Source organism: Zosterops lateralis (genome assembly GCF_965231275.1).
Source record: "Zosterops lateralis genome assembly, chromosome: 13".
NCBI lineage: Eukaryota > Metazoa > Chordata > Aves > Passeriformes > Zosteropidae > Zosterops > Zosterops lateralis.
Genome location: NC_139773.1, coordinates 14,517,330 through 14,588,535, shown reverse-complemented (window position 1 = coordinate 14,588,535; position 71,206 = coordinate 14,517,330). Strand labels below are relative to the sequence as shown.

Sequence of the window (71,206 nt, the reverse complement as noted above, 5' to 3'; positions counted from 1 at the left end):
GCTCTGCTCTCCTCCTGAAGGCTCAACAACCAAGTGCCCTCAGCCGCTCCTCGTGTGGCTCCTGCAGACCCTTCCCCACCGCGGCAGCCTCCTTGGATCCTCTCTAATAACAGCTGCTGGTGCTGAGCGGGGGAGCAGCGCTGGGCCCGGGGCCTGAGGCAGCGGCGGGGCCTGAGGCAGCCCCGAGGCCGCGGGAAGCTCCGGGGTCGGAGGCAGCGGAGGTCCTGGCCCCGGTTCGGCTGTGCCCGGCCCCGGTCCGGCTGTGCCCCGGTCCAGCTGTGCCCGGCCCCGGCTGTGCCCGTCCACTGTACGGCTGTGCCCGGCCCTGGTCTGGCTGTGCCCGGCCCCGGTCTGGCTGTGGCCCGGCCCCGGTTCGGCTGTGCCGGCCCTGGCTGTGGCTGTGCCGGCCCTGGCTGTGGCTGTGCCGGCCCTGGTTGTGGCTGTACCCGGCCCCGGTGCTGTCTGTGCCCGGCCCTGGCTTTGGCTGTGCCCGGCCCCGGTGCGGCTGTACCCGGCCCCGGTTCGGCTGTGCCGGCCCTGGTTGTGGCTGTACCCGGCCCCGGTGCGGCTGTGCCCGGCCCTGGCTGTGGCTGTACCCGGCCCCGGTGCTGTCTGTGCCCGGCCCTGGCTGTGGCTGTGCCCGGCCCCGGTGCTGTCTGTGCCCGGCGGCGGGAGGCGGCGCCTCTCGGGGGGCGGGGGCCGGGCCGGGCCGGCCGGCTCTGCCTTTCCCCTTTCCGGGGCTCGGTGCGGCGCCGCGGCTGGAGCCGGGGCACGGGAGCGGGCAGAGGATGCGCCCCGCCGCCGCCCCGCTGCCGCTGCTGGCGGCCTCGCTGCTGCTGCCGCTGCTCCTGCCCGCCGCGCCCGCCGCCCGCGGCAGCCTGGAACCGCCGCTGGGCAACGGCAGCCGCCCGCCCGCCGCGCCGGGGCCCGGCAACCACAGCGGGGCCCGGCTCAGCCCCGTGCCCGCCGTGCTCCGCGACCTCTCCGCGCTCAAAGCCGCCGTCATCGGGGCCTGCGCGCTCACGGCCGCGCTCATCGCCTGCCTCCTGCTCCGCGTCTTCAGGTGAGGAGCCAGGGCCAGCGGGGCAGGGGGGACACCGCGATCTGAGGGGCCGGAGGGGGGGAAGCCCCTCCTGTTTTATTGTTTTCCTATTTATGTATAGAATACGTGTCTTACATACATATTATATAAGCTGCTAACGCTGTGTTCAGAGCCCGGCCTCAGGCACGGCGTGTGTGGCGTGGCCCGGCATCATCCCCCGGGGAGCCGTGCGGGGCCTGGCCTGGCCAGCCCGGCCTTCCCCCGCTCCTGCGGGAAACCAGGGCAAGCCGGGCTCCAATGGGGTTTTCCAGCCTGGGGACACCCCTTGTGTGGGTAATAGGGGCTGGAGTGGGAAAGGCGGGAGACTCCCTTGGAAGATCTGGGAATATGTGGGGTGTTGGGGGTCACTGATGGGTGCCCGAGGAGCCCCGGGCTGCCCGGCCCTGGGGACACACAAAGCCCGGCCGGAGATCCATCCAGGCCCAGATGGGGCAGTGTCTCCGCTCAGGGCCCGCTGCTGGGCAGGGACAGCCGGAAAGAGACGGGAACAGCTGGCGCTCGGCGGAGGGAGGAGGAGAAGCCCCGGCTCAGGTGGCAGAAGCGGTTAAACAAGTGGAGTCGGCAAATTCTTCCTTGTTGTGTCTTCGGGCAGCTCCTTTGTGCATGGCTGAATGCTCTGCTTCCCCTGCTTTGAATTAATTCCGTGTGGGAAGGGCAGCGTTCACGAGGGTAGTATTCCGAAGTGTGCTCTATAAACCGAAATGATCAGGGCTGATACTTTCTGAAGAAATTGACATTTAACTGTATTCTGCTTAAGTGCGTGCAGCAGCTGGCAAAGGCAATGCAAATAAATGTGCTCATAAACTGATGTGGTTTGGGAGAGCCCAATAAAGTGTTGAAGAGGTTTTTTTTTTTTTAATCAATATGTCTGCTTTGCAGCTGCATAAAGTTGTCACGGACAAACAGCAGGATTGGTAGAGGTTATATGAGCTAGAATTAGGAAGTCTATAACTAAAACTTTTCATTCTGTGCTAAGTTTCTACTCCTAGTTCTGTGTGATCTTGGAGAGTTTATTTTCTTTGCCACAGTTTCTTCTGAGTATAAAGCAATACCTTGTGTCAAGGAGCCCTGGCTGAATGTTGGTAGCCAAAGAAGGCAAACTGATAACCTTTAAAAGCCTTCCCTACACGATTATCAGCAAAAACAGGTCCTAGTGAAAGTCACCTTGGCAAAGATGGATTTATTCTTCCATGTCCAAGTCGTCATTATACAGCTGATCAGAGTTAATGCAGCATTAAAGATATATTAAAATAAACACCCTCTGAGATGTTTTGTGTATCTTTGGTAGAACCTGCTGGGGAAGTGGAAAATGAAGCTATTTGCTTCTGAGTATGTTTCTTTATCTGACAGAGCACTTGTTTGTAAACAGTTATCCCAGTTGCAAACGAGACAAGAATACCAACAGGTATGTTTGTAAAGCATCACACTTGTAGCTGACAACACAGATCAGTGGAGATTCTGTTGCAGAAGAGATAAGGGATTTACCCTCAATAAATGTAAAGCTTTTCTCCATCAGAATACAAGCTTTGTTCACACTTAGTCAAAAACATTACAATTTTTTTCCTGAAGAGTCATGGATTCCTATTAAAGAGATTTTGCTGAAATCCAATCTTTGATTAAACTTTCACTGTGAAATTGTTCTGTGTTGTTGGAAGTAAATTATCCTTTTATATGGGTTGTAGAGATGAAATAAACCAGTGACTGGCCAGATACTCGTCACAGGCGTCAGATTAATATTTTACACATTTTATTTTTTATACACATCTCACTTTTACATATTTTTCTGTTGATATTATTTTCCTTTTTTGTTTGAGTAGGAATAGATATATTTCTCTGCTTTCAGCTCAGTCCTTAAGGCAACACTCAGAGATTCCTCTTCATTCCTTTTGGAAATGTTATGCTCTGAATTCATCTGATGGTCGTGTGGTTGAGAATGTGGTATCACCCAAAGTGGTCTGAATTTCCTTTCTCTGTGGCTGCTGGTCTATGAAGGCCAGCCAAGACTGCTATTTGTCTGCATGTGGCAAGGTCTAATTTGCTGTAGTATTTATTTATTTACTCTTTTTTGCAAGCTCAGTCTTGGATTTGCTTTCTTTCCTACACCCATGGGCTCTGCATGCTCCCAACCCAAAACCATTTCCACAACAAACCAAATTCCATTTTATTCTCAAATAGTTGGGTGGTTTGCATTACCAAGAAACACAGTGTCTTGCAACAGATTGTGTGTGGCTAAACTCACTCTTTGATCTGTGTTTTGGGTTTTGCCTTTTTACCTCTGTGTCCTGCCCTGTTTCTCTCCCCTGGTTCATTCCATTGCAGGGCAATTCTTGGGATCAGCTCACAGGAAATGTAATTTTTTAGATGTGGCCAATGGTGCTGGTAGACCATGTGCCTTCTAGGGAAACCTGATAAGTTATTTTTGCTCCAGTGAGCCAGCTGAGAGCAACTCAAAGCTTTAGTTGCAAAAAACTTTGCTTTATAAGTGTTTGCATCATGTCTTGACCTGCCCTTGAACAAACAGAAATCCAGGCTGGAAAGGCTGCTGTATATCCAGATTTTTAGAGAAAAGCTACCTGCTTATTTTGCATCTCATTGCATTTTTCTTGTTCAATTTTGATTTCTTCCTCAAATACCACTTTAAGCTTAGTTTTCCAGCAAAACTGGTATAAATGAGATAGAGGAGAAAGGTTCAAGCACATGATCATAAGATACAAGACCCTTTGTTCTATGAGCTGGATAGTTGCTCCAGGCCATCCAAGGCTTAACCCCAGAGAGTTTTACTGATTTAAAATTAATTGTATTATAACCAGTTACAGTACTCCAGCAAAGACAAGGCTTTTGCCAGCAACAGGAGAGAAAAACTCAGATTAAGTTACATTAAACAGAGAAGAAAAAACCTCCATATCAACCAAACATTCAACCCCAAAACATATATCTGTGACCTGTGTTGAAAGCCGTGGGCAGGCAGCAGCATTGATCATGGAATCATGGTTGGGGTTCAGAGGGACCTCAAAGATCAGCTCATTTCACCCCCCCTGCATGGGCAGGGACACTTTCCACTGGACCAGGTTGCTCCAAGCCCCATCCAGCCTGGCCTTAAACACTCCCAGGGGTGGCTCAGCCACAGATTTTCTTGGCAGCCTGTGCCAGTGCCTCACCCCCACCTTCACAGTAAAGAATTTCTTCCTAATATCTAATTTAAACCTGCTGTCTTTTAGTTGGAAACCATTCCTCCTTGTCCTGTCACTACACGCCCCATCTCCAGAAAACACACGAGGACTTGGCTCGGTGGTTCAACTCTGTTGCATACAGCACCATCCAGAGAGCAGTGATACCCAGAGAGATCAACAGTAATGAAATATTGCTGATCTAATTCACCAGCTGGTAGGAAGCCTGGAGTTTCCTGAGGTTTATAGTTCCATTTTTTTTTTTTTTCTTTTTCGCTGCTAAGGGAGTCCATTAACAGGAAATAAACTGGTCCTAATTCCATTCTGGATATAATGTTGCTGCAGTTCTAGGAGGGACTGGCTTAGTCAGACTTCCAGTAAGAACCCTACTTAGAAGGGATAAGGGGTTTTTTTTTAGTTGTTTGGGTTTTTTTTTTTTTTTTCTTTCCAGGGGATGGTCTCCTCCCTCTACATCTCTTAGCAGGAGATAAGAAATGCAGAGGAGACCTCTCTCTCTCTGGGTCAGGAAAAGAATAATCTTTGAATGTCAGGGTTGTGGACTAAAATAGATCAGAGGCGTAAATAATACAATGAGCCAGTGAGTTGATTCGAGCACTTAGCCCACCACATGATGCCTCAGAAAGGAGGATGAAGTGCTGCATATGACTGGTGCTTGATCAAAATAGCCTCTGGTCAAAGTACAGACATAAAGTCAGTGTTCTGCTCTCTGTGTGCTGTCCTTCCCTGCCGTCTGGAGAGGGATGTATGTCTGATTTTGGGTGAAGCAGGCAGACCCTGGTGTGGTGTGTGGTGCCTCAGCACTGGGTCTGCAGTGAAAGGTTAATGTCCCTGCCCTCAGTTAACCTGGGTTTTCTTCCCTCCTCATAGTTCTGGGCAAGACCTGTAGCATTACCTCCTAATTACAGGGGGTGGCTGAATCAGCAGAAGCAACAGGGTTTTTTTAAGTGGAAGATGGTTTTCTGTGCTGAACGACCCAGAACCACTTCTACCCTGGTTAGACCACTTGGGGAGTGCATTGTCATTGTGCAAGGGGCACAGTCTGGCCACAGCTTCCAGCATGATTTTTGTTTGCTTTTAACAAATCCCCACAAAATGAGTGTGACTGGAAAGGAGATGCTCTGTTTGCCCATGAGGTCTAACGTGTCCTGATCCTGTCCAGGAGGTCTCCAGAGTTCATGGAACATTTGTGTTCTGTAGTTCCTGCCCTGTGCTGCTCTGCTGACTCTGCTGCCTGTTCCCACCTGCTGAATAAAGTGCTTTTCCTTTCTGTCATTGCTGTCATTGCTGGTGGTTACAGGGATCCCACTGAGGTTCAGGAGTTTTATGTGAAACAGTTTCCTGACAGGCAGCCTTATTCACTGTGCATGCAGGGAAACTCCCAAGGCTTTCCTGCAAAGTTAACTCGGGTAATTCTTCTGGTATTTATGAAGCCTGGGGGAGTTGTGCAAATGAGCAAATGAGAAAATGGGCTGTTGGAAAGCAGATTAATGACAAATTAGCTAGATAATCTGGGGTGGAATGGATTGAGAAAGAGGTGGCAAGGAAAGACCTTTTTGCCTTATCAATGGCAAACAACTGGTTCTAGCGGTTCAGCCAAAAACCAGCAGCAAAATGAGCTTCCTCTCTATCCTAGATGAGCACCATCTTTAAGTGAGGTTGTGGAGATTAATAGGTCACTGTACAGTGAGTTCTGCTCCAGATCCTCTTGGAAGTGTAGCCCAAATAGACTGATTAATGGCTGGAGGCAAAAGGATTCTAGTTTCCCATTTCTAAAAATATCTGTTCTGCAGTAATTTGTTCAACCACTCTGTTATTAACAGTTTTAAGATTAACTCTGTGGAATATGTGGAATATGTGATGTTTTCTAATGGAAGGAATGAGGGAGGAGGGGTCTCAGTAAAGTGGGTCTGATATTTGGGTAGGATCTTAAATGGAGCCCATGGGAACCCCCTGTAGGCTGTACGTGAGTGCAAAGTGTTAAGGCTGTGCTTGGTTAGTTCTGACAGGTTAGTCTTGGTCTGTGTTTAGGCTTCCCAGCATGAGTAAATATTTCTTGTAAAAAGTGTTTTACTTGCAAGAGGAGACCTCCGTGCATCACTTTGCTGCTAGTTTTTAGCAGGGAAGCAGAGTAACAGGGAAGTGGTTTCAAAAGGATTTTCAAGTGTTTGGGTTAAGAGTCCTACTGTACTGGATATAAAATTGCTTGTTTCAACAACAGCAGTGAGAGAACAAACCACTCCGTGCTCTGCGTGACACAGCAGCACAGATAGCTCTGAAGATTAGACCAGGAGGTGACTTTCTCCCCACTCCTGATGCAACCTCAGCCTTCAGAACAGGGAGGAGATGCAAACTGCTTCATCCCAGGGGCTGGGACCTGTTTGTTCAGCCTTGGACTACTGCCCAAAAGCAGTGCTTGGCAGAGGTACTGAGATTTTCACATCAGAGCTGGACACTGATTTAAATTTCCTTAACTTTAAGCTTAGAATGGACCACTGTGGTGGAGATGCATACCCACAGCTGGAGTCCCAGTGTCTCTGCAGTGCTCACACCCCAGTTCCTGTTGCTGTGTAACTCTTTTAAAGATTTCTTGAGGCAAAAGCTGTGCTTTTGAATCTGGCACACTTCGCATGATGTGCCAGAGCAAAGCTTCTTGATCGTGAAAACGCACCTGGGATGTGCTGACTGCTCAGAACACCAGCTGTGACTACCAAAAATCTGCTGGGCTGCTTTGCTTGTGCCTGCAAGCTCCCTTGTCATGTTTGGCAGGTAGCAGTTTTGTTTGCTAAAAGGTGTGGGGGAAGGTTCTGCATTTTGTTAACCAAAACCATCCACTTTTCTCCCTGAAGGCTGGCCGAGTACACATCAACATGTTCTTGAATGTATAATCACAAAAAGGCATTCATGCATGAGCAGTGTGACCTTCCCAATATGCATGAAAACAGTAGGTGAAATTAAAAAAAAAAATGGACCCATGTAATTCAAGCTAGAGGCACAGAATAAGTTGAAAAGCCACACACCAAGTCTTTATTAATTGAAAGTAAGTGTTAACAAAGAGATCTCTCAAAACAGTGAGACGTGCAGGTGTATGAGCATCTCCATTTCCAAAGGAAGGTAGGGCTGGCATCTGTGGGAGGAGAGGTGGTAGGTGCAGTTAGCTTTGAACAAATTGCTTGTTTTTCATAGCATTGGATGGAAAATGGAAATTCTACACAGATGGAGCCTGAAACTGCTTCAGATGAGACTCAAGGTTGTTGCTGTGGGAGTCCTGAGCTTGGCCTGACTGCAAGTAAAGCGAGCAGGCAATTTGTACCCAGACAGCATCACCTCCTTGCTCCTAATCCTGCCTAGAGCATTCCCATGGCTCAGCAGGGCTTAACCTGTGCTTTCTCATCTGAACATGTTCACTAAACCAGTGGCTACCTCAGCTGATTAAGCCCGTGTCTCACTTATTGAGTGTGGCAGCAGGAGCACGTGGTGGCTGCAGCGTTCGTGTGCCTGCCCCGGGTGCCAGAGCATCTCTGGTTTGTCAGCAGTGAAGGACTGACGTTGATCTGGATTGCAGCTGACGAGGAACTGCTCCACACACAGGAACCAACAGTGGCTTTGGAAAGGCAGCAGGAGAGGACAGAGGCTGGTTCTGCAAGGTTCCTGTTAAGGGGGTCTGAATCCACCAGAGTGGGAATAGCTTCAGCCTCTCCAGGGAATACTGTGTAAAGACAATCTTTCCCACCTCTGTGTTTCAGGTCTGGCAAGAGGATTAAGAAGACCAGGAAATATGACATAATCACCACCCCAGCCGAGCGGGTGGAAATGGCTCCTCTGAATGAGGAAGACGATGAGGACGAAGACTCAACAGTGTTTGATGTGAAATACAGGTACTGCTGTCACCATCCACTCAGACTTGCTCATTGAGCTCTTGTTCATGAAGACAACTCTTTTATTTCTCTGCTGGGCTAACTTGGCAGGGATGAGGCAGTCACAGTCTCCCTCTTTGCCCCAAGCATTATCCCTTTCCTTTACTCCTTGGCCCAGCACTCACAGCTCTGTCCTCCCCTGCTCCTGCAATAACCCTGTCACTACCCCAGGCTGTCTGCACTCCTCTTTCCCCTGCAGGGCAGCACAAGGGGATACACGTGTCCCAAATAGCTGACAGGGTTTGACAGACTGAACTTCCCCTCTCGGGCAGCTGCTGGCAGTCGTTCCTGTGTGCTCACACTGGATGGAGGGCTGTGGATCAAGGGTCGTGGATCCAGGGCTGCTTTCCCAGGCACTGCTGTTGCTGTGAGCCTGGGAGGGAAATCAGAATGAATCTCCACAAGATTTGTACCAGAGTGCTCCTGTGTTGGTCTGTGACACAGAGGACTGTGGGCCCTCACTGATGCTGTTAGCACTTATGCCTTAGCAACAAACTTTCCTTAAATATGTCTGTCTTTTTGAGATGGAAGTGGTGTCACAACCCAAAACTTCTGCTGCCTATTCTGGGCCTGAAGATTTATGGCAACAACTCAGCACATAAAGATGCTGCTTGTTGATTTATGGCATCAGGATATCTGCATCTCTTATTTTTATTTGCATCAAGCCATTCGCACTATTCAAGTTGTGTTTCAATCCAAATAAGGCCTACTCTAAAATCTGTCCTACTTTGGCTGAAATAAGCTCTCCTAATTATAAAAATGCAGATCTTGACAACTTCTAACTGGAGATTTTACGAACTTTACTAACATCGCCCATTTCCTAACTTTGGAAAAGGGGGAACACCACATCTGCTCTGAGCACATGTGTGCCAGCATCTGAACCACACACCACCGTATGCTCCACTGCTTGTTTCCCAAATCACTGCATTAGTTCTCTGTAAAAAATCAGGAAATAGTTGGGAACCATGAAACAATGAAGGGTGTGAGTCAAGCCTTTATGTGTAAACAATTAGTTCTTGGTTTAAGAGACTCCTATCAGCCCTTACCTGACTTTTGCTGTTCCCTGTAGCTGCCCTGTGTTTGCTCTAATAATTTCAGCTTGTGCAGTTAGTACGTTGTGATTGAGCTTTGTTAAACCCAGAGATCTGAGTGCCCATGGCCTGTTTAAACAGCCACCATGTCCCACCCTTTTCCTTTTAACTCCGTGCTTTCTCTGTGAACTTTTGGAAATGGGATCTGAGGGGTTTTTCCCCAAAGAGTGAGAACAGAAGAATCTCAATCATTGTGCTGCAGGACAAGATGTCTAATAGTGAAATAGTGGATGAACAAAGAGAGCTTGCTGGAGACCATTTGTCTCTTGAGAGCTGTGTTCGTGTTATCTGACGTTGCTTCCCTGGAGCAGGAGCTCTGCTGCTATCACTGAAGGTATCAGCTCATCCTGGGTCCCTGTTCCTGGCCAGCCCGTCCTCTTTTCAGCTGTGGGAATTCCTCCTTTCTGCCACAGTGCAACAGCTATTAAATTGCACATTTTCTGCAGTTCATGCTGTTTCAGGCATACTTTTGTTTAGCTCAAACAGAGCTACTCAGTTCGGAGGGGAAGATCATCTTACAGACAAGCCCCTTAGCAGTGCTGATTTTGGAAAGCTTCTTTGAGGATCTATTTGGTGTAGAAGGTGTCAAGCTTTCTGGTTCCTTTGTGCAGCTTGGAGAGTCTATCCCAAACAGTTCACAAATCCTGTCGCCAGTAAAAAGACTCCTTTGCAAATTGCAGTTGCTGAGTTTGACCATTGACAACCCCATTAAACTAGTCAGGACTTTTTTCATAGTTGCCTGTGTTCAGATGGGAAGAGAGGGATAGAGCTGCAGAAAGGGCAGCTCAGAGTTGCCAACAGGGAGTCAGGGAACAAACTTCTAACAGATCTTCTCTTGGGGTGTCTGCCCCGCTCCTCCCCTCCTCCCCAAGCTGGTGTTCACGGTGTGGGAGGCTCTGAGCTGGTTTATTTGAGATCCCTCCCATTGCTGAAAGATCCGTGCTGGCACTTGCATCTGTATTTGGGGGAGTAATTGAGATTCTGTGCTCTCACCCCATGTAATGCAAACAGCTCTCTAATTAAAAGGCAGTTGGTGTGGAGCAGCAACAGGGGAGAAGCGACATTTACCTCTCCAATTGGTTCTCGTGCAGTTAATTTTCTTTCCTTTAATGCTTTGTCCTTGTGCGGATTTGTTTCCAGTCTTACATGAGGCATCAAAGAACAGCAGACAGTGTAAATTGGGCTGTTGCATGAAGGTCGTTGCTATTTTTCTCCATTTTTTTTCAGGAGGCTTTAAGGTTTTCAGCTCCCAGTAGATCCCGCCCCCCCCGGCTTCCCTTGGGCAGTGGAGCAACAAGAAATAACCACCTTCCTCCAGTAAGGCAGACTAATGAGACCACTTCAAAATCTTACCCAAACACAGTCCTTTCTGTGGATGCAAAAAGCCACCCACTGCTGCCTCTGTGGAATCTGTGCTGGATCAGATCCCCTCTTTGCAACCTCATTCCAATAGCAGGGGAGCAGCTCTGTCCATGGCCTCTAATCCTGCAGGCACAATCTCTGTGTGAAAAGAGGTAGAAAGTATAAAACAAAGATTGTCACAGAGTAAAAGTTCCAGATCACTTGGACATTGATACCTCCTTAAAAAGCTTCTTGGAAACCACTGTTTTAATATGTGTGTTTCTGTATGTATTTGCTCTGATGTTAAGGGAGGCATTTGGATAAAAAGTTAAGGAATTGTTCTGAAATTATTACAGAGCTACACAAAGAAAGCACACTTAGCAATGGAAGAAGTGTTTGTTTGTTGATCACCAATTCAATCTCTGCTGAAGGTCGAAAAGCATTCTTGTCCAGTTGATTCCTGGACTATATGAACTATATTGGTCATCATTTCCCAGATGTCAGATGTTTTTTCAAGTTTTATGATGGGATTTGCTGCACATCTTCAGAAACGAGTTAGTGGAAGGCTAAATCCCATCCTCCATACGTGCTTTTTCTCATCTCACAAATAGAGTTTGATTTGAAGATTTCCCTCTCCTCTTTGCTCCTTTAGCACTTCCTTTCATGAAGGCAAGGGGAATTTGCACGGGTTCTGTGATCTCTCTGATGGAGCTAAGCCATTGATTCATCAGGCATTTGGCACTCAGGAATACTTGAGTAGAGAGCAGTGAAGTAAAGTAGGTTACAGACAAATGTCCCCAACAAACTGGTGTCCATCCCCCACCACATAGTACTCTGCTTGTTCTGTGTAATAAGAGAAAAGAGATTAAAACAGCTGCAAAAAGAACCAGTTTCTGAAAAGGTAAATAAAATTGTTAGCTTGTTAAGCTTATTAACTCTAGCGAGGCTCATTGGGGGATTTCTTGTCAGCTTCAATAGGAAACTGAAAACAAGTTCTGAATAAATTCTGTGGTGCCTTGCACATGAAAGACTTTGAAAGCACTTCAGTAATCTGGGATATCAGCAGTGACTCCTCTCCCTGCTGACTTGCAGCTGTTGGAGGAGTTCTGCTCTTGCTTCTCTTTCTGAGCCCAGCTGGGGGAATTTCACAACTGTCCAGGGTGATACGTGCCGTGTGACAGCCCAGAGCTGGGCAAAGAACCTGGAATTTAAATGCTAGTCCTGGTGTCAGGCTCCTAAATAAATACTGACTGAAAGTTTTTCTTGGGGCAGATTGAAGCCTCTGTCCTTCCTGTTGGCTGAGTGAAATTCCTCAGTTTGTTTTCCCTGTGGATTGTCATTTTTCCTCTAACAGCAGCAGCAGCACCAGCAGAACACAGAAACAGTTCAGGAATGCGTCTTCCAAAGTGCTCTTGAAAGGAGAAAGATTTATGGGTAAGGAGCAGTGCCAGGCTGAGGGAAGAGGACAGGAATATTTATTCAAGCATTGTGAGTCTAAAGGGCTTTTGAGAGCTTGCAGGATGTTTTAGAGGAAAGATGCACCACATGCAAGGGCTGGATTCTGGATTCATCTCTTTTTCAGGCACTGATAACACTGAACTGTAGAGAACCATCTTCAGCACACTTGCAGAGCTCAGCCTTTGATGTACTCGAGTTTTGTGAGTCTCTGTAAAATATGGGTTACACTCTTGGTGCCTTCTCTGGGATCTTTTCCAGATCCTGACTGCATGTGCAGGTCTGAATGGAGCATGGAATTGTTCTGTTTGTTACTGAGAGGTGTTCACTCTCAAGGGAGCTCTAATAGATTTTTTTTTTCCAGTGAAAGCTGCAGGCAATTTTGGATGATGCCAGGTGGATTGTAGGGGTTTATAGCAGCTTATATTTTTTTCCCCAGCAGGCAGCAGTGACAAGTTGTGTGTAAATGGAGGGGTATCATTTATCCTCATCTGAAGGGGGTGCAAATCACCGACACAGGCAGCAGCTCACTATAAATGCAACAAATTGCCAAAGCTTTGGTGCTGCTGTTAAGGATTTCCCATATGCCCACAGCAGGGGAGAAAAAGAGATAGTCCAAAAGCAATTTTTGCTGGGTTTTGAAGGCCAGTTCTTTCCTGATGCTGCTGTGGCAGTTGTTGCGGGGCACACTGTGTTCAGCTGCTCTTGCAGTCCTATGGGAGGGCTCCCACTCCCTTCCTGGAGTGTAACAAGTTCCAATTAAGATTGCTTTTTGAACCCTGAAGCAGTTAAGGCAGTAGGGTGTCAGGAGGAGCATCCATAGCAAGGAGGATGGTCCATGTGTGTTGATGGAAGAGGAGTGCACTAGTGTGTAAAAGCTCTGAGGTGCAGAATGTGGTTTCATGTGCCTCCCTGTGCACATTCCCTTCTCTGCTCTGTGCAGTGACTGACCACAGGATCTTCCAGCATCTGGCCTTTCTCTCATCTACTCTGCTTTTGTCTTCCCTTGGTATCTCTTCTCCTGGCCTGGCACTAATATCCCATCACTGCCACCACATACACAAACTGCTGGAATTGGTGGCAATCCCAGTGAATGATGCTACCTTTTCCTTTGTGGCCGCTGGCATTTTTTTTTTTTTCCTACTTCACACGTGGGTTCTCATCTCTGCCTGTGAGTAATTTTAATTGCAAATCTCCAGCTGTGCTAATTCTTCTGCTTTCCAGGTAAAGCAGCTCCGTGGAGCGTCGGCGCCCTGCAAGACGTCATTCTGCTGTCGAGGGACCTGCTGAACCCATAACTGTGAAAGGGGAGGCTTTCATCTCTGCAGTGTTACAACCAAACCAAGCCTCACCTCACCTCCTCGAGGTGCTGTTTGTACAGCAGGCTGTAGATCTTCTGACTAAAAACAGCACCATTTGGTTCCCTGGTGTCCCGGTTCCTGCGTTGGAATGACCAGAGTTCCTCTTTGCAAACTGGGCTCTCTCACTTTAGGAGGGCTGCAGTGTCACCAAAGCATGACAAGGTGCAGCTCCTTACAGTCTAAATAAGTTTTGCAGAAGGAGGAAGACAAAGAAGATTAAACTGAGCTGCCCCAAGGACTTATTTTCTAAAATCCTAATTCAACACTCCTGTCACTGTTAAACTTTCAGTCATTGTTAAATGGATCATGTGTTTAAAAAAAAAATCAAGAAGTATTTTTGGGCCTTACAGAGGTGACTTAGGGCTTAAGATGGTAATAAGCCATGCTGAAATGCCACACTATGTTTGGTGTAGGGTTTGGGGTGGGAAGGGGTTGGGAGGTTGACTGATGTAGGAAAATTTCTTGACTTGCTACTGATTTTTTTTTTTAAACAACAATTGCACTAAGTTTTCATGATGGCACTCTCATTGTCCCAAGGAGCTCTGATCAGATCAACTTCAGTAAGTGAGACCACAGGGAAATAGGAAGAATCAGGCATGCTCTAAACTACAACAATCTTGGATTAAAGAAGATATATTTTTGTAATTTTCTGCCCTTCCACTGGGAGTAAAACCAGTGTTTTGTACTGTCCTGTGCTGACTGTAACTTGTCTACAATTCATTACCTTTTTCTAAGCAAAGTAAGTCCTCATGTGGAATGATTGGATTGCAGAGAGAACATGTCTTATTTTTCATGGAAGCTTCATGTAAGTGATCTTATTCTCTGTCAAACTGGAAGTTTTCCCTTACTACCTGCTCGACAAAGCTCATTTAACTCAAGGACACATTTTTAGCCGTTGCTCCCTGCTGTGCTTTGTGCTGCAGAGGTCAGAGCTGTGGGATGACACTGTGGGAATCAGATTGCTGCATCTGGAAAGGTCGGGTTTGGGAGACCACAGGCATCCAGGCGTTCCAGGCCAGCGGTAGAAAGGGCAAACCTAACTGGGTTTGTTTCTTTACTTTGTGGTTTTCCTTTAGAGTAACCACAGATGAAGTTCAGAGTTTACTGTTTACTGCACTCCTTAACACCTTCTATTTTGGGTTTTTAAGCTGGCTGGGACCTTGCTTTTCTTGGGGAACACATATTTTCCAATTGTTTTAGGATCGCCCCGCTGTTTGCTTGACCCTCTCCCAGCCTTTCAGTTGCAATCCCTCAAGGAGACTTCAATTTATGGCAAAACACCAGCCTTGCAGCAGGCTGCCACTTTTGGGACTTTTATTTTTTAAAGCCCTATTGAGATTTGAGGCTTGTTGAGAAACCAAACTGCTTTGTCATACCACAACCTGCGCCAGTTCTGTGTGGTTCCCCTTGGCACTGCAGTCAGTAAAAGGAGGTGAAGGGGATTTTTTTTTTTCCAGCAGCCTTGTGCATTCATCCCAGCAGCTGCCATACCCCAGCTTGCTTTCCCTAGCCGTGACTCAGCAAAGGCTTTGCAGACAGCCAACTCAGCCTGGATGGAAAAATCCCAAAGCAGACTGTTGTGTTAATATTAGTCATCAAGGCAATATGAAGTGCTCTGTTATTTTCATTCATGGAATAGTTTGAGTCATTCTGTGCCACTGTTACCAAGCAATATTTGACATGCCAGCTGTGAGGTGAGGATGGGCTGGGCAGGTTGTTCTGGCTGAGAGGAACCACAGGGAGCAGAGAGTGGAACAGTGCTGCAGGTTGAGGTGAGGTCTGGAGCTCTTTCTCCAGCTTGGTAAAACAGGTTTCAGGCTCTAGGCTGGATGCTCCAGAAGGAAATACTGAATTTCTTCAGGGCTGCAAGACTGAAGGCTGGGAATTGAACTTCTAGGGTAGACCAAGGTCTTTTGAAGTCAGAGAAGTGGCAATGCTGAGAGGAGAGAGGGAGGTTAAAAGCATCTGTTGGCATTTCTGGAAGGAGGGGATGGGATGAGGTGGCTGCCCTGTCTGTGCAGGCACCATGGCAACGTGTTCATGCCCACTCTGCTGCCACGCTCATTAAACTGAGCATCAGGCACTCAGAGCGGGGGACAGGCAGTGAAACCATCTCTTTTCACAGAAGAAAGGCAAGACCAAGTTATGTAAGAGAGAGACGAGAAGAAAAGATGCATGAAGGGCACTTCTCCCTTCTGAGGGCAATTCTGTTCCTAAATCAGTTTTTCCAGCAGCTTCAGGTCACTTGCTGAGTTAGGCTGGTAAAGGCCTTCTGCCCCCCTTGCTTGCAGCTTAAAAAAAAATCCCACTATTTTCACAACATGGCCAAATCTCAATGGTGGACAGGGACCAGATATTTAAGATGTTGATGATGGAGGTGCTCAACGGCAACTGGGATTTCCTGGCTCCTTGGAGATGACCCAAACTGTGTGCCATAAGCTAAAAAGTGCTTATAGGGAAGCAGCAGCTGCTTGGTGGAAGTAAAAGGTCAACCTGACCAGTTGCTCACGGTCATGAAAATAATCTGAATGCTCTGTCTGATACTCAGTTGCTGTTGCAAATGTGAGGCAATGTTTACCTCTACAAAATACTTGCTGTATGTGATTTAAAGTGTCTGGTTAAATATTCTATAGCTATATTTAGTTAAGATTTTAAGAGCACTTGACGTGACTCATCTAATAGTATATATATATGAATATTTTTTTAATTGTAGAAATCAGTTTAAAACATAGCTTTAATAATTTGAACTGTTTGGTTCAGGTAGTTCTAGGAGTTCATCAGAGAAGAAATAGCCATTAACCACTACATGAGTTTTTTACCTTTAATGTTCTGTGTATCTTACACTGCAGATTTAATCTGATTGTTACTGTAACGTGTCTTAGTATCTGCTGCTATTTTGTGTTGCATAGTCAAACTTGCTTTGTTCAAGAGCATTTTAAAAGGCATATTTTTTTGTTACAGAAAATGAAAACAGAAATGTTATTACAGCTGTCTGCCTGGAGCTCACTTACTGCTTACAAACTCCACTGAACTCCTGGCTGAGGCAAGCAGAGTGTGTGAGTCAGAGGTTTTTCCCTTTCTGCATGTTGGAAGGAAAGCCCTGCACAGAACTGCAGCTACTTCACTCCAGCCACAGCCCTGTCCCCAGAGATTACACTTGAGGAGCCAGGAATCAGTGTGCCATGCTTACCTGCAGAACTAAGTACACAGACAGTTTTGTATTTGCATTTCCCCCCCCTTTTTGTACCCTGGAAGCTGCAGACATGACTGCAAACACTTGTTTAACACACTGACTTGGTGATCCCCTGGTGTTTATCTTAAGGCCAAACTTACTTGTAAGAGTCTACAGGCACTAATGAAGCTTGAACACATAGACACTAATTAAGTCAAACACTTTGTTTGTAACTGTTCCCTCTAATTCCATGTACATGGTATAATCTCTGCAGGGTGATGGGCTATGGTTTTTGTTAAAGATTTTTCCTTGTTAGATGAGTTTCTGCTGCTGCAGTTTGTGTGTGAGGAGGTATCAGTTTCTGCTGCTGCAGTTTGTGTGTGAGGAGGTATCAGTTTCTGCTGCTGCAGTTTGTGTGTGAGGAGGTATCAGGACCATGTGTTCAGTTTTGTGCAATTGCTTTGAAGTTTTTTTAAAAAGAATTTGTCATTGTGACCAAAGCTTCTTTTTATGGAAAAATTGGTTGCATTTGAATGGACTTCATGTGTTTCAGTAGAAACTGCCATCATTAAACATGTTCTTGAAATCCCTGTGCTTTGTGTTATGTTTGAGGTATAAATGGGAAAGAGGTGTTGCTTTTTGGAGTGAGGTGGATGTCAGAGCACCTCTGTGCTCCATTGTTAGAGGGCTGCAAGTCCCTTTGTCCTGTGACTCTGAATCAGAGCCTGACAAGGGGGAAAACTGGTTTTAGCTGCATGGTAGAGGAATATGTTTAATTGCAGAAGGTCCCCATCAACCGTCAGAAGCTGGGCTTACTTCTGGGATCAAAAGGCAAAACCCACTGCAGTAGGTAAGGGATCTCAGTGCCTTTAGACTGTGCTTGGTACCTCAGAGCCCCACAAGCTCCGTTGTCTGAGCACACCCTGTCCCCTCCCTGGGGTGGCCAGGTCACACCACAGCTGTTCAACAGACTTCCTTCCCTGCCAGACTTGCTTGATGCCCATCTCTGAAGCAGTTTTGCTTTCAGGGCATGGCAAGATGCTGAACTGCTGGAGATAAGGATCAGGGCAGTCTGAGGCTGCTTGTTCCACACTATTGGCAGTTCTCAGAGGACCTTTCCTCCTGGATATGGAGAGCAGACACTCCTGGGCTCTGGAGGAGCTACAGGACAGACTGATCCAGCACCCTGTGCATGGATTAGCTCTGCCTCTCTCCTCTGCAGTGTACTACATGATTTCTCTGCCTTGATGTCTTCATCTCTTTAGGAACAGTCTAAGAGTAATTCAGTGCTGCAGACAAGAGGCAGCTGCTGTCCCTCCTCTGCCTTTTGAATTATGTCCTGCCAGCAAAGCAAAGCTCAATCTAATTCAAAATACCCCAAAAAATGCTGTCAGCCTTGAGCCAGCTGTTGAGCAGCTAAGCTGGTTTGTGTAGGAAGCTGTAAGACCGCTCAAGGTAAGCCCCAGCCTAACTCTGGCTGAGCAGGGCAGGCTGCTCTTAGCACAGGCTGCAGGAGTGAGGATGTGACAGAACAAAAGGCAGAGGCTGCAATCGCTGCTGTACTTACCTTCCTGATGGGGTCCCAAGTGGAAGATGAGCAAATGACCTGTGGAAATCATTACCTAAGTAAGAGCTGAAGAGCTGAGTTTGATGAAGGTGATTGCAGCTGAGGCTGTGTGAGGGAAGGGAAAGGCTTGACTTAGCCCTTTCTGAATTTTAGCATGAGGAAGCCCAAAGCTGCTGCGAAGATTTTCTCAGGCAAGACTTGGAACATTTTTTTTCCTAAATGGATCCCATTAAGGGGATGTTTCTGCAGTATCTAGAAGAGTTCTGCATGGACCAGAGTACAGCACAGCTTCCCCTCTCCCGTGGGTGGCTGTTACCACCCTCGTACAAGCTGCTGCTCTTATTAGCAAGTCTGTGTGCAGGAGTGAGGTTAAGTGAACAGAGCTAATTCACATTTATAACTCTGGAAAAGGCAGGAGGAGGGTGGTGTCTCCTTTGTGTCTCAGTGTCAGTGATCTTTGGATGCCTTGATACTGATAACTGCAAAATTGTCAGCGACGTGTGGCAAATGCTATCAGAGACGGGAGCTGAACACTGAGATGATTGGAATCATGCCTGACAACAAGCTCTATTAAGAGTATGAAACAGGAACAGCTCTAATTGCTTAAGACCGAGTAGTCTGTAACTAGGCTGCACAGAAACATTGAGGGTAGTTAATGTCCCTATCAGCTGGCAATTACCACTTTTGAAGAGACCAGAAACTCTTCTAGTTCTGGTTTCAAACAGACACCCACTCCAGGCTGGCTCACTTCTCCTGTGGCCGTTTGCTCACAGCATCTTAAATGAGCCAAATATATTTCAAAACAGTACTTCTAATTCATGGAAAACAACTCTTCAGCTCTAAAAGCAGCCTGGAAGGCGTGGCCATGGCTGTTAAAGCTAAGAAGCAAAGGGTGTTACAAATCCAGATGCAGTTTTTGATGGCTAGGGAGGCATAAAGCTGGTTTCTAGGCTTTGCTCTCCCCTCATGCTGGTGTCTCCAGCCCCCTTGTCCCCTCACTTGCCTCCACCTTGGGGGACCAGCAGCACAGGGGAGCCCAGTGCCCTCCAGCTCCATGGGGAGAACCCACTTGGGCTGCATATGGACAAGGAAGGAGAAGGCAGGTCCTGAGGAGCTTGAGGAGCTGCTTCAAAGCTTCAACCAGCACGTTTAATCTCTGTTTTGGGAGACCTTACAATCCTAATTGCCAGCCCTGGTTTGAGAACACACTCCTGCTTATTGCCTGTCTCTGCCCAATCCATCCTGCCCAGGGATGGAGGAACCCACTGATCTGAGTGTGAAACAGGGACAAGGTCTCAGATTCCCTGGCCAGGGTTTCAGCTCTGTTGTGTGCAGATGGGGGACTGTTGGTTTGAAGGATGAGGAGGGATAAGGATTAGATGACCTACTGCACTACCTCAGTCAGGGCAATTTATTTTAAGGTTTTTCTGTGAAGTGTAACACATCATCTGCTTAAAGCTCATCCTGATTCCTCTGAGCTTCTTGCAGTGGCTCTTTCTAGATAATTTAATTCAAGGTACATGTTGTTATTCTGTCCTATCAACAGTCTAGCACCAGATACTTGCCCAGGACCTTTACCAATTCCAAAAGCCAGATGAGCCACTTCAGACATCTCTGACCTGTGGTGAGCAGCACAGAACATCCTTGGGGACTCTTCTGCCAAATCTAAATGCCAGTGAAATAACTGTGGTACAATTCCCTCTTACATCCAGATTGGAAAGAGATCCATCTCTCTGGGCTGTAGGATCACAGAGGCCAATCTCCCTTCCAGACTGGCCCTGCTCACAGTGAATCCTCAGTGAGTTTCAGATGTGCATTTCTTGCCAGGGAACAAGTCTGTTAAGTCTGTTAAAGCCTGTGTTGATGTGGCTGGTCCTCATCAGCTCTGATGCCAGCCCAGAATAGCCACTGCACTGCTGCTGAGCAAAAATAAACACTTTGTCATCAATTCCTTGAAGCATCACTCCCAAATCCTTTTCCTCCCCCAGCTGTTTCCCCTGCATGGATTTCCACACTGTCTGTGCCTCGATACAAACATATTTATCTGAAGAGAAGCTCTTCTTTACAGACACATCTCTCTCCCTCTGCCCTCAATTCATAAAGGTTTAAGCTCAGGTCAAGAACATTTGACATCTCCCCACTTCATTTTTGCCTGGCTGTCAGCAGAGTTGTCTCAGTGCCTTTTGGACAGTGTCTGAAATCACCTGGCTCTCTCCATCTCCTTGCTTAAGGATTCGTACAGAGCAGATCCCAGTGGCACTGAGATGATTCTCAGGTAAACAGAAAAAAAACCAAACAAAACCAAACCAGTCGGTTTGGCAATATCTCCTGTTCCCTTTACTGTGTATAACTTTTTTTGGGGTCAGACCAGTTCCTCTTGCTGATGGTGCAGAAATGCTTTCAGAGCTCAGCAAGGAATACAGTGGTCCCTGCCCTTCTCCCCCTCCTGCCCCTTTTGCCATCCAGCTTCCCGTGGTATTTCTGCCTCCAAATTCCCAGTTTTCTGACTCCCACCTCCAACCTCTGTGGTACAGATTACAATACCCCTGTGGATAAGGCTGTGGCAAAGGAGAAATAAATTTCTTTATTTTGGACTAACGAGGCAAAATATTGCTGCAAAAACCTACTGAGGAGGATGGGTCTTGCTAGAAAGGCAGTGGTTATCCAGAGCAATGCCAAGATGCTCAGGAACTGCCATTTCCCATGTCTGACTCAATGGGCAAACACACGGAACTGGATGGTCTTTAAGGTCCCTTTCAACCCAAACCACTCTGTGATTCTGTGATTCAGGGTTCCAATCTGAGCTCCTGTAGTTAAGAGGCAGGAATATTTAGGTGCTCTTAGCACTCCTGCAGCTTGCTAAGCTTAAATAAAAGAATGGTCCTGCTCAGGGTGCTCACAGCCAGGGCAAGGCTCTTGCTGAAGAGCTTCTATTTAATGAGCTGTTCAAATGAAGGACACACTCTGTCCCTCTGCTCGTATATAATGTTTTTAAAATCACATATTTGCAGTGCATTGTTCATTGCTGTTCAAGGAAACAAATGATTTGCTTTTAACATAATCACTATCAGAAATAAGTTATTCAGCGTTTACTGCTTGGAAGTTAAAAAGGGAATCTGAATTTCTTTTTAGTTCCTTCCTCTTTTTTTTTTTTTTTTATAATAGATATACAAGCTGCAGGGCAGACTTTTATGCTCCTGTAGCCAAGATTTTATAGAATTGACTAATAATCTATTTTGCATATTTATAAACACTTTATTATTTATTAATGGTGCATTTCAGGAGTAAATTTATAATCCTGCCATGTGATCTCAGCCTTTTAGAGAAAAATAGTTGCTCGTGTCAAAGAGCTGGAAATTAGAGCTGGCATAACAAAGAAATGAGTGAGAATATCTCATTAGTGTGAGAGCAAACAGGCAGGAGCCTCTGTGAGGATGAATACATGCACACAGAGATGTCAAATGTAGAACACAGCACTCAAGATGTATCAAATCCTGCTCTGTTTGCTCTAAACCCACAAGAACACAGCACAACCCTTCAGTCATGGAAAAGCACAGGCTCGATACACCCAGTGATCCCTGTCCAAGCTGACATTAGTGCCCTTGGCAATGCCACCTCCAGGCATTTTAAGCTTTGAGATTTTGAAGAGTCTTGATGTCCACCTTGGTGGGTTCAAGGCTGAAGATCAGATAGAGGTGACCAATCACCTCACTACTGTTGGAAGTCACAGATTCCTCACCCATTTCCAGTCTCCAATCTGGGTGTCTCAGGCACCCTGTCCCCACCCTGAGCATTATCAAACCACTCAGGGGTGCAAGGAGCAAACAAGCACATGGAGAAATGTAGTTTCTGGTACCAGCATTATTTCACTTAAAACCAAAACACCTTCTGTGTACTCAGAACAAATCCCCTGAGCTACTTTTTCTACCTTACCTGTCTGTAGGAAGCCCCTGGAGATCTCTCTGGTCAGGTGTGGAGCTCTGCTGCTCTCCAGGAGCTTGTAGCTAACAAAACACTTCCCAACCACCTTGTACCACTTGCAGTGATTGCTCCACTTGTGCCCTTTGTAATTTTCTGGTTCTGACCAAACACCTGCCAGGTGCTGTCCTTTCTGAAGCTGCTCCTCACACCCCAGTCACTGTCCATGGGGCCCAGGTGCAAGAGGAAGGCACAAGGCTGCAGATCCAAACAGAGCTGGCAGCTTGTGTGAAGACATAGCATTGGGCTGACAGTTCCTTGGTTACTCACCAAATCACATCCCTTTAAGTGCAAGGATGCTGAATCTGCCCCAGTGCTTGGTCCATGGCACTATGGCTGTGCTTCTGGGGAAACATAATTTTTGGATGCCCCGTGTCCACAATTTCACAATACAAAATCCTCCAAGAGCTTCAGTGGTGCTGTGTGCTTTTCTTACCCCTTGAAGATGCTTTCTCCTGGCTCCTTCCAGCCATAAAATGAATGACACTTCCTTCTCCAGTGCCAGGGCAGGGTTGTTCAGCCATTTAACTGTGTGGCTGGGCTTGGAATGGCTGCATGGCTGGCTGGCTTTCCACCAGGCTGGGCTTGCAGCTTGTGCCAACCTGGGCAGCCTGAGCCACAGGAAAGACCTCTCAGAGCTCCATCCCTTAACCAGGGCTGGTTCACAAGTCAGCTGGGCCATCACCACCGTGCACAGAGAGCTGCAGAACCTACAGCTCCCACAGCCTCAGGTCAAAAGCCTGGGAACTGCATCTGTCTCTTTTTGCTCCAAAGCTGGCAAACAGGGAGTGTGCACTGAGGTCTCTCTTGGTAAGGGAGAGGTGATTAATGAGTCTGGCTCATAAAAGCTGGGAAGGAGAACTGAGGAGACCTGCCAGGCTCTTCATCAGCAGAACAGGCAGCTGGGCACAAGGCGGGTCTGCTCCTGCCCATGGGGTGCTGCTGTGCAATTTGCCCTGTGCCAGAGGCATCAAGGTGCTGCTGCTGCTCTGGGGCAAAAAGCCTCAGAAAGGTGATGTTTCCTCTGCTCATTTTATTTTATTTTGCTGAAAGGAACTGGGAGCCATTGGAGTTTTCTTTGATAGGATTTTCAGAGGAAGCAGAGCAGACCAGCTGTGCCTCACCTTCTGATGGGGAGCAGGTGGGGAGGAACAGAAGTGGAGGGGAGAAGGTGAATGGAGCTGCAGTTTGGCAGATCTGACTGTAGCAACATGTCATTAATGCCATCTAATTGTTCCCTGCACCTCAAATAATGTGAAAAGCATTAGCAGTAATAGCAGCCCCGTTATGTTCCTGTTTTGATGTGCTGTCTGAAAAGGTGAAATCTGAGGAAGGACATGAGGAACGTGCAATTTTAGGCTTCCTTTGGCATTTTGTCTTTGTGCAGGACCTGAAAATACTTCATTTCAGCCTATTAAGGGCTGATAAAAATGTGTGCAAACAGAGGAAACATTTATGGAGCTCACAAATATCGAGTGTTCAGCAGGTGTGGGGTTAGTCAGTGGTTTAGGGGCTGCACTGACCTTTTGTACATTGTGTCTGTGACCCTCCCAAAAAACCATGAACTGCTGGGTCAGAGACCAAGAGCCCTTGTTTGGGGCTACCTTTTATTTAGCAGAACTAATTCTGCTGGCTTAGAAGCCTTGTTGGGATGGAGGTAGAAGGTGAAGCAGCCTGGGTTGAAGCCCTGGGTGAAGAATCTGTTCCTGCTGTTGTGGAGGTCAGCTCAGCCCCTGGTGATGTGTGTGTAACATGGCCAATACATCAAATCATCTGCCTCAATGGCTCCAGCTCTCTCCCCATCACACTCCACTGCCTGGCTCTCATCACTGGGGGTTTGGAAATGTGCTGTGGCACCTCCAAGCATACAGAGGATGTCACAGCTTGGTGTCATTCAGCCTGCATTAGGCTTTGGTGCAGAACATACTGACCATGGGTGAGGGAAGGAGGAAGAGCTCCTGCCAAAAATGCAGCTGGTTCAGCTGTGGCTCTGCTGAGATGACACAAGGGTGGATTTTCTGTGCTGCCAGCTCCCAGCCAACAAACCCTTACTTTGTTCTCAGTACATGGATGTGTTGTTTTGTTTTTTTTGGCCTTGCCCACCCAGCAGTAAAAAGGCAGAAGGATGGACCCTGCTCCTCCTGCCACTAACACAAATGTGGAGCTTCTCTCAGTGCTTGCAAGATTCCAGTGCCTTGTGTGTACAAACCAAACTGAATTTCCTTTCACTCCAGTGCACAGAGGGGAGACACACCCAGGAGAGGTCTCAGTGGCAGTGGGGTGGTGGGTGGGTGGTTGCACTGAAGATATTCAGGTGAGATGCTGGAGTTTGTCACACCTCACCCTCTCCTCCTGCCCGAGGCAGGCTGCAGCCCACAATGTTCACCCTGTCACAGGGCATTTGCCATTGCTGCTGCCAGGAGATTTCCTGGCACTTGCTGGGGCGTGGGGACTCGCTGAGAAGGAAGAACTCAATGTGGCAGCAGCCTGGAGCCATGGGAGGTGAGAAAATCCTCTTGCACATAAGGCAAGAGGCCAAGCTGAGATTTCACAGTTTGCTGAGACATGGTCTTAGCAATGACCTACATTTGTGCGTGATGTATGGGATGCAAACATGCACAGGACATGATGGAAGAGCTGGGGAAGGGCAGGGGTGGTGTGTGGCTCTGGGAAGGCTCTGGGAGGCTGTGCTGGTCAGAGCCAGACCTGCAGGTTTGGGATCAGTGCTGCACCAAGTGTGCTGGTCTTGGACCAAGCCTGGGTGCCTGACCTGTTTTCCAGCAGCCAACAACAGCATGAAACCAGTGCCAGCTATGTCTCTCCCTGGGCAGCTCAGGAAGCTGTGGGAGGCAGGAAGAGAAGAGGAGCATCAATAGTGATTTGTCCAAAGCACCTCAGTCTTGAAACAAACAGTTCAGGAGAGAATTTGGGATATTTTTGCTCCCTCAGCTATTCAAGCTGTGCTGTGTCCTTGATGCCAAGCTACCCAGGATTTGGAGACACTCCCAGGGTGATCATCACTGCCCCTTCAGATGTTTTTGTGTCTCTGAAAGGCCACCAAGCACAGCTAGGTGACCTGGGTGCCTGCTGTGAGTTATCACAAGCCTTCCCCAGGGCATGTAGGCACCAGGAATGATGGGGGTTTTTTCCATGCATTGTTTCCAGAGCATATAAGGATGCTGCTGCTTCTTCTTTCCTTCTTTTCTCATGCCATTCCTCCTCCCTCAGATTTGTCTTTCATCTTTAGCTTGTGAAACGGAATTGCAAATAATAATCTAGGACCATTTAAAATATCCTTCCCAACTTAGAGAAAGTAACAGGCATGTGAGAGCTTTTCCTTTCTCCCTGTGCACAAAATCCAGTCAGTATGACTCATATTTTCTGGGAATCCTAGGTGTAGAGGTGATGTGATGGATGGTGACGAGGTCTGAAAGGATCAGTGAAAGTGGCACTTTTGTAAAAGACAGATGAAGCAGATGAAGAATTCCCTTATGCACAAAACGCACCTGACAGGTTTTTTTTTTCCTCACCTATGAGAAGAAAGAAGAAACCCGGAGTGAAGAATTTGCCTCCAGTGAGGACAACAGCAGGAGTGCTGCCAGTGGCAACCAAGGCAGGATATTTTTGGGTGCACAGAGATGATCTGAGGGCTGGAGCAACTCTCCTATGAACACAGGCTGAGAGAGCTGGGGTTGTTCAGCTTGGAGAAGGGAAGGCTCCATGGAGACCTTGTTGTGACTTTCCATTCCTAAGAAGGGCTTCTAAAAAACGAGTGAGGTGGACTTTTACAGAAGCAGATAGTGACAGGACAAGGGGGAACAGTTTTAAACTTTAAGAGGAGAGCTATAGGTTAGATATTAGGAACACATTCTTTATTGTGGGGCTGCTGAGGCCCTGGCACAGGGCTGTCCCATCCCTGGAAGTGTTCAAGGCATGTTGGATGGGGCTCTGAGAAACCTGGTGTAGTGCAGTCCCTGCCCATGGCAGGAGGGTTGGAACAACATGATCTTTAAGGTCCTTCCCAACCCAAACCATCCTGTGATTCTGGGATCCCACAATCATTGCTGGAGCTGCTGCCTGCCCACAGCTCTGCCAGGGGTGCCTTGTGTGGGTGCACTTTCCTCCTGCCAGCCCCATCCAACACACCAGAAAGTCAGCAGAAATGCTAAAATTCCTTTTGTTGTCCATCCTTCTCCTGCAGGGCACAAGTACAGCTAGTGCTGAGTAAGGAGATGCTTTTACAGAGAGCTGGGTTTGCTGTTGGCTCAGGCAGGGCCTCTCTGCAGCCATGTGTGCAGGACATGCATGGTCTGGGCAGCATCTGCTTGGGCACGGTCATAACTTCCCTCCTTGGACACCCAGGCAAAGCAGGGCATTCATGTGTGTATTCCAGACCCAACCTGAGGCTAGAAAGCATCAACATTGGCAAAAGGGGCTTATTTGGAGCTGGGAATGTAGGTCATGCTGAAGATCAGCGACCTACATTTCCCAGGTTTGAAAATGCAGAATAAAGAGAGTCACAGTCATGGAGCCCACATTGAGCCCCACATGCTGCCTCTGCCATGGGCGAAAGCAGCCTCAAAGGTCCAGAACAGGAGGGAGATGGCCTGTTCTAGAGAAAACTGAGGTGCTCTGGGATGGTTTGAAGGCATTACAGATTGTCAGCCATCACTGTGTTTATGCTGAAAGGGCTGTGAGCACTCTGGGGTGAGGAGCCCAGGGTGTTGGTGGCAGTTGCCCATCTCATCCCTCCAGCAACAATCAAGGCTCACTATGATGGGAAAAGTTAAAAGTCTTGCCCTAAGCCAAGCTGGTTGTCTTTATCACAACAAAGAAGTGAACCAGGACCTCTCCCCAGGGAGCATGAAATGCTGAGTCCTGCTCCTCTCTCTGAATCACAGCTCTGTGTTTCCTTCCCACCTGTTTCTGCCAGGCTCATGTTCTGCCCTGATGCTGCTTCTGCTACTCCTCAGGCACTCCTCAAGCATCCAAAAGTCAAAACACTGGCTTGAAAGGGTTTGAAAAGATCCCAAAATGAAGCTTATTTTGTTTATTCATTAGTCCTTTATTTTGTTTTATGTAATGTTGTCTCCTAATTAACTTGAGCATCTCAGTGGGCAGCTATTTACACACTTCTCTGCACACCCTGCCACCTGCAAGGTCTTCTAGTTTGGGGTTTGGAAGTGAAAAATGAGCACGGACTCATACTCAGGAGCTGGAGCTGCAGAAAAAAAACACTCTTTGAAGGCATATGAGGCTCAGAGAAGGATCAGAGTCTTCTGAAGAGGTGTGCTCAGGTTGTAAGGGCATCACATGAGAGCCAGAGCTATCCTGCCTGCTCCAAATGCATCCTCCTGGGGTGTGTTTGATGCAGGAGAGCCAGAGCACGCTGGATTTCAGGCTGTGTGGAGGTCAGGAGCCAGGGCACAAACAGCGTTCTGGCAGATTTGGGCAATTAGCAGCCCTTTCTGTGTCCCCAGCAGCTTGAGCTGCTACCTCTGTGCAACCTGTGTAGTCTCATCAGGCTTTTCAGCATTTGCAATTGCCAAAGCCTTAGCAGGGGATCAAGTGTTAGATCCCCTGTTCACCTGCCTTGACGTTAACTGAAGAATTATTAATATAATAAACATTTAACTTGTTTTTTAAGCCTTTGGTGCGGAACATTCTGTAGAATTTGACTGCAAATCCGGACCCTGTGGCTTCTGTCAAAACACTAAATACTGAATTCTCTGCTTGCCTCCCTTCTGACATCATTAATGATAATAATCATCCCCCACAGCTGCTAATCCTCTTTGCAGAACGCTCTGCCGAGAGCCGAGCCGAGTCTCCTCTGCCCTGCATATTCTGCAGTCATTTGTATCAATTTGCTATGGCCATGGAAACGACCTGGTGGGACTTCAGACTGATGGGGATGACCATGAGAGATGGAGGGCAGCAGGGAAGGGATGCCTGGGCAGGGATGGCTCAACCAGTTAGTGAAGTTTAGTGGCCATGGAGTGGCTGCTGTGTTCAGGGTGGGGATGGCACAGCCACGTCCTGCTCCTCATGTGAGGAAAGCAGAAGGCCATGAGCAAGGATTTCCCTGAATCCCATCTCAAAGTTCCAGATGTACTACCTTGCTTTTATTTTTGACATGGGCAAAAATTGAGTCCTGTTGCCGTGTTGGAAACACACCCAACCAAACAGAACCTGCAGGTGGTTAGCCTGACCCCCTGCCTGAGAAAACCATTTATTTTTTACATCTATCTCCTCTTGATGTGCAGGTGTCAAGTCTCAGCTCATTTCATGCTCCCCTTTAAAATCACCTCTGAAGTGATGAGTCCCCTCAGACTAACACTCAAAGTAGTGATTGCAGTAACTATGGGACAGCCTTTGCCACGGGCTTACATTCATCAAGCACCAGTTTTGGTGCAAATTCAGCCTCGCAGGAGAACGGCAGGACTTCAAATACTCCCTTGTACAACGGTAACAGGGAGCTTTTATTTAATGTTCTCCAACACTCTGTCTCCAAGAGCTTTAACAAGGTGGGCTACTGTTTCTCTCTCCCTTTGGAAAATCAAGAGCTGCAGCAGATACTAAATTATGTCCTCAAGTTCACACATTTTAAGGGCTGCCCAGCACCACTGAGGAAATAATTCCCGTTAAATATACTTCTGATGAAATTTTCAGTTCTGCGTGCCTGACGTTTTCCATGGGAATTATATGATTTTTGCAGATGTTCTGGACTGGGAAAATAATCAGGATGACCCAACCTGCACATTTCAGGCATGTTTATCCAATCTGTGAGCTGTCTCTTGGACCTCACAGCCCCACAGAGGAGAGGAGAACCCAGGGTATGCTTGAGCCAAACTGTGATGCCAGTGGGGCTTTTCTTCAACATGTGGGTGCACATTGGACAGACTGGAACCTTTTTAGTCAGTCCAAATTCCCCCTCCCTTTTGTGCATTTGTGTCACTTTATCATCTTTGAAATGTGTGGCTTTTGTCTCTGTTCCCCAAAAAGGCAAATGCTGAGACGCTGCAGTGGAAATGCTCTTCTGCCTAGTGGGTGGGATGGGATTAAAATTGTTAAAGGGATGGAGAACATGGAATTTCCTGCTCACAGGTCCCCTGCCTCCTGCAACAAGTCTGTGCTCTAAAAAACTGCAAATTTGTGCCCTGTCTCAAAGTTTTGAACTGCCTACTCGCTCAACTTTATGATAATTACTGAAGTGTCCAAAGAGAAATAGCTTTTCCTTGTGGTCTGTAGAAGACTCCCAGTCTTAGTACTTTGGCACAGCCTTTCCCCATTTCTACCCCCTGATTTATCACAGCCCTGAGACCTGAGACAAGGTGACAAGGTCTACAGGGCTTTTACTTCTTTTTTTTTTAAACTAAATGCCTTGTGGTCCTTTTATCAACACACTGTAAAACCTAATCATAAATAATTAAAACTACAGCTGTCAAAATAAACAGCTGAAGTCTATTTTGGCAATGCTGTGAAATATTATCCTAGCAGGCTTTGCGGGGGCAGTTGGATTTTTGTGTGCTGGCAGCAGGAGCCTGGCAGTGCCCTGTAATCAGCAGCGAGTTCCCCAGTCATTAGTTCAAATCAGAGCAGCTCTGATGACAAGTCAATGGCAACTCCAAAGGCTGAGCAAGGTGCAGAGTGACCCTCCTCGTGAGCAGAGCAGAATGGCTCATTTTGTCCCAATTTCTGAGCAGAGGAAGGGCACAAAGCACTTGTGTAACCCTGTGTTCAGATGAGCTGGCAGCAGGGAGGGCACATGGCTTTGGGCTTTGGGCACAGAAGCAGAAATTCCAGCAGGAGCCAGCAAACTCCTGGCATCTGGACAGGGCTGGAGATTCCACGTGTTCTGCAGGCCATGGCCCTTTCTTTGGGCTTCACTTCAGATCCACCTTTTCCTCATCTTCTCCTTAGAAAACAAAGCTAGGCAGACATTTTTCCTGCAAAGAAATCTATGTTGATTTGGACAGATCCAGTGGTGTGATGTGTGAAGCAGAGTTTGCCATGTGGGCATCCATCCTAGAGACCACAGGGCAGGGTGGGGCAGAAGTTTCCATTTGGGTTTTGCTTAAAACTGTAATGGGAGGCTCTGGCTGTCAGTGTCTCTGCTCCCACCAGTACAGCAGCAAGAACAAGCTCTTAAGATCTCTTGAACCTCTGGTTTCTCTCCCAGCCATCAGGCTTACCTAACTCTGGCTTCTAACAGTGAAAGTCCTGACCCAGGAGCTGCAGCCATGCAGGAGATGAAAGTTAGCAATGGGTGAGAGTGGGAAGTGAGCTCCAGGTAAAAGCTGAGCTTTGCAAGGATGGGGAAAGGGGTGCTGTGAGCCTGAACTACTTTTTTCTCGGGGCCTGGTATTTGTGAGGTTTTTGAAGTCACAGATGTTGAACCTGAGATTATTTGGGATGCTCAGCTTTCATTAATGCAACAAAAACTGTGAGTTTCTAGCCCTCATGGTTACAGGCATAAAACTTGAAAAGAGACCCTGAGAGCCAGAAAAAAAAAATTGGTAAAATTAAAAATAGATGGCACACGGGAAGACTCCCTCAGGTATTACTTTAAAAGCATTCCCTGTCTGATTCCCTGTCCCTTGCTGCCTGATCTGTGTTGGGTCACTCAAACCAAGCCACCCCAACCCTGTAATGCCCAGCATGTTGTGTGCCAGCACTTGGCCAAACTACAGAGCAGCTGCTATCACTGGACTCCAAGCTGCATTTTAAAGTGCCTGGATTTGGCTATGGAGATGACAGCACCCGCCTCCACGCCTCTGTTTTCCTTCTCCCTGGAGTGAGGATAATGGCATTGGCTCATTGTCACAAATTACATTGAGCCCCCTTCGTCTGAGGTGGGAGGGGATGTTTCTCAAAGAACTTCAGGCATTTTGGAAGCATAAGTCCTGCTGAAAATCAGTTTGCAATTAGTCTTAGATGATTTTTGAAATTATTATTTCCCTGCTAGAGGGTGAGGTCTCATTCCTTACAGAGTTATTGCTTTCACTCCAGAACAGGAGCTTTTTTTGCAAAGGTTTTCCCCAGTTCCTACCCAGCTGCTAAACAAGCCCTTCTCCAGGTCCTGGAGACCTGAAGCTGGACACACATTTCATGGGTCCAGTGCCCTCATGGGAGTGACCTCTGAGCACTGCTGGTGCTGCTGCCTTCTCAGCCAGGAGCTTTCCAATCACTGCTGCTCTTGGATTTCTCTCCCTTCATGGGTCTGGCTGAGCCCTTTGAGTGGCTTTTAAATGCCACCTCCCCTGGGACTTGTTAAAGTGCTTTATCAGTGCCCATCTTTCCTCTGCAGGGATGACCTTTAACTCATCCCTGCTGTTGCTACCTGACTCAGATCACCTTGGAAGAAAGGTTGCCATGGCGATTTCATATTCAGCTCAGCCAAAAAATCCCAGCTTCTGTATCTTATTAAATGCTGCCTTTTGAGGACCCTACACATGGAGAGCCAAGGCCAGGGTTTTTCTGCATTTATTACAGCCAGGAGTTTGGTCACCAGGAGTTTCCCTGTCAGCCAGCCTGGCTGCTCCTTACCCCTTTGCCAAGCCAAATGGGTTGTTTTGGTTTTTTTTGTTTTGTTCCCGTGTTAGTTTATAAGCTGGGGGTTTGGAGCCATTAGTATTACTATGAAAACACTCCTCTGCAAAATGTCAATCTGCCTTTTCAAGGGGATTTTTCACCGCTCTAATCTAAACCGCTCTGTCAAATGTCAGGAACGGATGTTTAATGAGGATCAGTTGGAAGCCTTAATTGGATGGGTATTCAATGGGCTTCCTTTTTTTTCTTTTGGTTGTTGTTTTATCCTTGGGATGCTGTTTTCACTGAGATCCTCATTAAATTTTAGAAGCTAATCTCCATTTAAACTACAAGCTCAGGGAACCGTGGTCCTTGGGGGCTGCTGGGAGCCATGGCTGTTGTGGACTTCCATTGAATTCTGGAAGGTAGAGAGAAAACCCATCCAGAATGCTTCTATGGGAGCAGTGAGGACCATCTGGGGCCATAGGCATTCTCTTCTTGCAAAAAAACTAACACACATGGAGAAAACAGTCTAAAGGCATCAAGGGCATGGAAGAGATGAAGAAAAAGCCCAGGAGTGTTGTGGTAGCTGGCTCAGGGCTCCCTTCTCCACTGAGAATGTGAACACAGAGACACGAGGAAGAGGACCAGCTCAAGATGCATTCATCTCCAGATGGATTGGGTACCCCAGCAGTAGGCAGCAAACCCCTGATCCTATCCATGGCCATGGACAAGCCTAAATCCTCATAATCCCTTAAAAAGAGCCAGAGATGATGCCTGCATGGCCTGCAGCCACCTCTCTGGGCCTCATTAACTCCCTTCCATTCTGTTCCAGTGTTTCCCTGCTGTCACCTCTGTCAGAGGCAACAGGTGCTGCACAGAATGATTTTGATGTGCCTGTCACCAGGCACAAAATGCATCGTGCTCTGTCATCTCAGAAGTTACAGCTGAAACTCCTCTGAGCCATCCAAAGATCATCCCAGCCCAAATCCAACATCTTCCTCATCCCACTTCCTGGCTTGTGATCCTGCTCCCAATCCTCTGGCATGTAGGATGTTTCTGGCAGACAGATGTAACCTGATGGGGGAACAGCCACTTGGCAGATCCCCACAGCAGCATGGAAGCCCCCCTGCACTTTATGGTCTGTGCAGCACGTGCTTCCTGACAGGAAAACCTTTCCCAGAGGGTTTATTTCTCCATGTGAACTCAGTGTCCCGAACTCCCTTACACGAACAATTGTTCTTTGATTTTCTCTCCCTCCCTACAAAACAATTTATAACAGCTGATTGTTAAAACATCCTGCTTTCCTCTTGTCGTGCTTTTATTGCGTTTTTAATTAAAGCCGTGGGAAGGCCATAAAAGACACATCACAGATGTGAGTGTTTCCATGCCCTGTTTCACATTAAACACCCATAAATACCCACACACCCCTCCAGCACCTCCCTGTCCCCTTTGGCCTGTGGCACCTTCAGGGGTCCATGTTTTTAACAGGCCCTTTGGCTTGGGAACTGGCTCCTATTCCAACACACATGTAACACCTTCCCTTCCATCCCTAATTGCCTTTCATTTAACACATGCAATTACCAAAATTGCTTCTTCCAAAAATAAACCACAGAATGTTCAGAGCTGCCTGGCTTCTCGGATGGTTTTCCGCCAAGAAATTTGTGCCCTCCTGGTCTCTCCTGGGAAGCCCAGGGGGAGGCTGGCATGCTTGTAAATCTGCCCCTTCCATAAAATCCTGAGAAAAGGTGCTGTGAAACCCTTGCTCCAGGCAGGTGAGACGCACAGGTTACAAATCACAACGCCTGCCCAGTCATTTCCAGCCATTTGTTATGGTGTCTTAAGTCAGCAACCTCGACAACTCCCCTGGTCTCCAGCCAGGAATAAAAGTGCTGAAGGAAATCAGGCCACGGTAATTTCCCCAAACCCCAGAGCTAACATGCATGGCAATTAATTAATTTAGTGGAGAGAAGGGTTTTTTTCCTGCTATGAGCTCTCCCAGGGGCTGCCACAATAGCCCATCTCCTTGGCGGTCATCCCATGGCTTTAATCATGTGTCCCACACCATTCTGCAGCAAAATTCAGCAGAAATATTTCCAGCATGGTGCCTGAAAATTCAGCCTCTGAGGCTCATCTTTCAAAGCAGAAATGTGACCTGAAGAAGTGGATGAAGTCGTGGTGCTGCTGGGCTACAAGTGCCTCTTGATTTCAGCGAGGTCAGGACAAGTCCCACCACACGCTGGCTTCTCAGTGCAAGAAACAGCACAGCATGCTCAGACTCGGAGTCTTTTGGGGCTAATTATTTGTTTTAAAAGAAAAGAAAACATCCAAGTCTGGAGCTTGTGGTTAATAAAGAGCTTGTAGGAGCAAAGTTCATTTTCCCTAGAGTTGTTTCAGTCGCGGAAGAACTTCAAGAGTTCTTTCTCCAGCTTCCTTGAATTTGTCATTGAAAGTCGCCTGAATTATGCCTGCAAACATCTTTAAATCTGATCACAGATGGAGCATAAATGCCATGTTATTGAAGTTGAAGGACACAGCTTACTTTCTGGGGAATAATACATAGGAGGAAGCTGATACAGAATTACTAGGATGATTCCTATTTTGTTTTCTTTTAACCATGTTTCCTTCAAAGCTTCCATCCACAGCACAATACTCACCCACCCCCGTAACTAATTCATTATTTTACAGCAAGTAAAATCAAACAGGAGACAAATGATTGTTGTTTAGTGCCATTAGTTTCAATGGCTTTGCACAATATTTGAGTCATTGGCTCTCGTCTTGCTTTGGAGGAATCCCAAATCTGGATGAATCTATGCGCATTATAAACCATCCATGGGGCCAGGGCAGGCCTGCCTAACAGATGGAGGTCCATATGCTTTGGCTCTGCACCCATATGGAACACTAATATGCAGTCCAGGAATAGAGCATGCCTCTTCTCCTCTTCCCAGCTATCCCCAACCCAAAGTTGTTTCCAGACACAAGCCAGAGTTAAGCAAGTTCATCTGGAAGCGCTGCAGCAAGACACTACAAGACTGATGGTCCAAGCATAACATTTTCCTTGCTCTGTGGTTCCTGCTGAAGCCTAAATTGCAACATTTTCTAGAAAGCAGTGTGTGAGGCTTTCCAGAGCAGTGGTTAAAAACCTCATTAGGCTGCTCTAATGTGCTTTAACCTTTGCTGCCTGGGTCGTGGTGAGAACACTGAGTGCTCCGTCAGCCTTCCTGCCATGGAGCAGCTTCTCCAGGCAACCAAGCCAGCAAATAGCTGAGGATATTTCACAATGCCTGGGAGGCTTTGCTTGCTGGAGGCACAGGATTAGTGTCAGATGGCCTGCCACCATCTCAGCACAGAGGGACTTAAGTTTTATTGCTGGCAGTGTTCCTCCAGCAGAGCTGTGGGTTTGTTCTGGCCGGGCACTTTCAGAGGGGACAACAGACCCAGCTGCTTTTTGGTGTTCAAGGACAGTGTTTTTTCCTAATCCATGCTTAAACTCTGTGCTTTTCTTCTGGATACAATCAACAGATACCCCTCACTTCTATTTTGAGCATGAGAGCAGTAAATTCAGTGCTTGTACTGTGCAGCCTTCAAGGAGTTTGGTATCTCCTTTAGGATGACATCTCCTTGACCATGCCTGGGGTCTGTGCTCCTCCTGCCTGTGCCTTCTTTAGGAGATTGGAGAGGGCTGGAGATTCCTTCATTAACCAAGCAGGAGGTATTTCCATCCATATTGTTACTTCACATTTGTTCTCATGCACAAGGTCTCAAGGGCATCACAGTAGGAAGGGCCAGTGAGTGCTGATCCTGATTCTTACAGGGGTGCGGGTAGATTTGTTTGGAGTTGATGTTAAGCAGCCAAATGCATCTGCCTCCAGCTGGGCTGTGAAGGGAACCAGCCTGTGACAGCTTTGCTCATGCATTGGGTTAGCTTTGATGAACAGGAGTTCATCAAACAGGAGTTATTCCAGCTGGAAAAGGAGCTTATTGCTGAATGCCTTGATGTTGCTAATACATGGGAGAGAACTCCATCCTCTTGGGTGGATGATGGTTTTTCTGGTTATCATTCAGGTCTCTGTCCAAGGCCTTTCTCAGTCATTTCCTTGCCTATGCGGGTGATGTGCAACCATCTGGGGGGCACAAGTAAGACATGGAGTTCATTTCCTGCTGCTGGTGGTATCCACAGGGAGAATATGACCCAGTGCAGAACTTGGACATGAGCACTACTGGAGTTGCAGGCAAGATTTGCCTCCTCAGAGGTGCTCAGTTGTTTTCACAGAGAAAAATAAGATTAAGTAGTAGTGAAAAAGAGGAATGCTAGAAAGCATTTGATGTGGTTAAAAGGTGGACACCAAAATGAAATTCTGCTGTCTGGTGCTCAGAGTGCATAGAGATGAAAACACATGCTAATAAACCATTCATAAATGTGAGAAACCTAAAAATTAAAGGAACCAAAAGACCCAAAGAGCTGAAAAATGTATGGTTTGACAAAGCATGACACTAGAGACCCTGGTTTTACCTCCTGACATTGTGGGGCATTTTGGAGGAAACCAAACCACTTCCCTGCTATCTCCCGTGTGTCTCTCAAAGATTTAAGCTTTAAGCTCCATAGTTTCAAGCCTGTCTAGCATGAAATTGGATTGTTTAAATTTTGAAAAGGAGTGGTGGATAAAACCCCCAAAATCTATGTCATGATTTGTAGATGGTGCAACCTGTTTGAGGCTATTTTGCACAAAATTAAAAATGAATTTGTTTTGGGATCAACTGAAATAATTTGTATTATTTGAGACTGTCTGAAGTGCTCAGTGTTATTCCCAAGAAGCATCCAAAATGCAATGTAAAAATGCAGACAACTTTCATTACACCTTGAATACAAAATACTGTGTATTTCTGGTTTGAGAGATTGGTGTCTAAAAAGAAAAAAATCAGTTTTTTCATAGGACTAAAGAAACCCCTCAGGCAGCTTGGAAAGAAGGTAAAAGGTAATTTGAATCATGGTGACTATTTGCACTTCGCTCACTAATTATCTGGGCTGTGACTGAAGCAGAGGGTTGGTTATTGACCTGCAGCAAGTCCTGGCTGGTGGAGATGGGGGAGAAAGGACAAACTCCATTCCTGTCCTGTGGGGCTGGGAGGGAAGTGGTGCCTCGGGCAACCCTGCCTGGGCAAGGTTGGAAGCAGCCAGGGGATGCTGTGCTGCAGTTCAGGGGAGCTGCTGCAACTCAAACCACCCCAAACCAAACCAGCTTTAAACAAGGCAGTGCAGGTATTAATTATAAGGGATGTTGGCAGTGGAGCCTGTGCACTCTGCAGTTTGACCAGAGGAGATGTGCTTGGTGTCAGGGCCAGATATGGGCATGATCTCCTCCAGGAGAGCAAGAGCCATGTCACTATATATATATATATATATATATATGCCAAAGTTGCGGCAGATTCCAAGGCTGGGATGTAGCCCAGCAAACCATGGATAAAATGTGAAGACAGCTGGAGTTCTGACTGTGCTGTGCGGAGCAGGCAACACACAGCCCTTATCCCCAAAGCTGCTGAACACAGAAAATGCCCCATAGGCACAGGGTGAGGAGAACACCGTGTTTGGTGTTCTTTAGAGCATTGCCCCAAAAAGCCACGCTGGGAAACAGCCCCAAACTCTGGGCTTAGCCAGCTGGAGACTCAAATTGGCCTCTGTTTTTCAAGTTTAGGTCGCTTCTTACCATCCAGAGGCCTTTTGGCACAAATGTGCCTAACCCATGGGAGGGAGCTCCCCATCCCAGAGCCACCAGCAGCACCAGTTTGGAGCAGCCTCACTGCTGGAGGGAGTGGTGGGATGGAGCAGGGCAGAGCAAGGGGAGCTGCTGCTGCTGTTTAGGGCAGCCAAACACATTTGTGGTGCGACACTGCACCTGCATCTCTGCCTAAGGAGCATCAATACTCTCTTTTGTTTCGCTCTTGATGACAGAAGAGCCTTAATTGGGCATGAAGAAATCCATCAAGCAGCAGCCTGGTGCAGCCCCGGGTCCCCACAGCATCTGGCAGCTGCCGAGCTGCTCCAGGGCTGGAGGCTGCCCCAAAATAGCCCAAATATCATCCACCCACCCCAAGCACTGCTGCAGGAGGCGAATTTGAATCTCTGCTCCTGCTGCTCATGCAGAGCACAAGGGCTTTACGGCTCACTGGGGCTTGGTGGAGCCAGGTCCCAGCTATTTGCTGGAAACTGAAATGATAAATTATGTTTCCAACCTGACGAGCTGCCCAGAGAACCAGACCAGAGGGTTTGACACAAAACACTAAGGCAAGGGGAAATTATTAGTTGTTTTTTTCTGCATATAAACACAGCAGAGACCAGCCTGCATGGCAGCAAGGTGAAATGGGAGCTCAGCCAGGGATTTCAATAGCTGCAGGGTCTTGCTCATGGTTTAATGCATTTTTACAACGGGAGTGGAACAGGACCCATTCTGGGAATAGAAACATCACCAGCAATTTCATCCCCCTGAATAATTTGCTTAAAACTTGCCTGTGCTTTGATGCAGCAGCTGCTTCAAGGGCACCAGAAAAAAAAGAAAAAAAAAATCCCTTTTCCCATCTCCTTTTCACCCCCCGGCACAGCCCTGTTGTGCTGCTGTAGCTTCAGCTCAATAATCTCTGTAGGCACAGCAAGAACATCCTGATGGCTTTGGATGTCTCCCTGGCACTGCACTGACATCCACCCCACGTGGGCAGGCAAGCCCAGCCTTCCCCTCTCCTCCACCAGCAAAAGGGGTTCAAGGGTGTCCCCATTAAATCCCAGGGCACTTCATGGTCTTGCCTCCCCTCTCACCCTTCTACTCAATGAAAATGCAGAATAAAAATAAAACCCCTGCACATTTATTTAATTTCCTCTATTTTTATTTAAAAAGAAGGTTTGCTAACAGCAATCAGTAACCATGGCCCAGGCCCCTCGATACAACAGTTGGCTTTAGCAGTCCCTGCAGCTCCAGCCCTGCTCTGTCCCTCCCCTGTGCTGGGACAAACCTGGGAATTATCTGGCCTTAAGAACCACTCCTGAATCGTGGGAAGCTCCCTGGGATTGCAGATTATTTCCATCCTGCAGTTTTACTCTCTGTCTCTTTCTGTCTCATCTTAAGCCGAGGTTCACAGCCAGGTTTAGCTTTATTGTGAAAATAAAGTCACGTAAAAAAAAAAAAAAAAAAAAAAAAAAAAAAAAAAAAAAAAAAAAAAGCTTAAAAAGCAGGTTTAAAAAAAAAAAGACATGAAAGAAATAATTTTCTGGTGCTGGAAAGAAACATCCCCTCAGTGGCAGATTAGCCCACATTTATCCACTATAATGTTTCTTATACCTTAATCTTAGCCATCTTCATCTGACACTAATTAGCAGGCTGGAGGCTCCTATGGGTACAGTAGCTTCTACGGCCCAAAACATGAAAGTGAGCTCTTCTTTTTACCACTTGAAGCACTCAGCTTTTAAAGAGACAATGTCAAGTATTTCAGCCCCAAACTGTACACTTTTTAGCTTAAAAAACACAACAGCAGGAGGAGGCCCAAAGGTGATGATACCCAGCCATGGCAGCACTGAAGTGCACGCCTGAGGTCTGCCTGTGCAGTGTTATTTACTCTCCCACAAATTAAACCCAAACAGCCCTCACTGAACCCTGGACTCACCTGAATTCTGGCACTGAGTGCTAATTAGGAGACAAACAGAATAGGCTACAGAGGCAGAAAATGAAACAGAATCATCAGATCAATCTAGTTGCTTCGTTCAAAATCCCCGAAAATCAGAGAAAAGCAAATGTGGTGATAAAAAATTCTTTATATTTTGGGTTCTGTCTGGCAGAAAAAAAAATAAAAAAGGAAAAGATCATTTCTGTGATGTTCATCACTAGGCAAGCATCCCATCAAGATCTATCTGACATCCTATTTAACTGTTGGGAGTGAGAGCTAATTAGGGCTTGAAAGGACTGGCAGAGTGGGACTCCAGGAATTCAGCGCTGTGTCTGGTTCTTCGAGGAGAAACTGAAAATAAATTATTTAGACTTGAAAAAGTCCCTTGAAGTCCCGTGGTCTTTCTGCTTGGCTGGGTCTAGGCCTATCACCCATATTTCAGCAGTTTCTGGGGGGAAAAAAGAAGGCAGGCTGCTTAGCAGGTAGCAGTTGGGAATTAGAAGAATTAGAGCTGGATGTACTTATGGTTTTCATGAGCCCTGACAGATGTTGAGTGTCTTTGTGACACAGTGAGACTACTCAATGCTAATGGTGCTGGTTTGTGGCAGCAAAGCTCCTTCCTGCCACATTCCAGCAAAGGAAAGAAAAGGAAGAGAAACACACATTCAGCATCCTCCTCACCATCCCCCTGGCCCTGATGCTCTCGTTCTCTGGAGGCCCTCACACGTGTGAGTGCCACTGGGATCAGTTTAGCTCTGCTCCCTGCCACCTCCTGGAGACCCTCACACGTGTGAGTGTCACTGGGATCAGCTCAGCTCTGCTCCCTGCCACCTCCTGGAGACCTTCACACGTGTGAGTGTCACTGGGATCAGCTCAGCTCTGCTCCCTGCTAGCTCCTGGAGACCTTCACACGTGTGAGTGTCACTGGGATCAGCTCAGCTCTGCTCCCTGCCACCTCCTGGAGACCCAGCTGCAGCCCCGGAGGCTTCTCCTGCTCTGAGGGCTGTGCCCAGCCTGGCACTCCGTGTCTGGATGGATGTGGGCACTGCTCCCTGCTCAGTGCCACGGGACCCTGGGCTGTGAGAGCCGCCAACAAACCTTCCCTGCCCTGCCCACCCCGCTCCCTGCCCCTTCCCCTCCCCGCCACGAGCACGGGGCCAAGGACGCGCCTCGCTGCCAGCGCCCTTGGCCAAACAAACTAACTACCAACCTCGGACCAGTCACGACAAATGGCTCACGTTTACCCATCACCTAACATACCCTCAAAAACCAAGGCCACCTCCACACCTTCCAGATGTAAGGCAAAACACCCTTCAAGTCCGGCAAGCCCCCACAAAGGCAAAGGGGTCTCGCCCAGGCCAGTCTTGCGAGATGCTCCTGCACCTCTCCTTGCCCCTTCCCTTGGTGAACACTGAACATTATAATACTCAGGTCAATATATATAGGTACCACGTAGATATGTTTGTGTCGCTGTCCTGCGCGTTAACAAAGACGACCAACCCCACCAGGCACCTTTCTGCCCCCTCCCCTTCCTTCCTTCCTCCTGTGGCTGTGCAGGAACGTGGCCAGGGGGACCACCCTACGTGGCCCCATCGCACTCCCCCACAGTCAGCTTCAAGGCTCCTTGCTGGTGCAGCGTCTTTAAGGCTTTGAACTCCAAGGGCATGGTGTGAGGGCTGGCCTGCGAGGTGTAGCCATACTTGAGGCTGTCGTAGTAGTGGTACTTGACTGGGTTCTGGTTCTGGTCCAGGGGAAAGGGCCAGAAGCCGTAGAGATAGATCTGGTTGCAGAAGCGGGTGGCCAGGGTGTACATGAGGAGGCCGGTGGTGGGTCGCTTGATGTGCACCTTGTTGGTCAGCCAGTACCTGCAAAGGGACAGTTATTCAGCCTGTTATTCACCCATCTCACCTACTGAATCTCTCAATACCTCTGAGAGTGTCCAGCACCACACAGAAAATGGTTTAAATCAATAGTGAGATGGCATGGTCGAGTATGTCTTGAAAAGGCAAAAAGGTTTTAATTAAAGAAGAAAATAATACAAAAAACAAAGAACAAAGCTGAGCACAGTATAGGGACAGGTCCCATACACTTGCTACAACACCTCAAGAATGCACTAAGAAGCCTCGTGCTCTCCCTTAAGTATTGGATTATTTAGGTGGGTTTTTTTTGCAAACAGGCCAATGTAGAATAGCTACTTTTTTGAAGAACAGGTAAACAGACCTATCATTTTTTTTGTCTTGGCACTGAGCCACTTACTGTCAGGAGAGCAAAGAAACTTCTCGTATTCTTTCCTTAAAGGGTCTGGGGGTGAATCTGAAACCCTTCCCTCTATGGAGACACCTGCTTGGGTGTGGGGTGAATTCCTACACTCAACCAAGCTCGTGTCTTGCATGTTTTCTCTCTCCAGCCTCTGACTGAGATGCATTGGTGATTCAAAGTGAGAGGATTCTGACTAGCAAAGCTCTCCATGCCAAGGAAAAGCCTCTCTAGGGACTGCATCCCCCTGCTCTCTGCTGGTTACCTCACACTTGTTGCCATGGCACTGAAGCATCTCATGCCTCGACAATCCTTTATGAAAAACAAATTGCTTGCAACAGTGGCCTTCGGTACTTCAGCCTACAATTATCTTCCAATCAACCCTGGAGATCAATACCACAGACCAAAGCATCCACACGTCAAGTAGACTCCAACAACCCCTTGAAGCAGACGCAGTCAAACAGACGCTGATGACTTTCATTGATGAATGAAGATTTTACTCTGACAGCAAACACCACAGGGCTGGAAAAACATCTGCCTTGGAACAAAGGGTCACCAGGCTGAAAGAGCTCAAATGCACTGCTGAGTTCCCATTACACCCAGCGACTGCTGCTGTGATCCTGGACCAAGATACATCACCACACTCGGCAGCACGAGTCCATCAGACACACAATATGGCACATTGCAATATAAAATGTGAGATACAGAGGTCAGCTGTGCTGGTGGCTGGGAAGCACGTTAGTTCTCATGAGGGATGGCAAAAAGAACAAGGGAAGGATGTAGGGATGTAGTGATGCAATAGCAGAAATGGTATCAGCTGTGGTATTTTGGGCTGCTGATAAAAGTTATTGCAGCATCAACATCCTGGAAGAAGATGCTTCCACAGCCCCACATTTATTGCAAAGGCAACTTATCTGGTTCTCTCAGCAGGAAAACACTGTCAGAAGAGCAAAATCAGAAAGCAAAAGGTTTGGGGAGGTAGAAGATCACCCCATCAGGCACACTCCCTCCTCCCTCAGCGTGTCTGGTGCCAGCACTGCCCCAGAGCAGGCAGGGTTGGTGCAGGCAGCACATCCCACTGTGCTGCAGCCTGTCTGAGCCCTTGGATTATTTTTAACAGATATTTCCAAGGGGCTGAGCTCAGGTGAGTGCCTGGCAGCACCCTGGATAAAAGGCACGAGGAAGCAGAGCAGAGCACGTGGCATTTCTGTGCTCTCACCAGATGTCTGGGCTCCTGAGCCAGGTCCTGCAGTGGCAGTAGAGCCTCAGGAAGTGTCTTGCTCCTCATTTGCACTTTCTGCTGGGCTCCTGAGGGTCTGGTGCTCAGACAGCAGGAACCCTTGGGAGAGCTGAGCCTTAATCCTGCAAATTAGCTTTTCACGAAAGCCATTAAAATTTAGCAACCAAGGCACAAAACGTGCTTGCTTGTTCTCAGCCAGATAAGAGGAAAAAATTGACTTTTCTGGTGAATCAAGTTCTGGAAGCAGAGTGACCGCCTTGGCATGTGCAGGAAGGGCATAGGGACAGTTTTTTTGGATGCTATATCCAGGGGCATTCAAGGAGGCTTTAGCAAATATAATGTTTTGGGAAGGAGGTCTTTGCCTGGCTCATGCTGGCATCCAGCACGAAAAAGGAGCAAGAAACTGGGGGGAAAGCAGTACCTCAGTGGCACAGCATCAGCATTTTCTGTGCTTGCCCAGCCACAGGGCTGTGCTGTGGGGACCCAGCAGAGCTCACTGCAGTGCCACTGTTCCCACAGGTAGCCATAAAGCAGCCTCCTTGATGAGTTTATGGGTAAGCACATTAGACCCCCTGTGTGCAGAGGGAAATGGGAGATTATCACAACCATTTAACGCTGTGAATTAGGGTATCCTCATGCAGCAGGGAAGCCACCTGGGAAGAACTGTCAAGCCATATTAACCAGCTGGCTTTGGGGGAGGACAACAGTCTGGGTTTGTCCTGCAGCTGCTTCAGCCTTAAAACTCTCCTTTCTATCAGTTTACCAGCTGGAGTACACAGAAGAATACTGGTGACCTTCTGCCCTCCCAAAATACTAACTTCTGTGTTTTGTTGAGAGGCTGTAAATAGTCTTAGGAACATCCAAGGACCGTGACAGCAAGATGAAGTGATTCTTGCACAGAGGCCCAGGCCATTCCTGTGACCACCAGTTTCCTGCATATTAACAATGGGAAAAATGACCTGGGTCAGACACTGAAGCACATGCTGTCCTCTGCAACCCAGCACACACAAAAACCCTTACCAATTCCAACTAGTGTGCACAAACCATCTCCCAAGAACAACCAATCCAGTGTATCCACCTCACCAAATGCAGCTAGTGAGCACTCACTTGGTAATACTGAGGGGTAGGGAACACCGATAATTCATTTTTTTAATAAAGAAAATCAAAACCTGGCTCTTCTGTCTGTGTTTCCCTTTGTTGCAGGCAGGGTATTGCAAAAAACCTCACTCGTGCAGGATTATAAATTCTCAACGCAGCTTTGAGAGGGGATGATGCTGTCCCAAACCACCCACATGGACGATACAACATAACACATAATGCCCAATTCATAAAACAGGCCATGCCACAGCTCCTGCAATTTGTTTCCTGGACAGTGAAGGTGGGAAATCCTCTGGTGAGGTCTGGGAAATACTTTTTAATGACTGGTTTGTGGTGGGTGTGTCAGAGCTATATGCAAGACCTTCTTCTTAATCTCTCCCACCACTGTCCAGCTGAGAGAGCAGCCACAACCCTGGTGCAGCAGAGAACAGCTGGGGATGGAAATAAAACCTAATTAATTCTGTAAATCCAAATGAGGTTGTCTGGGCACACATGGGATGCTGTGTCAACAGCGCACCTTTAATATGTGAGGTCCAGGATTTTAATTAGGAGGAAAGATAATCTCGAAGCAGGCAGTAATTATTTTTCGAATTGGCTACACCAATCACCATAACTATTAACTGCAACATTTTATGGAAGGAGACAGCAATTAAAAGGGAAGAGCAAAGAGCAGTCCTGAAACCCAATACCTCTGTTCTCAGAGCTGTTCTCCCAGTGAGGACCTCCTTCAAAAGCTGGTGCTGTGTCTGTAAATAAACCCTCAGGCATGGATGCAGCTCCCAAGATAGGCAGGAGCCTGAGCAGGATGACGCTCAGAACAAGAACCATGATGCTGTCAGGGAAAAATTGCCAGACAGCTCTGGTTTCAGATCTTGATGGTGACAGATGGAAAATGCCAATCAGATCTTCAAGGCCATCTTTTGTAAGGAGACAGCCTAGACACAAGCCCTAACACTTTCTTGAACTGAGACTTAAGAAGAGCAGCTCAGAGAGTCTCATCCTACAGCTGGGAGGTGGTTCTGGTTGCTCCTCATCTCCTAATCCTCAACTGGAGATGATTAGAAGGCTGCTAAGCGGAACTGCTGCCAGGTGCCTGACCATCAGTGCACGCCTCTTGTGAGGAGGCTGCTCTGCAGCCACAGGGAAAGAACTGCTGTGTTGGGACCTTAAAGCCCAGTGGGAATCCTTCAGGAGGCATCACTCTTAGGAAGCCACAGCTGCCACCTGAGCCAGGGAAGGTGGCAGTTTCCCCACTGCACACCTGGAGCACATGCCCCACTGAGCACACTGCTCATCCTCCCCCAGCATCACTGAATCTGGGAAGAAGAGCCTGGATTTGGAATGCTAGGTGCAGAACTCCTCCCTGCAGGCAGCATTCAAGGACTGCTAGAGAGGGTGGGGTCCTGCTCTCTGCTTACCATCCACCTCCTGACATGCTTGAGAAAAAACTAAAATAACTTGTACCCTCCAGATAAGGGTTAACCCACAGGATAAAATTAACAGAAAATCCATTGCCCTGATGAAATGAATAAAAGACAGAGGTCAATGAAGAAATCAAATTTCAGCAGCATCAGCTGCATTATTTCATGATACAAATCAGAATAGCTGAAATAATGCAATTTCAGACTCTTTTTATAAAAGAGCTAATTCATAAAAGTGTGATATAAACACAAGCTGTTGTGGAGGTGCTAGTCCTTGACTGGCAGCAGTGTATTACCAGTCTGCCACACACATCCTGCTCCAGCAATACCCAGGACAAACCAGACACAGATAACCAGAGTGAGTGCCCTGAGTGAGTTTGGTGCAGGTGGGGACAGGACCTGCTGGTGCTGGCAGGGGACAGAACATGCCCCAGTGCTGGGTGGATGGGGAAGAAGTGCTGGAGCCCAGAGAACAAGTGATATCTCCCCATTCAGCTTCTTCCAGCACTTTTTTGTCCAGGTATAGAGTCTCCTCTGTCACCTCCACCAGAAGAGCCAAGAGTACAGTGATGAAAGCTGTGCTGGACAAGCAGGAATGGGCACGTCTCCATCCAGGTGCTTTTAACTGACTCCAAAAACTGCATCTGGTTTATCCACAGGCTGGGCAAAGCCCAAACCCACCCTCCTTGTCTAGACTGGATCCAGACCGTGTAGCCTGGTTCTGCTTTTGGTGACTTGGCACAAGCAAATCAACTCTGAGCCACAGATAAAAAACTCTTCTCCAGATCTCGAGCTCTGTGATGCCTTTTCAAACACATATGGTACTCAACACCCTCAAGTTAAAGCATTTCCAAACAGACAAAAAAGGAAAATAATTGAGAATAACCTTATTTCTTTCATCTTTCCTTTCTATGCCTCTTCGCTTCTTTTGAAAAAGAAAAGACTAAATCTTCCAGATTAACAGGAGCAAATTAATTCTCTTGGGCCCCCAGTGCAGACACACCACAGCTTGGTTCACTGTGCCTCAAGTGCAGAGGAGGTGAGGACAACAGCTCACAAAAGAACTTTTTTTTGCAGGATATCCACTGATCTAACCCACACAAGGCTTTATGGGGTGTTCACAGTTCCTCCTCACATCCCACTCCAGTCACACCCTTGTGAATGGATGTTTTCTTTCCCTACACCCTTTGGACATATTTTTCCCTCACCTGAGTGCAGGATCACAGTCCTTAAACCATTTGTTTAATGTTTAGGGGAAGGGCTTTAAGGCACAAGACCCCAGGGCAGGTATTTCAGAGGAGCTCCTTTAAGCATGAAACTCCATAAGAGAAGATGCATGAAGTAGCTGGTTCGGAAAACCCACAAGTGGGTGATGCTGGCCCGACACTGCTGGACAAAGCAGAACCAATATTGAGATAGAGGGTGAGAAAAGCTGAGCTGGGAGGGCTGTGAAAAGGAAAAGCAGGAGCTTAGGTCTGATGTGTCAGAGAAAAGCAGAGAGTGCAGCCAAAGCAACAGGTCAGGAGAACCACCTGCACACATGTCCTGTGTGGCTGCAAGCGAGGCAAAGGATGCTGGAATGGATGTGGCATAATGGGGACACGAGGAGAGGAGGGAGCAGGTGTGGATTTCCACCATGAGGGTTCCCACCACGGCTGATGGATGGGAAAGGCATCGTGCCCTGAAACCTCAGGTGAAGGCTCAGGCCCTGTTTGGGTGTGAGGACCCAGGCAGACACTCCAGGCCACGATGAATTCACCCTGTGGGCTGTCAGGCTGCAGTTGTGAGTGCCTGTGGCACCCTGGGCACAGTGATCACCGTCCTGGAGAACACACACCAACTGTCACAGCTGTTTGGATGTTAAATCTAATGGGGGACCAAGCCAAGGAGCTGGAAGCTTTATTGATTTTTCATTTTCTTTTTTCTCTCAAGAAGCCCTTAACAAAATCTTATGGGACTGGAATTGGTTACTGCCAGGAGACCCTTGTGATGGACAGTGAGAAATGCTAGACCAGATTAGACAAAGTGAAACGTGTCCCTGAATTTGCTGCAAGGAGTGACAGACAAACCTCCAGACAATTATTTTCCCTCTCCTTCCTGCATTTCATGTTACTTCTCTAACAAAAGCTGCTTGGTAATAGGGATTACAAGGCTTTTTGGAGAAACTAACAGGCAAGTTATAAGGGGCTTGCTTGCTACCCAGCCAGGCGAGGAGCATGGGGCTCGCCAAGGGAATTTCTCAGGGGATATTTTATGGAACTGCTGCAGAGTAAGGCACGCAGACACCCTGGAACACACAGCACTGTCCCCAGAAGCTGGCTCCCTACCACCAAACTACCCCCCTCTTCAGCCCTGGCAGTGACCTGGCTTCCTTCTGAGCTCCTCCACTGGAATGCTGCAGGCTCTGTCCCCTCCTGGCGTGAGCTGAACCGTGTGAGAAAAGCCTCGGTCCTACTGCACCGATTACCCGGAACTGACAACACAAAAAGCTATCAGCAAACATTTAAAGCACCCTCACGGCTAGAAAGGTGATGTCTCAAATGATGCTGTTAAGGACAACAAAACTAAATGCTTTTTACTTATCTCAGCAATGCACCCTCTACAAACGCCCCAAAATGCACTGAAAATTATAGGAAAAACGCTCAATTGCCACTGAAATGTATTTTGGTTTAAGGGAAAGCAGAGCAGGACAATAAATACTGTGGTTCAAGGAGAAGTCAAGGGCTCACAAATGTGTTTTGTTGGTAGTGGAGGGAGAAAAGGCAACACTTTTGTGGCCAAATTGAATTTGGCTGAGATGTCAGCCTTTGTAGAAAGTGCTATTCCTTGGGAAAAAAAAATAAACAAAGGGGTGCCTTGGTTGAAAATCTTCCCCCATTTCTCATTTCTTTGTGATTTCCAAATCAACTCAGGGTAGATGATAAAAGGTAGTTTTATCCCAAAAGGGAGAAGAAGGGACCTCTCTGAACAGCAGCCCACTGTAGCACAGAGGGATGTGCTGTGGGGCTTTGTGGATTATACATTCTCTGCTGCACACCACATGCCACAAAAGGTATTTGTTTCACAAATCTCAGATCTGTCCAACAAAAGCACAGTGCTATGAACCAGCACAGAGAGAACTGGAGAGACAGAGGATGTTGTTGGAGACCATACTCCTCATTAGCAAAAATATGGAATGATCATAGGAATTGGACAGTGACACAGAAGATATTAGAGTAAGTAAACTCCTGGTGATTCTGGTCAGTTTGACCTGAGGAAGGACTCCTTCACCCCAAACCACATCAGATCAATTGCCCTGAGCAGATGGTCCAGACAACCCTATTAGTACCTGAGAGATTTCCTACACAGCACCAAGAGCATCAGCCACGTCCCTCAGCTGTGCCCAGTTCATTCAATTCTGCCTGAATCACCGTCAAATCCACCCAAGTCCAAACCTGAGGAGGCTGCACCAAGGAAGGAGTTAACACTGACTCCAGCCTTCCCCCAGAACTGCACAGCCCTTTGCCCCCCAGCCCTGGGTGACCCCTCTGTGAGCTCCTGGGCCAGCCCACAACACAATGGGTCAGTGTTGAAGTGCTCCCATCAGTTCTGGCTTTCTGAGGGGGCTGCAGTTTTCATTAGATTAATTGCTAATCAGTAGGCATCCTTGTTTTCCTGCTGATAAGTGTGAGAGCAGGAGGGCAGGTCAGGCAGCAGGTCCTTTGGCTTAGAGGGCAACTCCTGATGAGGATTAGCACTGGCCTCTGTGGTTATAATTGAATTAGTGCTGCCAGAGCCCTCCTCTCCACTGCCCCCAGTCCAAGGGACAGGACTGAGGTCTTGGCTGTATTTCCAACCAGGACCTTGGAGTTTATCAGCATCAGCCACTGTCCAGCCACATGCTGGTGCCATATTCACCCCCAACACCCCCAGCTCACTTCAGGTGCTTGTTGGTCTGACTGGTTGCATCCCTCTGAGCTCCATGAGGTTTTGAGAAGCCCAAACCCATGTTCCTTGCACGAGATCCCAGTAAAGTCCATGGTTACACCAGAACATGTGCAAAAGGAAGACACTGACCTGGGCCATGGAGGAGAGAGAGCACTGTGACACTGAACTCTGTGACAGCACTGAACCCCTGGGCTTCTCCCAAAATCCCTGCATCTCCCCCAGCCAGGCAGGTCCTGTGGTGGCTCTGCTGGAGCTGCCCAGGGACAACCAGAGTGCCAGCCAGCCCAGCTGGACCACAGGGCTGTGACACAGAAAGGCCAGGAAGATGCTGTGAGCTGGAAGATAAGCTCAGCAGGCCGAGCTTGTGGAGGCATCCTCCTCTCCCATAGGAAAGCGATGCCTAACCCTTGCCAACTCCTCTGTAAAGCTTCCTATGGGAAGTTTCTGGCACTAGGAATGGTTGCCAGCACAGGATTAGCAGCCTGTTGATTTAGAGGGCTTATTACAGGAGCTTAATTCTATTTTGACAGATGAAAGTAAGTCAATTACAGCTAGAAATAGCTCTGAATTGGGGTTGTGGGATTTTTTTTCTTCCTGTCTTCCCCTTCAGTGAGTTGTGGTTTCATTTCCTTCCCTTTTCTTACCTCAAAGCCAGTGTTTCCTGTGCGATGCCTCTCTAGCCCAGGGAAGCCTCTAACACAGGCACTTGGGGCAGATGTGGTACTTGCTCATTATTGCTGCCTGTGAGGCACCACAGCACCACTCCACTCCTCCCAGTGCCCCCAGGCTGCCCTGGAGCTTCTCCTTGGGCTTGCCCCGGCAAAAATGACCCCAAAACCTGTCCCCTATCCCCTCAGCACTGAAAAACAACCTGAGCTGGGACCAACTGACCTGCAGAGCTCAGACTCAGAGGTGTGCAGGAGAAGTGCTCAAAGAAATCAAGGAACATTAATGCTGAGGCTTAGTACTGGGAGCACCAGCTACACAAGGAAATTCCCATCCTGTGAGATTAACGGGCTCTCCTCAGGATCAGAGGACAACTGCTGCCATAAGTCATCTCCAGTAAAAGTCATTGTCTGCCTGAACTCCCTAAATGCCTAAGGAATCATGATCTTCCTAGAGAAATAAAACACAAAAGCAAGAGCCTACCCCATTCCCAAGTCACTGACATGAAAATCTCACCCCTGGGGCTCTCTTTTTTTTTCTAACCAGCTCATCCCCACCACACCTCTGTCTCCTGTACATCTGAAGATGCAAGCAGAGAACAGAAAGACCCTTTTCTTCCTTCAGTGTGAACCCAGCCACCACCACCTGGCCCTGTAAATCTGATCAGCAGGACCAGATCACATCACTCCCCTCCCACCCAGGCTCACAAACGAGCTCCCTGACTTGAGGAACTGTGTCAGACTTGTACATGTCACAGACACAAGGTGACAAATCTCACTGTTAGCTCAGTGCACACACTTTCTCCAAGGAAAGCCCTAAGCACAGGCTTGGGAGTTATGGTGACACCCCAGGAAAGCGCTTTGGATATTGCTAACAACCCTCACACTCAAAGAGCACAGCGGGGAGTTCACAAGGTGGTCTCCAGTCCTTATCTAGGGACCATGCACCACCCCATCCCATGGTCTGCAGAAGGAAACTTGTGCTGTTTTCCTGCAGCACAAACCCATGGATCCCCCTCCAGCTCAGGAAGCGCTGGCTGGGAGCACACCAGGGAGGCTCTCACCCTCGGACAGCGTGCAGCAGGCGCAGCGAGGGGTAGGCAGTCCTGACGTTGATGTGGTGCTTCAGGATGAGCTCGTTCACCCACTCCACTCTCTCCTTGCCCCCCTTGGCCATGAAGGCTGGGATCCATAGGATGCTGCCGTTGAGGCTGTGCAGGCGCTGCAGCAGCTTCTCCCTCCAGGTCTCGTTGACCAGGTCCTCGAAGGCGCGCTGGATCACCGAGGGGTTCATGGTCACCAGGTCTGTCTTCATGCCCACGTCCTGAGAGTACTCCTGCACAGGGGCCAGGTTGCACCTGCAAAGGGAAACACCCAACAGCCCTGTTCAGTGGACTGAGAGAGGGCAGGACAGGCACAAGGCGGGTGTGATGCCAAAAGCCAGGGCTGCTGACAGTGCGTTCATTCACTCTCACTTTTGGGAGGAAGAGGAGGGAGAATGACCCTCTGCAATAAATTAGTGACGAGTGTAGACCCCGATATTTTATGAGCCTGAGAATTGCTAGCTCTTCCCAAGAGAAACTTTTCAACTGTTTTTTTCTTTTTCCCAAAACAACCTTGTGTAAACAACATTCCTTTCCCATAAAAACAGGTGTTGTTTGCTATTCCTGTTACTCAGCCAGTGGGAGAGGTGTCAGCCCTATGGACCAGTAACGTGCCTTCTTAGTGCAGTACGTTATAAAAAAGCTGACAGAATTGTAAAAAAAAGCCTTCTAATTTCTCCTGCCTTCTGACTGGAGTCAAGCATCTTTATCTCGTGTCTTATTGCAACGGATTAGCATCTCCATCTCAGGGCACCAACCCTCAGCATGATGGCACATGCACATGTGTCCCTCTGGGACAAGGTTAATGTCAGTCACAACTGTGGTGTCTCATAGGTGGTCTCCTGGTGCCACTCAAAAATAACATCAGCAACAAAACTCCAGTCTCTACTCCCATGGCAGATTTTAGACAAAACCACCTTTTCCACTCAAGGAAAGCACTTGCCTCTTAATTCCAGCCCTGCTGGAGTAACATTATCCCAAAGGCCTTTTTCCCTCCTAGCAAGTCTCTGCAAACAGCAGACCTGGTGGCACCACTGGTGATACTGACACCAGTGAGATGAGGATGCCAGGACATGAGGATGCCAGAGCCTGGCTGTCTGGAGGTTGTGACCCTCAAAAAACACCTTTTTCTGTAGTGCTCATTGGTGCCTCCCCTCAGATTGTACATGTGGGGCACGGGCCATGTACCTTCAGCTCCTGTGTCACACCAGCATGAAGGCTGAGGGCCCGTGGGACAAACTGCCAACAAATCACCCTTGTTATAGAGTGGTTTCTACAGCTCCTTTGAGGGGGTAATCTGTGTCTGATGGGGGGGATGCAGAGAGATGCTCCCCAGCATCCTAAAAACCAGAGGGCACCCAAGTGTGTGCACAGCACAGTGAGTGCTCTGCTGTGGTGTTTGACAGAGAAGTTACAGTATTAAACGAGCAGGAATTGCATCCTAACCATCTGCCTCGATAATCAGCCATTATTACTGTTTTCCCTACTTACAGATGGAGAAACTAAGGGAATGGTGGAAAGAAAATCCAGCTGCTGGCATGAGGGCCCTTTTGATTGACCCATCACAGGAGTGAATTCAGTAAAAATAAACATTGGACCTGTATCCTGGACACAGACCCAATCACTGGTCACTGCCAACCCTGCTGAAAAGGCTGCCTGGATGGAGCAAACCTTCCTCAGGAAGATACAGGTTCCAGCAGTGGCTCAGACAACCTACAGTGGGAAGTGTGTCTGTGCCAGACCTGCACTAGCACATGGCTGGGGAGAAGTTGCTCAAAATCCCCATCCTGACATCCAGAGCAGCTTTTCTCCTGCCATTTTGCTGCCTGACATGAATGCCCCTCACTAAACTTTGCCAGAACCACAATAAGCAGTTTTTCCCTCTGCTCACTTGTGATCCAGTTAAGGATAATGCTCTATCCCCTGTAGACAGGCTGGAGCTGCCAGCAGCCAAAACAGCAGAGTTTGAGTGGGGGACAGAGGTGACATTATCCTCATTCCCACGTCACGCCAGCACCGCCTCTGTGAGCTGCTGATGGATTGGGCTGTCCTTGTAATAGACTCACCAGAAAACAAATGTCTGCATGTACATAAATCATCTGTGGATTCCACAGCCTCTCAACTAACAGGGGCTTTGGCCTGGGAGGGCAGGAGCTCCTCCTCTCCACTTCAGACACCTCCAGCAGTGAATTTGGTGTGTCCCAGCAGGGCTCAGGATGTGCTGCTGCACGTCCCTGGGGAAGTGCAGCTGCAGGGACAACAGCACTGGGGACAGAGGGGACAAGGGAGCGTCAGACCTGGGCCTGCACAAGTGTGGTGCCAGGGCATTGTGGGGTGCACCCTGTGCTTGAGGGCAGAAATGATTTGTTGAAGAATCAGGTTTGTGAGAGCCCAGGATGGGGTTTGTTTGCAAGAGGACAAACCTGAGAGAAGAGGAGGCTGAGGGTTGGTTAATGGTGCACTACGAGAAGAGAAATAAGGTGCACTTGCAAGAACACATGGGGAGCACATCGAGGTGAGCAGAAGGGTTTTCAGCAGGACGTTTGCATCCCTGAACTCTGTGTGTGTGCACGGGGGGCTGTGAGGCCGTGCTGCCCCAGCTGCCCAGGATTCCAGCCCAGGATTCCAGCCCCCTGCACTGCTCCAAAGGCCCCCTGGGGCACTGTGCTGCAGGGAGCAGCCTTACCCTTACCTTATGACAAAGCTGTGAGCGTCGATCTCGGGGCCACAGCCACTGCTGAGCAGCACCCCCGAGTTGCCCACGATGGCACAGGTGGGGAACTGCTTGCCCTTGAGGGGAGAGGTGCGGGGCAGCAGCTCATACAGGTTCTGGGAGACGTTCATGGTGCTGTCCCTGTCAAACACATAGTGGATGATGTCCCCCGGCTTCAGTGTCCCCTTCAGCACTGAAATGTCCTTCTCCGCATCCAGGAACTTCAAGATCTGTTTCCTGAGCACAGGGAAGAAAACAGATTCATCAGGTGGAGTACAGAGAGAAGCTGGGTCAGATGTAAGATGAGCCTCCTGGCTGCCCTCACCCTCTGGCCAGTCCATCTGACCATGCACTCCAGGCACAGCTTACAAAGGGATATTTCCATCTCAATGCCTGCTCCCTCTCCACTCATCCCTGCCCGGGGCAGCCTACCATAGTCAGCCCAGCATTAGTGAAGGTCCCTGAGTTTACTCAGGCAAGGTTTCCTTCCCTCTGTGACCCATCACCTGCACACACAAATCCCACTTGGCTTGAAAAACAGGGGCTCAAGTGCTCCTTGTTTTGTCGTTGCCAGGCCAGCTGGCTCAGCTGGGAATTCATTTCCAAACGATTGCTTACAGATATGAAGCCTAACTCAGCAGGAGATAAGTCTTTTTATTTCTTCCTTGACTTCTTTAGATGATACACGGAGGCAATTTGCCAGCTTGCACTGGAGAGGACCAAATCTGTCTCTTGTCCTATAGGTAATTACCAGTACCTGATCTTCAAAGAGAGTGTCTGGTTGTGTCTCCATTTGGATGAGGCTGGTTTAATGTTGTGCTTAATGCTTTCATTACTTCTGTCAACAACAGCTGGAGATGAGGAGTCATTTATTACTACTTCAGCTCTAGAGAAAAGAAAGTCGGGGAGAGGGAGACAGAATCCGTTAGCATCCCAATGGCACTTCTAATCACCGTCTTCAGCTCTGGCTGCTGGAATTCAAACTTCATCAGAAAAGCAAAATTGTAGTTATTAGCTAAACAAGAAGTGAAAGCCTGTTCGTATTCTGCTACACTGAAGCAGACAGACAGAGATCCTTAAATACCCACTCGCTTCCACGAACACAGACTGACAGCCAGGCACAGCTCCACAGAAAACACACTATCACACACTGAGCTGCAGGAAGGCATGAACAGAAAAACACACAGAGACAGGTGGGCAGATGAGCACTTGCAAACAGGACACCCCAAAGGTCTCCAAAATTTGCTAAAACTTCCTAGCCAAGGTGGCTGCCCTGCTGCCTCGTGGTCACACATGGACATCCCAAAGTGGTGCCAGCTCAGCTCCTGGAGAAGATTAAAATCCTCGCCAGAGAGGAGCAGCCCTCTCTTCACTCACTGGAGAAATTAATTCAGCTGAGCTGCTGGGTGCTGCTTGTGAGACTGGGCTGTGAGCATCCTGTACTAAAAAGGGGCAGGCTGGCTCATTGGAAACTTTTTCCCTGCTTAGAATTGAGCACAAGGATTTCAGCACCCATATCACCTGTTCCAGACCAAGAAATGAGCATCAGCCAGATGCTGGAGATCACTCAGAGACCCCAGCATTTAATCCCTGCTCAAAGAAGCAAATCAGCCCCAGCACTTCTGACATTTAAATCAAACTGCATGAATTGAAGGAGCCTCCAAATATTTGGTTCCAGTCAGCTGCCCTCCAAAAAGAAAAGCCAAGCATCTTATCAAAAAGCTGCGTGTGTATCTGCAGACCCAAAAAAGCCTTCACACTTCAGAGCACTCTGAAAAATACACAGCCAAAACACTCACTATCAGCTAAAGAGAATCTCCCTCTCCACTGCAAAGGGCTTTTTTCCAGCTGGGAAATGCTTTGTAAATAAATGCATTTATATAAAGCATGTAAACCCCAAGGAGGGAGCAGAGTGAGATGGGGCAGAGGTGGTGGCCCAGGCTCATGGATAAACATCCAGCTCCTGGGAACATATCTCCAGCCCAGGGAAAGAGCTCCCCAGGACACACTGTGGCTCACACTGTATAATGTTTCAAAAAAGCAAAGAAATGTGTTTATAAATGCTGGCTGCCAGTGTCCTGATGTGTGTGTGTACAGTACCTCTCCAGAGGCTGCCAGTCTGTTGGATTTGTTTGCTTCTTGCATTTTGCTGCATCACTCATGTCTTGGAAACCTTACCTAGAAGGTGTCAAAAATCATAACTTTGGCAGTAGGGTAAAGCAATCATGGGAATAACTATGGATTTTTTTGGTTTTGTCCATTTTCTGTGTTTTGGTCATGAGGGGTGACATCATCACAGAATGATATCACTCTTCCTTGCATGCTGGCACTAAGGCTTCTCAAATGTGCCACTTGGCAATGCTGGGCTGACAGGGAATCATTGTAAAAATAACACAGAGAGACACTGAATGGGGCCGGGATGCCAGGGAATGACTCTGCCACGGAGGGATGTTACTGGAGTGCACTGCAATAAAACTGGAGTTCTGATCCCAAACACAGTGATCTCTCCTCTAATAGCACTTAACACTATGGAAAATAGCAACTCTATCACTGACTTATTTTCACAATAAGTAACTCTTTCTCTTTCTCTCAATCACTGCAACTTCCAGATCCTTGGTTATTTGCAAATGATTATTGCACTAAGCTGGAAGAAGGAGGGGGAGAAATGATTAAGAAAATGCAAAGCAGAAGTGAAAAGGAACAGATACATTTGCTAAATAAGAACAGCACTATCCAGCGAAGAGGAGAAGCAGATTAATAGCTGCCTTACAGCAAAAACAAATGAACACAAAATCTAATTTACAAACCTATTAGATTTGCTATGTAAGCTGTTCACAGCTGATCTGATTGTACCTCTGCCTCCAGAACTCCTGCAAGACAAAGGAAATGCATTATTTATAAATCCAGCTCCTTTCTGCCAAGCATTGTTCAACAGTGAAGAGATCCTGCTCTGAAGGGCTCCGAGTGGGGACACTGCCACACTGCCCGTGTCCCACCCCATCCAGAAGGGACATGTCCTGATGCCTCTGAGGGGCTTTTCATCCCTTGTCACCACTGCCCTGCTGTGCCTGTGAAACCATTCCAGCAAAGAACGGCCCGAGCCACCCCAATTAATAATACCTGTGTGATCTAACCAGCCATCACAGACAGCTGCTCCCGCTGCCACAGCCGCGCGCGCCCTACAGCTGCATCAAATACAGCTCCTCTTGATGAGCCAGGTGTGAGCAGTGCACAGAGAGCTCTTCTCCATCTCCAGCCTGCCAATGAACTTTCCCTGTCCTTTTCAAGGTAGGGACTGAATGATCTGGACAGGATTCCCACCACTGTCTTCACCTGGGCTTTTAGTTGAGAACATCCAAGATCTCTATTTTACGTAGACTGAATGACCAGCCTCCTTGGCTTGTGGAGACCTCATAGTGTACCTTCTCCCAGCTCCTAGAGACCCAGAGCTCCATTCCAGTCCACTCCAAACCTGTGAGTGCCTTTGAGCCTCTTCTCCCCACCTTTGGGGTAACTTGGCTGAAGCTCCAAGGCCAACTCACCACAGTCATTCACGAGTCATGCTGGAGCTGAGACCTGAGAGGTGACAGCAGTGTCACTCCCATGGCCTGACACCATCACACAAGGACAGATACCAGACCAGTCTGACCAAGACCCGTGGGAATGAATAGCCAAAGTTTCCAGCACCTCTGTGATGCTATACTGAAGAAGAGGTTAGACCAAGCCCCTTCAGAAAACCACACCATTCACACAAGCTGTGAATCCTGACTTAAATACATACAAGTATTGGTCTGCATCTAGCTGGCTGCAGAGCTCCTTCTTGATTTAGCTGGCTGTTTTCAAAGGGGTCACAAAGAACCAGTCACCCACCTTGTGATGCTCAAGGGAGCTGGGCTCCCATTCAGACACATTTTAACCACCATGTACTCACTGCTCTGTTTTATTGTTCCCATTGCACAGATATCCCAATGAGCACCCTCATAAAGAGAACCAAATTCTCTTCCAGCAAAAATATTGCTACCCAGAAATATATACCTTAATGAAAATGTATCTCAGGAGAACGTATTTCTACCAGTTCTGAAAAAAATCCCAAATGCATTAGACAAAAATGAAAAAGTGTGTTGTGAGCGTGTTTGGTGCCATTAAAAAGGATTTTCAGACCTGCGGGATGCGACATAAATCCTCTCATTAGGCTGAGCACAGCCCTCAGCACCACGTAACATCAAACCCTTGGAAATGCCACGATGGTTTTCCCTCTCCTCCCTCCTGCCAGACACCATCCATGGCCAAGTCAGAGTGATCCCTGCTCCGGCGCTCTCCTCTGTCCTTTGACAGACCTGAGAGCCTGTGAGCTATTTCATTTTTTGGTGCATCAAGGGAACAGCAGGACTGGCTCATTCTTGGAGCCTACTGGCATTTAACAAGCCTCCACATTAATGGGGCTCACAGCGGGGGTGGGAGCAGACTGGATTAGTGTGCAAACCACACACCTGCTCAGAGACGTCTGCTCTGAAGGAGCCTTCCAAATGGGATTCACACTCCTTCACACTTGCTGTAGGACAGACAAAGCTTAGAGAAAGAACTGTGGTGGGTTTTTTTTTTGTTTGTTTGTTTTTTTTCCCTGAATACATGCTGGTTCACATGTGAAAGGAAAAAAAGATAAATTAGGAAGCAGAGAAGACTATTCCCTAGGTGTTAGCTCCTACCTCATCCATGTTTTGTGGCTACAGCAGGAAGGATTCAGAGCATCACAACGTATTATTCAAATGCATTTTATCCAGTCTGGCTTTACATGCCCCCAGCAACAGTTCTGTGTGTCTCCTCCTGGAATTAATGCAGGTGTTGGGGATGGAGATGCTGGATGTGGGGAAGACAAGTTGAGAGCACCTCTCCCAGCTGCCTGTGTGCAGCCTGGTGGGGAAGGGGACTGGCTGCCAGCTGAGACCCCCCTCAAGGACAGTGTCAGGAGTTACTCTTTCCCCCTCACACACTGTGAAAAGCAAAAATACTGCAATATTTTGCATAGAGGCACGAAGGGCTCTGCTGTCATAAATGAACATGGAGGGGGCAGCTTTACTGGTGGAGGAGAGCAAGTCTCTGCTGACCATCTTCCCCTGGCACTGGGATCACTGCTCTGCTGGCCAGCAGCAGACACGATGCTCTCGTGGACACCTGAGATGCTGGCAAAGAGGCAAAGACACTGCTCCCTGTGCCAGGCTTGGTTTCTCTCTCCAAGACAGGGAGACTGTCTCTCCAAGACATGATACTTGGCTGAAGGTCTTAGTTGGCTTAGTGGATCTTAAAATGCTCAAAACTGTCAGTCTTTTGGTGGTTTGTGTGCCACACTACAACTTTAGACAACTTTTCCCCACAATCTCCCTTTGCACAGTGGAAGGCAACATGTGCTGTAGGATGCCTTGGGGTGTGTGGCCCTGCCCAGCCATCCTGCTCAGCTCCCAGCCAGACAAACCAGCTGCCCAAAACACCAGCAACTGAGCCAAGCACAGTATTTTCCAAGGTCTGCCATACTCCATTACCAACACAGGCAAGGCAGCACTCCTGTATGCCTTCACTTCCCCTACCTGGGAAGAGGAAAACATTTAGAAATTGAGGGTACTAATTAAGAAGCACATGTTAAAAAAAAAAAACAACAAAAAAACCAAAAAAACAACAACAACAAAAAAAAAAACAACAACAAACCAAAAAAACCCCAACAAACAAAAAAACCCCAGTCCATTTTATTGTACCTTCCTGACATGGAGTTTCAAATCTCTGCTTCAAAAGGCAAAGACCAACCTCGATTAAAATAGCACAGATAGCATTGATTTTGAAAAGCTTTCCAGTGCTACACTGTGTTTGGACTGAATTGCCTTATTAATCTAGTTGTTATCAGTTTCATTGTATAGCCAGCTCCACAAAGTACCAACCTGCTTCCTAATCCTATTATTTACAAAACATTTTTCTTTGGGCTTCTGTTGGGATGTTTTCCAGTGATAAGTTGCATCTATATGTGCTAATGCCATCTTACTGACTTATGCCATCTTTTCTCATTTTCCCTGAGATTCTTCAGGCTGCATTGCCACTATCTAAAATATTATATAGGTCAAAACGTTCTGTGCTCAGATGTGAAGTGACACTGATTCATATATCAGAGGATGTAAAAGAAAAATTGTCTTATGGTTCAGGCCCAAATTTTCTTGGATGAATAATTTGTGACAAATCAGGTATGCAAAGACTCTTCCATTCACCCCCTGTGAATGGGCCTGTTTAGGGTTTTTGCTTCCCTTTTCATCGTTTTCTTCTTCTTAAATGCTCCTCTTAATTGTTGCTAGGTGAGTTTGGTCTCGCTTGGAGCCACTTCCATACGTGGAATCAAAGCTGCTTTGACTGAACAAGTAGGTCACAGAGCCTCGTTGGGTGAGCAGATCTCTCATGTCCACATTCCCAGGCTCACAAACTGGAAAACGTGTTTTCTGTGGAGTATTTTACAATGCCTGCCCCCAAGTCCTGCTTTCCCCCAGCATCTGTGGCAGGTGATGCACATGGGCACGAGAAACAGGAACTAACTGGAAATTTCAGCCATACCCAACCACCCATTTCATAGCTCACAAAATTATTTGGGTTGAAAAGGACCTTAAAGATCATCTTGTTCCAACCCTCCTGCATTTAACCACATTTGTGGAGTTCATTCCTGCTGGAACAAAACCTCTGCCTCTTCCTGACCTTGGGCAACCCAAGTCCTCCTCTTCTCCCTCCTCCATATAAAAGTTAGGTAATAGTCTCTTGAGGGATTATTAGGCTGAATTTATCCACCTGAATTCCCCAGGAAGAGAGTTCAGAGTGCCACAGTTTTTACCTGAGGGGTTCAAAAGACTAACACCTACTAATTAGGTTTTCACAACCTCCTTTTATGTTAGGTGCATTTTATGATCCTTGTTTTACAGCTGGGACACTGGGGGTGAAGTGGCTTGGCCCTTAACACCGAAGAATGAATTCCACAAGCCAGGAGCAGGCACTTTGAGCTTCTAGCAGACCTGTCCTCTTGAAAATGCTGCTCTTTACTTGCTGAGAGTGGGTATGGTTCTTGCTGGGTGAGAGGGCCCAGAGGACCACGGGAATTAATTTGCAAAGGTTTCACTGGCCCAAAAAGCAGAGGCAGACAACAGTCTCTTGAGATGGCTGCAGACTGTGCCCATTAAGGCAGTCTGTATCTATTTTAAATAAAATAATAAATCACCACCTATATTTACTTTGCTTTTTAAGGACTGCTCTGATGTTTTCCTCAAGACCAGAATTGCTATTTTCTATCTGAAGAGCACATGAGCATGATGCCAGGCCTGGCTAGAGACCACCCACCCACAACCACTGTCCTCCCAACCCAGGGGCTCTCCCTGAGGCAGCCAAGTGTGAAGGGGATGTGGAGTGGGATGTTCACAGCCCCTCTGCAGGTTCCTGTGTTGAGGCCAGAGACCCAGTCACTGTAACTAACAGCTCTGGGGGAAAGGATACACTGCCCAGCCACTGGAAATGAAGGATATAGATGGCCCTCCTCCTCCCCAGCTTCAGAGATTTGCTCCTACTGATGCTCACGGTGCTGTGAAATGTGGATCAGGACACAGGCTTCAACCCTTCCTTCCCCTTCACTGAAATTCAGGGTTTGTGTTGAGAGCAGCAGGAGAGCAAAGGAACTCCAGGGCTTTTGGGGAAAAACTCACATTTCCAACTTGTCTGTGGAAGAGAAATAATTGGCTTTCCAAATGCCAACCTGTCCAGCCCTACCCTGCAGGGTGGACAAGCAAAGGTGTCCCAGGAGCCAAAAGGGGAGAAGAAACTGAGCCCAGAATCTGACCTGGATTCCTTGGAGATTGTGTCCTGGTTTTCCATCATAGTGTGGCTGAAAATATGGAAAAAGGACACATTCATTGATAAGTCCCCTTGTGGGCTTCTGACAAGACACTCAAGTGCTTGCTGTGGAGTTTAGGTCAAAATCCATCCATATCCATCAAATGCTCTGCTGTCCCAGGAGAGACAAATTCGAAGAGGAAAGGCTGGTTAGCCCCACGTGTAAATCAATTTGTAAATCAGAAACAAAAGCCAAAGCTAGACAAGAAGTGATGGGATCAGAGATGCATTTCTGAACTTTAAGATCCTGAACTCCAACAGCCCATTGTGCACTCTCCTGGCACTGCTCTCCCCTCCAGGAATGCTGCTCTTCCAGGCTCCAGCACCATCTTGCCTTCCTGCATCCCATCTCATTAAATACTGGGGGAAGCTGGGACATCAGACCCTTGCAGGCCATTCCTGTGACATTTCATCAGTTGTTTTAGAGGCTCTGTCATCTTGGGACGTGGAGGAGACTGTGATGAAGAGAACTGGTGGTTGCTGGGTGGTAGCTGTGGTACCCACACTCCCCAGGCAAGCAAGGGATTAATTGGGAAGACATTTCTAAAGCAGTTGGCTGCTAGGACAGAAGATCCTGCAATACATCTTGATGGGATGTTCGAAATCTCACTTCAGTGTGTTTAAAAAAATCTCACTTGATTATATTGTCACAGCTTGGCAGCCCAAGTGGCAAAAACTTCCTAAATATCAGGTGCTACTTTTAGTGTTCCAAGCTTAATTCTGTCAAGTCATACAATTGCATTTAAAATGTGCCCATATTATGGTTTTCAGAAACATGACCTGGTCCAGCTGGGGTCCCAGTGCAGGTCTGGTACATGAGGAGCAGCCAGGCTGGCAGAACAGCATCTTCAGTAAGCACCAGTGAGGCACCACCCAATGGCCTCCTCTTGCTCATGGCACTTGCCATGGGAAATGCAGACCTGTCAGTCCCATGCAAAGCAGCCTTGTTAATTTGGTGACCTCTTCCCACACCCCAATCCCACCTCCACAACATCACCCATCCTGCAGCCTCCTTCCCAGGGACCACAAGAGGATGGGAAGGTCAGGGGTGCTCAGCAGCGTGGTGACAGTGGCTTCACATCAGCTCCTGAGTAAATGTGAGCAGGGTCTGACCCTGCCATCTCTGTCTGGCTGCAAGTCACGGTGCGTAATCACTGCAAGTGTCTGCTGAGGACACCATGGAATGAAGACACATGGGTTTGCAAAACAGACATCTACTGCTTAATAAGGAACATGCCAATTAGTCTGAAACATTTATGAGACAAAACCCGTGACAAATCAGCAGGAAAGGTGCAGCTCTCACAACAAACTGCCACGAGACAATAAGAGAGATGGCCCCAGCAGTCTGTCACCAGGACACTGCTGGGGATCTCTCTGCACTGGGGTGACCAAATCCCTGTCCCTGCCTTGAGCTCTGGGACCAACACAGTACGAGCTTTTCCTGAGCCAGAAAAGTGTATCTCACACCTGTGGAGTGTCAGCTCTCACATCCACGTGCACTTGCCATAACATCAGCATGGCCTGACTCAATCACCTCAAGATGCTCTTGTTCTATCACTGCTCTAAAGACAAAATACTCAGATACATCCCCTTTCCTCATCCTGTGTACTGGCAGGACCTTATTCCCTCCTTCATCTTTAAAATATTACTCCTGGCATCAGCTCTTTTTCTCTGGCTGTGTGTTAATTAAATAGCCAGCAAAGAAACAGACATTGAAGCAGGCAAAAAGGATCCAGTGAGGGGTTTGGGATTGGGAAGTGTGTGTATTTGTGTATTTTGTATGTATTTATGTAATGCATTTTCTTTCTCTTCTTCCCTTCTGGAAGAGAGAAGGTAAAAACCCCAAGAGTGCAGGGAAGATCTAGAAAGCAGCTGAGACAAAAGCCTCACTGCTTACAAGACATGTCTACACTATACATTCATCCTGAGATAATTTTTTCTGCTAACAGAGCAGAGCTCTCAGGGATCACAAACAGCAGAGCACCAGGCTTGCAGCAGAACCTGTCACCCTGAGCATCTGTGTCCCAGAAGCCAGAAATCCCAGTGGCTCCTGCAGCATCTTGGGTGCCACATACCTTGGGAAATGGTACAGCACAAAACATTATCATATGGGGCTGTGGGCCCTTGGGCTCATCCTCCTACACCCCTCTCATCTCTTTTCCCAGTGCTCTGTGCAGCATTCTGGAATACTGAAGGTCTCATGTGGTTTCTGCTTCCACTGTTGATGCAGATGTTGAGGACCTCTCCTGAGCAGAGACATCCTCCTGGGGCAGTTCTTCTGTATGAGCATCCTCAAAACAACATCTGCTGCCTACACAAAGAGGGCTTAAGTTTGGGAAGAGCTCTCACCCCACAGCACAGTCACTGCTCTGGCAGGTTTCAGCAGTGCTGTGCCCATTTCCTTGGATCAGTCCTTTCATTTCCCAGTCAGAGCCAATCCTGCTGCTGTTGGTGAAGATGCATCTCCCAAGGCCACCAACACCATCAAGGCTGCTGCCAGCCAAGACAAGGATTTACAGTGGAAATGTGAAGGAAAAGGAGCTGCAAAGATACTCTCCTTGTTTCCTTTTCCTTTTTTCTTTCTTTTTCTATTGCATTACAAGTGACTGAGAAGCTGACACCTGTCTGCTCTGCAGTGGTGTTTGTTGAACAACACCTGAAACTCTACACCTCCAGTGAATTTACTTTGCCAGGGAACTTCCTTGTTTCCTGGGGCAAATGGGGATGGAAGCCAGAGAAACAGCAAAATAATTATTGTCTCATGTTGTACTTTGGGCTTATTTCTTGCTGCTGAGGATGACCCCGGCCCAGGGATAACAAATGTGGGAGGCAATTGGAAGAAATCTGGTTTGGAACAACTTTGGTTTTTACAGCAACTGTGCCTGATCTATTTAAGTTGTGCTATTCTCGAGGATGAAAAAGCAAAATACCTACAGAATCACGGAATCATATAGATTAAAAATATCCTTTAAGATCACTGAGTCCAACAGTCAACCCAAGACTGCCAAGTCCAGCATGAAACCATGTTCCTAACAGCCACATCTAGATATCTTTTAAATACCTCCAGGGATCATGACTCCACCACTTCCCTGGGCAGCCTGTGCCAATCTTTGTCAGACTTCTCAGTGAAGAACTTTTCCTACTACCCAATCCAAACCTCCTCTGGTGCTAGTTGAGGCCATTTCCTCTTGTCTTTACATGAGGACAGCCTGAAAGCCCAAGGAAAGATAAAGGCACTCCTGTTAAATGCTTTTCCTGGAAGACCAAAAGCCCATCTGCCATGAGAGAGAAAACCCACCCCTGGAGTTCATCCCCGGGGAAGGCTGGGGGAGCTGGGGATGCCTGGGCAAGGCTGGGAGGGCTGGTGGCAGCAGCAGGATGTGCTGTGTCACTGCTGGCCCTGGTCCCAGAGGAGCAGCCACGGCACTGCTGAGGCTGAATCTCTGAACTCCCCGTTAGCTGCTCAACAAGGCTTTGCTAAATGAGCCAACACTCGCAACTCCTTCCTCTCTGCTGGGGCAGAAAGGCTTCCTTGGCATTCCCGACTGGAATTGTGCACTTGCAGGGTTAGAGGTGGGACACAAAAGGCCAACCTGTGCAAAAAGCAAACCTGAAGCCCTGCTGGGAACTGCTTTATTGTCTTTATTGCTCTGGTCGCAATAACTGGCCTGGCTACAGCAATATTGCATCCTGGAAGGCTTGGCTGGTGATTTGCAGCCTCCTACCACAGCTCTCCTCACCAGCAAGGTCAGAAATTTCCTCCCTGGGGGTCTTGCAAGCTGCTGACAACCAATACTGAACTGTGGAGTAACTTTTCAACAGATGCACTGGAAATCCCTTAGCTCTGGCTTTTCTCTTTTTGTTCCACTGGTTTGCTTGGGGGTCTGTGAGTGCTTTCCATCCTGCTGGTCCCAGCCCTCCCTGCAGGTACCACTGCTCCCACCACTCCCTCAGAGCTCAGCTTAAGGAAACAAGTGTGGACATTCACCTCCCTCAGCCTGCTCCAGGCAGGAGCACAGGGGTTTGGATATGTTTTTTTGTGGCACCCTGCCCTGCCCCTGCAGGGCTGCAGGAGGTGAGGGAGTGTTTCATGGGGAGGAGAGGGAGCTCTGCAGCCAACCTGAAATCGGCTGCTTGTGCTCAGGTTATTGTCAGAAGAGCTGCAATCAAAGCCTACCCCGAGTATTTTCTTACTCAATTCAGTGCTCCAACACCGCTTTTATTTTCCAGCCTGATGTGTCACGGAGCTTTTATTAGAGCCCTGCCTTACCCCAGGAGTACAAAGGTCTCCTTTGGCTCCATTTACATGAATACTTCCAGGATGTCTGCGGGCTCCTGTCCTGCCGGGATCTATTCCTCCTCCAGCCCAACCTGGATAATTGCTGGCTTGTGCACACCCACGGTGTGAGCGCACAAAAGCGCTTGCTGGTAGAAATGCAGCGCTTTCTCCTGCAAAACTTTCTGCTGGAGAGCAAGTCTTAGACTAACTCCGGGCTGGGTGCAGTAAATCACAGTCTGGAAGATGTAAGCAGGACGTTTATACCCCATGGACCAACCCTGACAAGAAGCATTACGACTACAGCCCGCTGCAGACCGCTCACAGCAAGCACAGCAGCCTCCATAAAGGACACAAAAAAATTCTCTCTTCCCGAGGCTTTGAAAGGCAGGCGTTAGGAAAGGGCACAAGAGGGAAAAGTGGCAATTTACTGACAAGCTCTCCCCGGCAGGCAGGCCAGCAATATCAGCCACTCCTATTCGTCACTTAGAGCGAGCAGAATATAATTCCTCTTGTAATCAGGATGGAAAGGCATGTGGTCCGGGCTAGCACGGAAAAGGTTGGCTCATATTAAGACCGACCCATTACCAAGTGTCAAGTGCTCCCTAAGATGGCTCAGACCTAATTCGAGAAGTCACCTGGTGGCAGCGGGTCACCAGCTCCCTCTACAGACAATCAGGACACAGCCGGACCCCTGCAGAACTGCAACAGCAGGCGCAGAGAAACAAAGAGAGTCCCCTTAAACCGGAGCAGAATTTTCCTCATCACCGGCAATAACCATCCAAGCCCTTTGTTTCCCTCTGCGGGGACAGGTCTGTCCCGCTGCCCCATCCCGGCGCGGATGGAGAAATGGCTGCGATGCCATCAGCGCTCCCCAAGACAGACGGGAGCGTGTCTTTTGTTCCCTGCCAGCCAAACAAAGAGCGGGAGCGGTGCATGGAAACACAGGCGCCACCGGGCTGCAGGAAAAGTTCAGCAGCCCGGAACCAGCTGGATGCTCGGGAACAAAGTGCCAGCACCGCTCATCACAGCAGTACTTCACGGAGCAGCACACGCCGGGTGAGCGGGGCGAGCGTGTCCCTGCCCGCCAGCATCCCTCCAGCATCCCACCAGCATCCCATCACAGCATCCCACCAGCATCCCTCCTGCATCCCATCAGCATCCCTCCAGCATCCCTCCAGCATCCCACCAGCATCCCATCACAGCATCCCACCAGCATCCCTCCAGCATCCCTCCAGCATCCTGCCAGCATCCCTCCAGCATCCCATCACAGCATCCCTCCAGCATCCCATCACAGCATCCCTCTAGCATCCCATCAGCATTCCTCCAGCATCCCACCAGCATCCCATCACAGCATCCCATCACAGCATCCCACCAGCATCCCACCAGCATCCCATCAGCATCCCATCAGCATCCCACAGCTCCACCACCCAAGCCACACACCCGCAGGTGACCCATGCAGACAGTGATAAGGATGTAGCAGGGGAAAAACCCTGCACAGGGGTGGCTGCAGGGTGGGAGGAACATCAACAGCATCAGGAGCGAGAAACTGCTGGATTTTCATCCTTGCCCCGACACCTCTTTGTTTCAGCATCTCGTGCCTGTTGTGGGAGGTGGTACGAGGATGTCTAGAGGAGTGAGATGGGACTGCTTAAGGCACAAACATCTTTCTCAGAAGCCTCTGGCAGGCAGAGCGGCTCCAGCTCTCCTTGGCTCCTACCTCCCTTCACCTGCAATGTGGGGGAACTTATTGTCCAGAGAAACAGCATGGGTTTGGGGTTTTTGTCCTTTTGCCAGTAGTATTATATTCTCTCTTACTTTTTACCTAATGAACGTTTTGTGTTTTCTTTCTGAAATTTGTCAGTGTTTGGAGAGAAATCTGTTCCTCCCCACTCCCACCCATACGAGGCACGTTCTTCCAAAGACAATCCAAATCACAGGCAGGGGGCAGGGTACGTGTAAAAGTGGGCAAGCTGTTTGCTCCTCACAATAATTAGAGAGTGTTTCGATGCCAAGAAAAAAGAAGAAAAGAGTTGCACCTGCCTGTGTTTCCCAGCCCCCCCTGAGTGCCACCAGCATGCCAGGGGACAGCTGGGCAGCTCCTTCCTCCCCTGCTGCACCGACCAAAGCCACTGAGGGTGGTCTGGGGGGGTGTGAAGGAGGATGCTGAGCCACACAATACAACAGCCAAATATTCCTGATGTGGGGGAAAACTGCACAAATATACAGCATCTCCCAAACCTCTGACAGAGAGGAGCTGTTCCCTCCTGGACACACAGAGAGCTCCTGGAAAACTTTGGAAGGGTCTCTTCTCTACACTGCTGTGCACTTTTGCTGTCACAGTTCCCTTTACCTACAAGACCTGTTAACAAAAAATGCTATTATGTGGCTCCCACAGTTGAAAACCCTCTATTCATGTTCTGACCTGCTGCAGACCAGGCACTCTGCTTTTCCATGTCACCACAGCAATGTATTTCAGCCAGGTCAGAGCACGGTGCTCACCATCCCTGGCACCATGGCAGCACACAGGGATGAAGTGCCCGTTGTGCCAGGATTCTGTGCAAGGTGAGCAGTGTTTGGTCTCTCACAGTGTTTGGGGTGCAGGAGCTCATCAAACCCAAAACACTCCAGAGATACAATGGGGAAAAGTGTGTGGGAGAGGACAAAGCAAGAGAAAGGTTCACTTTGCTCGACTTCATGATTAAATAATATATAATTAATACAGCAGAGTCCCATCCTTGCACTGTTTATCCCTGTATGGGAAACACAGCTGATGTGGGCACTGATCTGTGTGAAAGGTTTGGTGACCACGTGTATCAGTGGGCATGGGACATGGGACCCTCCTTCACCCCCTGGGTGCAGGGTGCTCCTCTCCTCTGCCAGTTCCCTCCTGCACTACCATTTCTGATGCTGTGTGGAACAAGCTGCTGGCTGTTCCTACAGAACTCATCTGACCCTGCTGCCGTCTCTGCCGCCGCACCGCTTGGCAGCACTTCCTTGGAGGAACTACAGCAACAAACTCAGATGCCAGGGTTTGGAGATAAGCAGCCAGCAAACAGCCAATTTCCATACAATGTACAGAAAAGAGAGGAGAGAAAAAAAGACACAATACTGGGAATCCCTAATGAACCAGGGTGAAAAACAGGACAAGTAAGTAACAAAACAGAATAGATTTTCAATAAGGGCACAGCAAGTTCTAGTGGGGAGATCTAGCAGATAGAGGAGGAGAGAGAAGAAAGAATAGAAGCTGGAACAGGAGATGGGAAGAAAGCAAGGGGATCAGAGCAGCCTGTCCAATGGGGAGGATGCATCAGAAGACTTTAATTTCCTTTATTATTATATAGATAGTGCCAGCTTATTGCAGAGCAACAATTCATCTACCCTGTGGTAACCCACAGTCTGGTGCTGGATGTTTCTGGATGAGGCTACTGACCTTTAAGCACTTCTTGCCTGTGGCACTCAGCATAACATAACAATGAAACAATAAACAAACATCACTGCATTTCATTTATTATCTCATAAAGGTGTTTGTTTTGGTGTAACACAGTGGACAAAGCCAATTGGTCCCAAACAGAAAGACCTTTGTGTCATTTAGGTGCCCCGAGTGCACACCTCATTACTAAAATAATTTGGTTTTCCACATTGCTGTAGCAAGTTCCTCAAGTTAATGCAAACCCTCCTCTCTGCATTTGTTTCTCTCATTCCCTAAATTTCCAAGCAGACCTGAGAGATGGGGTTCATGGGGTGGGAAGGGTGTTGCTCCTCAGGCTGCCAGGCTGCTTTAGCCCCTGCCATACATGGCACCTGCAGGTAAGCACTGACCATGGCAGTGATCAGTAAGGGGTGATCATGAAGCCCCTAACACATCCCACAGGGACACATCAGTGGGCTGAGCTCTCTGCTCCATCACCCCAACCCAGCTGATCCCTGCTCAATCTCTCCTATCCCACAGACTGGTCCCTCATCCACCCACAGACTGGTCAGTTATCCATCACTCCCATCAGCTGGTGCCCTCTCCACCACACCCACCTGGACCAGCAGTGGCACCTAAGCCCCCTGGGCTGCAACTTGCCCCAGCATCCCTGTCCAGCAGACCACTCACACCAATATCCCACTTAGGCACCTGCTCCATCTGTCCATCAGCACCTGAGCACTGCCCGTGCTAAAATCCCCTCTGTCCAGACCAGGATCTGATCCAACATCTCTAATCATGCTGGTACCCACTCCAGCATCCTTACCCAGACCTGTACCTGACAGAGCATCCCTGGACTGGTACCTCAGCTCCTCTAAAAGGACCTTCACACCTCTAATGTGAGCTCCAGTATCTCTTCCCGGACTAGTGTGTGTAAAGGGAGTGGTACCTGCTCCAGCATCCCCGCCCGGACCGGTCCCTCAGTGCCTGTAACGGGGCGGGACCTGCCCTGGTATTCCTACCCGGACAGGTATCTCAGCATCCCTAACGGGACCGGTACCTGCTCCAGCATCCCTAACGGGACCGGTACCTGCTCCAGCATCCACACTCGGACCGGTACCAGCGCGTGTCTAAGAGATTCCTGTTCCCGCAGCCCTGCCCGGCCCGGCGTGGCTGTCCCTGTCCCTGTCCCTGTCCCTGTCCCTGTCCCTGTCCCTGTCCCCGTCCTGCCCGGTCCCGCCCGGTGCTGCCGGCGGCCCCGCGGAGCTCCGCTGGAGCGCAACGCGCTCCCTTCCCACTTGGGCACTGCAAAAACCGGGAGAGCCGGAGACAAAGAAACTGTCCGGGCGCCCGCCCCCTCCTCCTCCGCCGCCGCCGCCGCCTCCCCGGTCCCCGGCACCGCTCCGCGCCCCTTCCTCCGCGCGGGGACGGGGGGATTTACCCGCTCTCCTCCTCGATCTCCGAGATATCGGCGAAGATGAGGAAACCCACGAGCAGCGTGAGCAGCGCCAGCGTCCAGCCCCGGCACGGCAGCGGCATGGCTCCGGGGCTGGGCCGGGCTGGGCCGCTCCGCTCCGCGGGGTGCGGAGCCCCGGCGCCGCGTCCCGGCTCCGCTCCGCCGCCGCCGCCGCCGCCCGGCGGGGCCGCTCCGCCCCTCGGCGCCCCCGGCCCGCCCCGCCGGCGCGGGGAGGCTGCGGAGGGGGCGGGGAGGGGGCGCTCGGGGCGGGCTCGGCCCCGCCGCCCCCCGCAGATAAAGTTTGCGGCGCGTCCCGCGGCGGCCGCACCGCGACCTCGGGGGCGAGCGCGGGGGGCCGGGAGCCGCCGCCTCCGCCGCGCCCTGCGAGCC

General features: G+C 48.4%; 2 protein-coding genes across 2 annotated transcripts; one reads left to right on the top strand and one right to left on the bottom strand.

Annotated features, from left to right (window-relative positions):
* Nucleotides 1-788: 788 nt before the first annotated feature.
* Nucleotides 789-15,798, top strand: FAM174B (family with sequence similarity 174 member B; the record flags this gene model as incomplete). Its single annotated transcript, XM_083871373.1, has 3 exons — nt 789-1,063; nt 8,034-8,165; nt 13,316-15,798. 3 exons carry the CDS (start codon nt 789-791, stop codon nt 13,317-13,319), a joined length of 411 nt encoding a protein of 136 aa, XP_083727499.1. The 3' UTR covers nt 13,320-15,798.
* Nucleotides 15,799-40,497: 24,699 nt separating this feature from the next.
* ST8SIA2 (ST8 alpha-N-acetyl-neuraminide alpha-2,8-sialyltransferase 2) lies at nt 40,498-70,899 on the bottom strand (the record flags this gene model as incomplete). The annotated part of the gene is made up of 6 exons (XM_083871197.1): nt 40,498-41,212; nt 51,019-51,312; nt 53,750-54,007; nt 54,528-54,656; nt 56,578-56,640; nt 70,802-70,899. The coding sequence occupies 6 exons, from the start codon at nt 70,897-70,899 to the stop codon at nt 40,927-40,929; spliced, it is 1,128 nt and encodes a 375-aa protein (XP_083727323.1). The 3' UTR covers nt 40,498-40,926.
* Nucleotides 70,900-71,206: the final 307 nt, after the last annotated feature.